Raw genomic sequence first — 72089 nt, forward strand, 5'->3', positions numbered from 1 at the left:
TGTTTCCAGGTCTTGGCTATTGTAAATAGTGCTGCTATGAATATAGGGGTGCATGTATCTTTTCGAATTTATAGTTTTCTCTGGATATATGCCCAGGAGTGGGATTGCTGGATCATATGGCAACTCTATTTTTAGTTTTTTGAGGAACCTCCATGCTGTTTTCCATAGTGGCTGCACCAGTTTACATTCCCATCAACAGTATAGGAGGGTTCCCTTTTCTCCATACCCTCTCTGGAATTTGTTATTTGCAGACTTTTTAATGATGGCGACTCTGACCAGTATGAGGTGGTACCTCACTGAAGCTATGATTTGCATTTGTCTAATAATTAATGATGTTGAGCATCTTTTCATGTGCCTATTGGTCATCTGTATGTCTACTTTGGAGAAATGAGACCCACAAATTCTTGATAAAATTATATCAGTAAAAGTCTTGCCAGCTTGGACTGAAAAAGACATAGTACAAAATAAAAGGAGGTGATCAAACCCCTAAAATTCTACTGGCAGGAAACAGGCTGCTAAAACTTATGACCACAGAAGGTTTGTCTAGCACTGCTAGGCTGGATTTCTGAGTCATCTTTTATCCTGTTGCCACTTCTGAACATTTGGCCTTATTAGACAAGTAGTTCTTTAGATGAACAAACAACAAGCAGAAGCACAATTACCCACGTCTTGCACACATCTGCCGTTTCTCTTAGTGTAAACAGTAGTTCTATAGTGTTTGAATAATGACATGAATGATGCTTAACCGAGGTTATTTACCATGCACTTCACAAGAGTATGTGCCGGAGGTAATGCTGTTGCCTGAAATGTAATAGATAATAAAATTTCTTGAGTAGTTAAGAGAAAATTACACACTCTTGTTTAATAACAGGGTCTTTCTTTTGAACATAGCATTCGTAAGTGGAGATTTCATACATGCTTTACATTAATTGCTTTAATCGCGGTTAGTGTAAAACATTGATTAATAAGTAACAGAGGCTAAACTACAATCCATATGCACAACTAACTTTCAGCGATTGGTAGGTTAGGTCCACAGCCCCCTGATCTGGAGTACTTGGTGCCAAATGTGATGCATACTTCAGGGTTTTTCATATGTTAGAAGGGTCACATCATGTATATGCACATATTGATTGCTAGGTGGTAATCATATACATTATGATTTCTGCAAAAACTTATGAGTATTTATATTAAACAGGGTAAAAACTTTATAAATATCATCAAGCAAGTTAGGCTTTACTGTTTATTGAGTTCAGGTCCAGCCAGGTTTTTACATCATGACAGTCCTTGTTTCTTTTAGAGTATTTTGTAATTCAGAATTGCAGATAAGGAATGTGGACCTTTAATAATAGTCATCATTAACATGGATGGTGGATAGACCCAGACAGACAAATACTAAAGTCATTTACAAAAATAGGATAAGGAGAGCATCGGGGAAACACATAAAGCTAGAGAATGAGCTTTTAATGTGTTCTTATTATAAAAGTGAAAAAAGTAGGCCTCCTACAAGAGAACTCCATTATCCTGGGGGAAGGAGATTAATGCAATGAAGCTAAAAGCAGGTGGTTCCATTGCAACTTAAATCTGTCATAGTGAAAACATAATACCAACTGCAAGACAGAATGGTCACGTAAGGCAATTGGATTATCCTATATGTCATTTAAACAGTATTTTTAGATCCAGTGACACGTGTTTGGAGAGGGAAAAATATATATAAGAAACATATAAATATGATATTATAGGTTGAATTGTGTCCCCAAAATATATGTTGAAGTCCTAACCTCAGAATGTGACCTTATTTAGAAATAGGGTCACTGTAAAGCAATTAAAGATGAGGTCATACCGAATTCAGTAAACCTTTAATCCTATATGACTGGTGTCTTTTTTTTTGTTTTTTTTGGCCACAACCACGTGGCAGGTGGGATCTCAGTTCCCCGACCAGGGATCGAACCCATGCCCCCTGCAGTGGAAGTGTGGAATCTTAACCACTGGACAGCCACGGAAGTCCTTGACTGGTGTCTTTAAGATAAGAAAAGTAGCAGCACAGGCAGAGATACACAGAGGAGAAGACTACACGAAGACAGAGGCAGTGGCTGGAGTGAAGCATCGATAAGCCAAGGAATGCCCACGATTGCTGGCAATCAGCAAAAGCTAGGGGGAGGCAAGGAAGGAGTCGCCCTCTGGAGTCTTCAGAGAGATCATGTCCCTGCCAACACCTTCATTTTAGAGTTCTTGCCTCCAGAACTATGGGAGAATAAATTTCTGTTGTTTTAATCCACCCAAGTTTGTGGTAACTTGTTACAGCAGTCCTAGGAAATAAATACATAGGTTGATGAGGCTTATAAAGGTATATTACTTTCACCATTTAAGAATACTAATACTTTCATTAGTACGAATAAATATCCTAACTCATGTTAACCTCAACCACTTTTATCTAACATTAATGCTCCAGGAAAAGGCAGAATTTATAAGTAATTTATTCTGTAAATTATTTACAGAATGTAGGGGACCAGTAAATATCTGGCTGTCCTTTTGAAAGAAATAGTTAGCATAACATTAGCAATTATCCACTAGAGAGATTTACTTCAGTAAAATAAAAATGGTCATGGTGAGAAAATGTTAACCAAGAAACCTATCTAGATGAGAATCTGATGACAAACCTGGTTCAGTTCACATTTCTAAGGCTATGTTCCTAGAATTCAACTGCAAATCTACTAAATAAATAAATAGAGTGATGCTTCCAAGAAGGGCTTGAACTGAGATGTTGGTATAGCTTTCCAAGAAATTTTCTCAAATATTTTCAGAAAACTGTGATGATCCAAACATGAAAGCCTTTGTCCCTGCAATTTACAACTTTCACTGTATTTATGCTTTTCATCATCTCGTAGTTCTCTTTTAATGGAATATTCCACCCAGGTCTCCAAGGTCATCTCACTGCTTCCTGTGCTTTCAGTATTCATGCTTTTGCTCATCTTATTCCTGCTTCCAGAAACATACTCCTTACCTCTTCAACCTGTTGATAACATAAGGCTTTCTTCACGGCCCATCTCAGGCCTACATCATGACTATCTCAGCCTGCAGTACTCTCTGTATTTTGTGAATTCCTAAATTCCTGTGCCTCATATTTGAACAATCATCAGGGTAATTTTCTGACTATTTTCTATACAGGGTTCTGTATTTTTAATGGGCAGTAGCATTAACATCTTACAAAATTTTCTCCAGTGACTGTTTGCCAGTGATGGATGCAGGAGATGTGAAGACAGAGCTATTCCCTAAAGGAGTTCAAAATATAGAGAAACACTCACTGTTTTTCCTTCAAATACCACTGGCCATGTGCAAACCAGAGGCTCCGGAAATGCAGAATTGGGAGGAATGACTTTCAGTCTGGGTGATCAAAAATGCATCCTGCGAGAGCTCTGAAGAGCCTAGATCTGGAGTCATACACATGACTTATCAGGATCAGGAGAGCTGCCCCTGTGCAGGGATGCCAGACTGTACCAACTTTGGTACCCCATTAACACTGGGATGTCAATAAGCTATCCCCCCCAACCACTAGGGGTCCCAATTGCTTTGAGGATGTCACACAACCTTTGTACCCTTGCCTATCTTTATTAAACCATTCTTCATTAAACTTTAAAATGTTGAATCTATTAAAAAAAATTCATCCTGGGAGAGAGTACACTTGACTCATTTATTCATTATATAAACACTTACTGGTATCCAACCTGCCCTGGGCTTGTTCAGCTCAGGAGGCACATGGGGAAAGTCAGCGTGGGCAAAGGCCACACTCTAATAGGGGGAGTGGCTAAATGAGAGTGAAAACAATTTTACAGTTAGCAACTGTTCTCATTTTATTGTTTGGGAGGGATAAGAATTTTATTTGTGATGTTATTTTTTTTCCCTGAGCACTGGCCCTTTCAAAGTAAGCAAAGGGTAGATGACAATGTGTGGAAATGGTGCTTTCTTAGACCTGTATAACCAGAAAATGGGAATTTCATGATCTCTATCATTTAGAATTTGTGGGGGGGAGTCATGTTAGAATGTTTATAACATTCCTTTATTCCAGCATCTCTTTTGATAGGAACTCTGGCCACACATTTTTAATATTGTTAATCAGAGCAGAGAAAAATATTTAACTACGTACTTATTAAATGTGTAATAAATTAAATACCTTTATAATATCCAAAAAAGTTAAGCCAAAAGAAAAAGCTACTTTCCCCAAAGAGGCATGACAATTCATGTAATGGGAAACAGAAACTGTATCACTGCTGCAAGATAACACAAAGTGGTTAAGACTCCAACGAATCCCAATGTATTCCACAGCTTATAGATTCCTTCACATAACAAATGGCAAAGGGCTACATAGGACTTTTCCTCCCAGGAAAGTGCTGTGCCCCTCCACATGCTTGTTCATGTACTATACATTTAAATATCAAGCATTGCAGAATTCCCAGATTAAATCAGGAGTGAAAGAATAAACAAATTTTACTAATGTAAAGCAATGCAGACATCATGACAAACTGCTGTGTAACTGAAAAACATAAAAATAGATTATAATGACTTTTAAAAATTTCTTAGACTTCCACACTAAATTCCCATTCAGATATTGCTTTACCTTTGTTTCCCCCTAAATTGTACTTGTGCAATATATTTTAAAGTGCAATATGCGCCTTGCTGTCTCTTAGGAATATTTTCAATTTAAGTTGGTGGATTTAGTTTCTCTACTTGATGTAATAGGTTTAAAATTACATGTGTGGGTTTTTTATAGTATTTTTAATTTAATTTTGTTTTTTATTGAAGTATTGTTAAGTTACAAGGTTGTGTTAGTTTCAGGTATACAGCAAAGTGATTCAGTGATACATATGTGTGTGTGTGTATATATACATATGTATATATATATATTTTTTCAGATTCTTTTCCTTTATAGGTTAATACAAAATATGGAGTATAGTTCCCTGTGCTATACAGTAGGTCCTTGATGGTTATCTATTTTATATATTGTAGTATATATATGTTAATCCCAAACCCCTACTTTATCCCTCTCCACCCACTTTCTACTTTGGTAACCATAAGTTTGTTTTCTATGTCTGTGGGTCTATTTCTGTTTTGCATTTAAGTTCATTTGTATCATTTTTTTTAGATTCCACATATAAATCATATAATATTTGTCTTTCTCTGTCTGGCACTTCACTTAGTATGACAATCTCTAGGTCCATCCATGTTGCTGCAAATGGCAATGTTTCATTCTTTTTTATGGCTGAGTAATATTCCATTGTGTGTGTGTGTGTGTGTGTGTGTGTGTGTGTGTGTGTGTGTGTGTGTGTGTATGTGTATATATATATATACCACACCTTCTTTATCCATTCATCTGCCAATGGACACTTAGGTTGCTTCCATGTCTTGGCTACTGTAAATAGTGCTGCAATGTGATTTTTTCAATAGAGGAACATACCCAGATGTTGTCTTCTCCTCAGTATTACTTCCAGTTCCTCTAGCCATTGCTGGACATCAGGAACTGGCTGATCATCCTGAACTGGAAAGAAGAAGGCAGGAACTATTCAAAATACTCTTGCTAAGTTTTTACAAAAAAAACCCAAAACACTCTAATTCTCAATGTTTCCAATGTTTTAAATTACAGTATGCTAAATAAATACAGTTTTCATCTGGCATAGCTGTGTAAACAACCAGTTTGACTATGTGACCAGATGAACATAAAAAAATCTCACTGGAGATTCTGCTTGAACTTTCTCAAATCCAAGATTTGTTGCACAGATTTGGTGGTTCAATCAGAGACAAACATGTCTGTGTGCAAATAAGAACCCTGAGGAGCTTGTGCCTGGACATGTTTCAACCCTCAGTGCTTTCCTAACCTATTTTTCTCTTGGTGCCCTGTATTCTTTTGCTTTAAAGTAAAAATGTACATGAGTATGCTCAATGGAGTCCTGTGTGTCCTTTCAAATAAAAAAAATTGTGAAATCTTCTCACTTACCTAACACATATGCCACATTGCAAGAGACATTATTATGATTCCAAGATTTAGAATGTGACTTGAGATAGCATTCCTAAAGTAAACTTCTCCAAATATAATTATGCATATTTCTGGTGTCATATATTCAACAATATGAAAGTAAAGCTATTGAAAAGAAATGAGAGAATGAAAAAAGAGAAAAGAGAAAACTCATCTCTCCATTAAAATGCTTCTTAGACTAATGTTGCTCACTAAATCTGTTGAATTAGAAGACAGCAACATTTTCTGATTTTAACATCTTTCTCTTTCAAACAACTTTGTGCTGGGAAAATATATGACTGGATGGCTCCAATTATATAATTTCAGAATACATTCTAAAGTATTTTAAAGTGCACTGAAGTCTATTAAATTCAGTAAGTATTTATGGGGTATTTATAGGGTATTATTAAGGAACGAGGCCATATCCAGCCTATGTCATCAAATATCACCATAAAAAATGCTTTGTATTTAATTCAAGCACCAGAGAATCAGAGTGTGAATAAAATGCTTACAATATTTTTAAGAAGGGACTCTGGTAAGAGACAGGGAGACATGTATGGGAGCTTGAAATTTAACTCTCACTTGATGCCATAGCAGAGAACTGAGATTGAGGATCACTGTTCATCTCGACCTGCATTACCTTGGGCGAGTCAATGACTCCCTCTGTTATTCAGGGTCCTCATTCAGACTATGCATGGCTTGCAAATCTCTTACCTCTATTCTTGCTTGATGAGTCCAATGCATCATTTAATCACTGCCTTACTTTGCTCAGCAAAGCTCTCTTGATCTTCATTGAATCTCTTGACTTCTTAGACATGGACTTTTCTTTGTCATCAGAGCTCTAAGAAAGCATATCAATTAGTAAAAATTTTAAGAAAAGATGATATCAAGTATCTTAGTGAGCTTTCCTCGGTTCTATTGCCATTCATTTATTGCTAGATTTATTAATCAATATATGATTAAACTCATTCAGTTTAAAAAATAGCATTTACAAAAAATTCAATTTCAAAAAATCAAATGTGTTATATATGAAGTGTCAAATGGTTTTAATTCAGCATTTCTAAACTTCCATTAAACTATTTTTGTTAAGATGTCAGTATTTCAGGAAAACTTTTGTTGTTTCTGACCCTATTCTGCAAATGAGGTAAAGGTTTGATTCCAACTTTTAAGTTGTCTTTCAAACACTTTCGTGTCCAATATGAAGGGCTAGCATACTTATCTAAAATTTTATATTCTAAAAGGATGATTTATAAATAAATAAAATAAATTGGATCTTCTCTTCCATTGCCATCCATTGGCAATTAACTTTAATAGGAAATCAATGAATTTCCTGGTGGAAGAATGGACCCCATCACTTTATTCTTTATTGTGCATTCAATTTTGAAACCTTTACATCTCCTCCAAGATAGGACTTGTAGGGTTGCACTTGAATTCACAAAATGCATGAGAATCATTATCAATTCCCTAGAAATAATCAACTGAGAAGATACACACATTCAGACTATAGTTGTTACACTCTTTTATTTAAATTTTAAAAATACTTTCCATGGGCTTCCTTGGTGGTGCAGTGGCTAAGAATCCGCCTGTCAATGCAGGGGACATGGGTTCAATCCCTGGCCCGGGAAGATCCCACATGCCGCATTGCAACTAAGCCTGTGCACGACAACAACTGAGCCTGCTCTCTAGAGCCCACGAGCCACAGCTACTGAGCCTGTGAGCCACAACTACTGAAGCCTGTGCACCTAGAACCTGTGCTCTGCAACAAGAAAAGCCACCGCATGAGAAGCCTGCGCACTGCAATGAAGAGTAGCCCCCGCTTGCCACAACTAAAGAAAGCCCAAGTACAGCAATGAAGACCCAACACAGCCAAAAATAATTAATTAATTAATTAATTAATTAAATTAAAAAAAAATGCTTTCCACACAAAATAACAAGTTGAATTGAAATATATTACAAATCATCTTTGCTTTGATTTTTAAAATTCTTTCCAAAAGACAATTTTAGAAAATACAATATTAAAATATATAAGCACTTTATAATAAATAAACACTTGAAAATTGTTTAATAAGTAGATGTTATTTCATTGCGAGCATTTAGGGTCATTAAAGTTATACTCAAAGTCTTCCAAATCAATCACTGAATTAAACAGAAGAAATTATTCAGAATCAATAATCTGTGAGTTTTGTTTAGAGATTCTCTAAAGATGTAACTCTGTTTTCTATTTTTTGTCAGTTTATACTTATAGTAGGCTTTGCTCTTCATGTCCACAACATCTATGAAGATTTTGTGGAACTGACACCAATCTCAACTTCATAGTCCATTCCACACAGGCTTAAGCTGATTGTCATCACCATTGCCCTGGTGATTTAATCATGAACAGGTATGTAGCCTAAATAGGTCCAATCAGAGTAATGACTTGGAGCTTGTTTAATGCTTGAGTAAAACAATGCTCTTTTTCTCCTTGTTTAGTCCAGTGTATGGCTGAGTGGAACTGCCATGGCCCTTCTCTACCAGGAGGGACATCTGGAAAAAGAAACCAGAACATGCAGGAGAGAGTGCTGAGGGATGGAGCTGGAGCTGCTCAGTGTCTGAAATTTGATGAAGTCCATAACTATAGACTTGCACTAGTTTGTAAGTTCTCTTTTATTTTTTACCATTTCATACATTATGAATTTGATAGGTTTTTGACAGTTGAATTGAAATATCAACCAATTTCTAGTATATTGTTCTTAATGGGAAAAACTGATTGTTAGTTTAGAAACCATTAATGGTTTAAAAATTTTGAGTAAATAGCCATTTCAAAGTTTTATATGTAGACTTGGAAGTAGTAAGAAATGTGTCTAAAGAAGTATCTGCTTTCTTTTTTCATTCTAAATCTGACTTCTCCCACCTGCCCTTTTAAAAAATCTTTTGTGCTAATATCATTGGCTGTTAAGTAAATGCTGAAAAAAAAAAGATACCTGAAAGAAATATTTACATATAGCTTCATCTTTATTTTAATGTCATAATACATATACATGAAATCCATTAGGACAAAGACTAGCTTTTTTATCTTTGCATTTCTGGTATCCAACAAAATTCATACTGTAGACTAAATAAATGCCTTTTGAATAAATAAAGGAAAGACACAGTGCCTAAATATTGCATTGCTTTGTTTTCATAAAAAGACAATATAGTACAGTGGTTAAAAACATGGGCTTTATGGTCAGATGGACCTGAATTCAAGTCTGGTTGTGCCAATCTCTACCTGAGTCATTGAGAGATGTTACATGCACCTAATCTCTATAAGGGGAATAGTTACAGGTCCTTCCTCAGAAAGCCCTCCTAACACTTCATACTGATTCTCTATATTTTCTCTGGATAAATGCTTTTGGGACTTAAGAGCAACATTGTTTAGAATTTTCTCAACTTTAACCTTTAGAGATCACATTTTCAGGTAAAAAATATATCTAAAAATAAAGACCAAATAGAAATAAAAATCTCTAAGTATCAAGAGCTCTGCCTCCATAAATTTAAAAACCTATCAAACGAATTGGCATTTTGTGATTACTTGGTTTTCTCTATATTTAAATTAGTGAAAGGATGAGATGGAATCAATTATGTTATGCACTGAAGACTGTAGTTAAGCTTGGAAATATTAAACCAATTAATCCACTTTCAGGACAAAATTAACCTGTTTCCTAAATTTATGGATCTTATGTAATATAAATTGCATATAATCTGTCATAGGACCCAATCCAATAAGTACCCTTGAAGGCTGCTGATCTAGTATTTAATTCTGGCAGAGCTGTTATCAGGAAGATCTCTCAGATCATAAAATTGGTTTTACAACTTTATAAATTCTATGCCTGCAAAGTATGAGGATGAGGCTGGTAGAAAAAATAGATTCTGATCAATGCATATGGATTTTCTTTAATGTATTTTTTCTTTTTCTAGCAGTCTAAAGACACATTCACTGAACACACAATGAAAATCATTTTCACATTTCCTGGTGATCTAGTTCTGTTCAATGCAGTCAGGGATGGGATATCCACTTACCCCAGTCACATAAAGTAATTTCTTAATATGAGTCACCCTTTCCCCTTCCTGGTATATCTATAAAGTTAACATTTCCCCCTTTTTTCAATAAGATACATAGTCAAATTTTAAAAATAGGGTATAGAAAAGTAGATTTTTTTCTTTTAAAAAATCAGCATTTATTTTTGGAGGCTGATGTTCTGATATTTAAGCTGGTCTCACCCTCACAAAATGTCCTACTCCCTTTCATATTTCACACAGATGCCTGAGTTGTAGTTCTGAATCACAGATCTGATCCCCCTGTGTTGATGCTCAGAAACCTCTGAAGCCTCCCCAGTTCACCCCATTCCTGGCCAAGACCTGGTCTACTTAACAATAATGTCTCATAGTGTCCCCATCTTGTCACAATCCCTGGCATCTTCTCCATCCCTCCCTTCCCTGATAACCTGCCTATGACCAAGAGTTTACCCTCCACCTTTCCTCTTCCGAGATAAAATTCATCCTGTGGTTTTGGGGAAGTGAAGGCTTATTTCCCATGAGTTTCTCTATTCACCCATTTTGTAGATGTTTTTCTCACTCACTCTCAGCTCTCCCTTGGGTATCTTTTTACTTTATTTTGCAACCAGGAAATCCAGGACTACTGCTTCCTCAGACCAGTGTGGCTACAGCACTTTACAATCTCATTCTTCAATTCCACTTGAAAAGCAACACCAGAGTAAAGATGAGTGATTGTAACATATGTCATTGATGCTGTGGGGTTGGATATCTAAGAGGAATTGTGATGCAATGAACAAAGCTTGAAACTGGATATAAACATGACCAGTTCAAGATTTCACATAGGGACAAACGCAGGCTCAGCGGCCATGGCTCACAGGCCCAGCCGCTCCGCGGCATGTGGGATCTTCCCAGCCCGGGGCACGAACCCGTGTCCCCTGCATCGGCAGGTGGACTCTCAACCACTGCGCCACCAGGGAAGCCCCCAAACCTCTTAATACAGGCATTGGTCTTGGCATAGAGTGTGCCTCTTCCTCATACCATGACAGTTCACTGGACACATTAATTCTCCAGCTGCATCCTCCTGCAGTCTGAGCTTTCTACCCTCTAACTGTTCCAGAGCTGTGCTTCCCAGAATATCCCAGGGTTGAACTGTCCAAGTCAAGAAGGAAAGTCCAGGGAGGGCTCTGACACTCTGAGCTGGGTCCCCTTTGAGTTCTTACAAAGGATGTGCCCTTGAGTTCTTCCCGCAGTGTTCTAGTCTCCTGTAGATCACTCTGGAAAGGATACACACACACGTACACACACACACACAGACGTGCATACTGCACACATGCAGGCATGTACCTCACACACACACAGACATGCACATTACACGTGTACATGTAAACGTGCAGATTACACACATGCAGACATACACGTTACACACATTCATTCTTCTAGCAAACTGTTACGGAACCAGATTTGAAGAATACAATAATGAGCAAAACTTGCTCATTTTCCTAATGGAGCTTATGATCAAGTGACAGAGACAACAAATCATTATGAAATAAAATCTCTATTTACACTTTGTGATAATTGAAATAAAGGCTTAGAGCTCAGAAAATGCCCAACAGGGGCACCTGCCAGGGCAAGGGTGAGAAAACTTTAGAAGTGCTCTTGGAAGGATGAGGAAAGCTAAATAGTTAATGAATGAGAGGAGGGAAGGGACATTTCAGGAAGAGGGAACAGCACATGCAAAGACCCAGTGACATGAGGAAGCATTTCTTAAGCTCTGAAAATTGGTTCTGAAGGAAAGACCAGGAGACAAACCTCATCCTCTACAAAAAAAATAATGTAAAATATATGTACCAGTGATGGTGAGTCATGAAAATCACATTCATATATAAAATCCTGTCTATTTTTTTATCTTGACTTTACTAGACTTGAAAAACTGCACATTTTTGTTCCATTTGAAAAACTCTCATTCAATGTTTAAGTAACTCTGGCCTGCAATGGCCAGAGTCAACGCTCTGCTGTTTTTCTTTGATCACATGAACTTTATTGCATTTGGCTTAATGCAGACACATAACAAACAGATTGATGGCATGCTCTAGCTTTAACCTTCTCAAATTCTGAAAAAGAGCACATCCTAAAATGTGTTGCTAGCCGATGAACTGAAATGTCACTTGCAGACTCACTCCCATGAAAAACCTTTAGAAACAAGTAAGTGAACAAATAAAATTGTTCTGTGTTTTATGGCTTCCAAAGGTTCTCTCTTTTATCCAATATGATTTCTAGACGGGGCCAACAGAAAAATGTTAGACATCTGCAGTTTGTCTTTTCTCTGAGAAAATAAGATGTTAGTGTTATTTTTAAACTATAAATTCTTTAAAAATTTTTGTAAAAGTGATGAATGCCCAAAGTAAATAATTTAAATAAAAGAGACTATGTGGATTTGAAATAGAACTTTGATTTGGGAGACACTGAGGGATCATAGCCCTAAAACTTGCCAATCAATTACATGCGACTATGGAGGAAGAGGGCAGAGCTTTTATTCTGATTTTCTCAAACCCCTAGTATGTGGTTAAAAGAATCAGACTTGGTTCCTGGTTATATCTTTGTAGCTGTGGTTATGTGCATGATTCAAAACTCTAAGGATGACTGTGAATGTCAATCAGTTACTTGGTCTAGCTCTTCCCCTCTCCTCCAGTCTCCTTTACCACTTGACCTGCCCATGAACTTGTGGGGTAGCACCAGGCTGGAGGAGACTCCCGGCTCCCTGCATGCTATCTTGGCAATTGTCAGAGTCTGTTGCTGATTCTGACCCTGACCTCCAGCTTCATATTACTTATCTAGGCCCTTGATCCCTGTAGCTTCATCTTCTAGATACCAATCCTTACTTCCTGCCTGGACCACCCTTCCCTTCTGCTTTTCTTCTGAGTCTACAAGGCTACTTCCCTTCTTACTTTATCGGGTCTTTTGTCTTAAAAACTGTTCATTCCACTGGGGTGACTTGAGTTCACTTACTCAAACCTGGTATCTTGTTCATCTCCTTGGTTTCTGAGGACATCACAGAACTTTACAATAGCCTCATGCTCTAAATGGTATTGTTTTCTCCCCTCTAAAATATGTTCTCTCTGGCTGGCACCCTCTTTTGTTTACTTGGGTCTCTCAGAACTCATAGGACCAACCCATTTTCACATCTGACATATTTGCCAGGCCTGGCCCATTGATAAGCAGTCTAGCACCTGCTCCACTTCTCAGCAGAGCTGCACTAAATTAAACCAGAACACACACCTGTTCATTATTTTCATTAGCCTGACAAGAATAAAGGGTCTTTGGTAAAACACTTCATTGCAAATTACTACTTGATGCCTGGTACGAGTTTAAGTCTATTCCCTTATCAAGTGCCTTCCTCATCAGACTTGAAGAGCAGGTGTCCAGGGCCCCCCTTGTTGTAAGGACTGACGCTGGGGCCCTAGGACAGGTCAGGCTGAGGTGATTTCCAGGAGGCCAGCCCGACTGGAGTTGGCACACCTGCTGATATCTGAGCTCTGGGAAATGGGAGACAACAGAGGCAGTGTCAGAGGGGGCGCTGCAGATCTAAGTTTAGCCAGACTGTCTTCCTGAGACATCCCATAATGGGGGTTAGGGTGATATAAGGGGCAACGGAAGAGAAATCAGGCAAATCACAGGCAAGCAAGAAGGCTCATAGCAGAAGCCAGGAAACAAAGTCCTGAGACAAATTCCCCAAGTTGCAGGAAAAGGCATTTAGAATCTCTAAGACTGAGGAGTTGGCTGAGAGGAAGGGAACAAGTACAAGAATGCAACAGACCCTCCCCAAATCCCATCTACATAATATGAAACTGCAAGGTTTCCATAGTGACTTAGGTGCCAAGATGGAGATGAACACACCCCAGTTATGGCATATGGACCACCATTGGCCTGTGCAGGATTCTCCTTTGGTTTTGTTTTATTATTTTTTCCTTATCACACCCAACTCCCAGTCTATTCGCTTCAATTTTAATTACCTTGTAAAGTGTAGATTCTTCTAACTCACCTACACACATACACACTTCCTTAGTACTTAAAGTGTGTGTGCTTTAGTGTGCAAAATATTGCATTTTGCTAGTAATTTTATTGTTTCATATTTTTTCATTAACATTATGGTTTTTCATCTTATTTGTGTTACTGCATTATTTCTGACTGCTTTATGGTGTTACAGAGCATTCATGAATCACATTTAAAATTTCAATCCCCCTAGTGGCGCAGATGCTCCAACACTTTGCTGTCACTGATGACACTAGTCAACATTATGCAGGGTCAACATTATGGAATTGCTGAAGAATGTTTTAATATGAGGAAGACATATTTTTAACTGAGTTAGTAAAAAAAGTATAATGTAAATAATCATTCTAGTTATTTTGAATATACTGCATTGGATTTTACAAGTAGAATCCAGCTATTCTGACACTATATTGCCTCTTGCACAGTAAACACTCACTAAGTGTTTGGTTTACACACATAAGGTCCTAAATCAAAGACTCAAAATTTATCTCACCTTTATTCATGAGACATTATAATGTGATCAATAATGTTCTAGTGACCCAAGAATATCAATGTTTTTTCTTTAAAATTTGGCATAGCTCTAAAGAACATATGTTAACTAGATTTTAGAAATTTGGAGCATAACTGGTTTTGTTTAGAGCCTTAGAGGATACCTAGTTCACATACTTTGGTTAGATAATACATTGTTTTAGGATTAAGAAATTTATTTACTTCTAGAGGAGCCATTAATGTCTAAGAACCTCAAGTCTTCAATTTAGGCTTCAAGGAAATCTTTTCAATTTAGGATTTCCAAGGAACATAGACCCCAAATGTAATGGGTGATTGATAATGGTTTTAGAAAATGGAGTATCCTCAAGATGCAGAAGTAGCTGAGATCGTCCAGTGTCATCTGCAGGAACTGATGCTGGCCCATGGAGGGGTCCTCACAGGAACAGACCCATCTTCACCATGGTCCAGCATCTCCAATCACTGCTGGAACCAAATGCTCTTAGATGTAAATCACTCCAGAGCTTGACAACTGGTATCCCAGAGACTGACTCCATTTCATGTTTTGTTTTGTTTTTGTTCTTTACAGTAAATTTTCTGCCTGCATTTAAAAATGAGGACATTTGTCATAAAAATCTAGATTTTTAGCTTCTTATAAATAAAAGAAAATAAAGAAAAGATCTTCCAAGCTTGGTGACAGTGGTTAGGAGTGAGGAGTAGCTGCCTCTGTAAGATGAAACGTGAGATTTTCCATCTTGTCATATCACAAGCCCCACTCCCATTGTGTACTGAGGTTGAGCATCCTTTCTTTGTTGTATTTATCATTTACATTTTCTCACTGATGTCGCTCCGTACCATGAAGAAAGGATCATGGACAATGATTAAGTCAAGAGACTCAGGTTTGTGCATCAGAACCTCCAGTAATTAGCTCTGTGACCTCAGACAAGCTACTTCACTTCTCCAACATTGGTAATCCTTTATAAAGTAAAGGGATTGGACCTTTCAGGATTTTCCAAAACAAGCACTGCTGTTCACAAGAAACTAATAGGTACCCCATAAAAACATGAGTGAAATTTTTCTTCTAAAATATATTTCTAAATATCTTGGCTTACAAAAACACAAAGGCTGCTTATTTTGCAGATTTTATTCTGCCAGCTTTATCTTGCCAATTCCTTAATTTATGTCTGGAGACGGCTACTCTATGAAAATGAACATATCTAAATTCAAACCCTTGATTCCTCCGAGTCCTGTTCTAACCCCTACTCCCAGATGTTAAACCCATCAACCCTGTTGCTGAAGTAGAAACTTTCGTAACATATTTGGTTTATTCTTTTCCCCAAATTATCCATTCCATCAGTTAATTCTATCAGTTATCTATTACTGTGTAACTAAAAAACCCACAAAATTTAGTAGCTTAAAACAATAAACATTTATTAGCTCACTGTTCTGTGGGTCAGAATTTGGGCTACATACAACTATGTGGTTCTTCTCTTGGTCTCACTTAATTCACTCAAGTAGCAGCATTAGCTGGTGGGTTGGCTGGTGGCTGGTGGGTCTGGAGGCCTTAGCTGTGACTGCTTGTATCTGCTACACATGGCCTAATCCTCCACTGAGCCAGCCTAGGCTACTTCACACTGTGTTCTAAGGGCAGCAGGAGAAGACAAACCCCATTGTGCCGACACTTTTCAAGTCTTTGCTTGCATCACATTTGCTAATGTCCTATTGGTCAAAACATGTCAGCTAAACAAGTCCAGAGTCAGTGTGAGAAGGACCAGACATGAGTGTAGACACAAGAGTGGTTTACAGCGACCACTGCTGTGACAATCTTTCCCAAAATCCAAAACAAATTCCAAATCCTTCTGCACCTTCCCACATTCACCAGCTTATTTAGGATCCAAGACACTCTTATTTCTCACTTAGAAGTTGCAATAGACTGTTAACTTGTCTCTCTAGTCTTCCTTTTGTATCTCCCATAAAGTTTTCTAAGAACAACAAATAAATTATTTAAAATGTAAAGAAGATCGTTCTATTCCCTGACAAGACCCCTTCAAAGATTTATCATTTGATTAAAATGCAATATAGGGAATTCCCTGGCAGTCCAGTGGTTAAAACTTGTGCTTCCACTGCAGGGGGTGTGGGTTCCAATCCTTGGTCAGGGAACTAAGATCCCACATGCTGCACAGCATGGTTAAACATTTTTAAAAATTAAAATTTTCTTAAAAAAATGGAATGCAATATAGATGCCTTCCTTGGGCTAAAACACCTGTATGATTTTGTTTCCATTTACCCATACTATTCCTCTCCCTTTCACTCCGCTAGTGTCACAGATGCCATTTTTCAATTCATTAAGAAAATTGGGCTCTTTCCAATGATGCATCTTTCCATTGTCAGTTATACACTCTATGTAGAAGGCTCTTCCCTCAGCCTTTGCATGACTTGGCTCCATCCTGGATATCATTGATGTGGGATCCTTTGTTCCCTCTGAAGCACTCTATAAGTCACAATTTTTTATTTGTTGGTGTGTGTAATTCTTTTTTACTTGTTAGCTCTGTTACCCACTAGTCTATAGATGCATGAAGACAGGGGTGTGAATGTTTTTTTGTTTGTTTGTTTTTGCACATTATTCTTCCTCTCATTTTAATACATAGTAGAAACTCAGGAAATCTCTGTATGATGATCTGTCTAAATTTGTTCTTCAGGATCTGTGCTCAAGAATGACACTGATTAAATAGTCCACATTGCGCACCTAAGCTCCAGTTTACATTCTAGTCATTTATTTCAGATGTCACATGTTTGGTAACTGCAGAGCCAGATTTTTCTAACATCTGGTATAATCCTGAATTCTAATTTTCTACTCTCTCATTTTCCCAAAGCAGAGATTCTGATGTATGTAACAACCTAGATTAATCTCAAAAGTACTATACCAATTAAAAAAAAAAAGGCAAAATATATATACACTGGTTCTATTTCCATGGGAGAGGGAGTTGGTTGGAAAGGGAAATGAGGACTATTTTGTGGTGATAGACATGTTCTATATCTTGGTTGTAAAACTGGGTAACAGGTGCATACATTTGTCAAAATTCATCTATACATACCCTTAAAATGAGTGATTTTCATTGTATGTAAATTATAATTCAATAAAGTTGATTTTAATACTGCTCAACAAAAAAAATTTCAGGTAATCTTATAAACTCAAAAATATACTTAGAAATTTTATACACAATGTTGGAGTGTAAAGCTTTAGAATTATTTGATATTGAACTTTGTTTGTTTCTTTTTTTCTTCAGGAAAATTTAATTATATTCCCAACCAACTGATGTATTTTGCTTTTATCTGGAAGTACAAAGTAAAAGAAGAAAAGAACAATTACATATTTATTGGTACTGCTATTATGAAGTGATAATAATTGAATTACCCACTAGAATTCACTTAGATTGCTCATTTTCAGGAAGCATAGTTTGCCAAAAGGACCGGCTCATTTTTTGACTGCACCATAGACATAAACTTGGGTGAGTCAGGAATAAATGAGATTACAGAGGAATGTGAGCTGAGTGAATCCATTTTATTTTAAATGTAAATAAATGAATCCATTCCAAATATTCTTAAAAAACAACAAGCAAATAATTCTCATTTTACTAATTAAACTGAATGAGTTCATATGCACATGTGCTAAATATTAAAGGTTTTTATTTTGTAATAATTCAGTACTCTTGAAAAGATAATGAACATAGAAGAGTATCTACACAAACAATTATTATTTGCACTGATTCTAACTGACATTTAAAAATTTAATTCCAACAAGGATATTTTGGAAAAAAACCTGATTTTTTAAAATGGGCAAAGGATCTGAATAGACATTTCTCCAAAGAATATATACAAATGACCAGCAACTCAAAAAGGTGTTCAACATCATTAGTTATCTGAGAAATGCAAAACAAAAGCACAATGAGAAACCCACTGGAAGGCTAATATGAAAAAGACAGACAATAACAAGTGATGGGGTGGAGACCTTCAAGACAGTGGAGGAGTAAGATGTGGAGATCACCTTCCTCCCCACAAATACATCAGAAGTACATCTACATGTGGAACAGCTCCTACAGAACACCTACTGAACACTGGCAGAAGACCTCAGACCTCCCAAAAGGCAAGAAACTCCCCATGTACCTGGGTAGGGTAAAAGCAAAAAGAAAAAACAGACACAAAAGGATAGGGACAGGACCTGAACTTCTGAGAGGGACCTGTGAAGGAGGAAAAGTTTCCACACACTAGGAAGCCCCTTCACTGGTGGAGATAGGGGGTGGCGGAGGGGAAGCTTCGGAGCCACAGAGGAGAGCACAGCAACAGGGGTGCAGAAGGCAAAGCAGAGAGATTCCAGCACAGAGGATTGGTGCCGACCGGCACTCACCAGCCTGAGAGGCTTGTGGGTTCACCCACCGGAGTAGGTGGGGGCTGGGAGCTGAGGCTCGGGCTTCAAAGGTCAGATCCCAGGGAGAAGATTGGGGTTGGCTGCATGAACACAGCCTGAGTGGGGCTAGTGTGCCACAGTTAGCCGGGAGGGAGTCTGGGAGAAACTCTGGAACTGCCTAAGAGGCCATTGTTTCGGGGTGTGCAAGGACAGGGGATTCAGAGCACCACCTAAAAGAGCTCCAGAGATGGGCACAGGCCGCTGCTATCAGTGTGGACACCAGAGACGGGCATGAAACGCTAAGGCTGCTGCTGAAGCCACCAAGAAACCTGTGAGCAAGCACAGGTCACTATCCACAACTCCCCTCCTGGGAGCCTGTGCAGCCCGCCACTGCCAGGGTCCCATGATCCAGGGACAACTTCCCTGGGAGAACACATGGCACGCCTCAGGCTGTTGAAACATCAGGCTGGTCTCTGCTGCCACAGGCTCACTCCATATTCTGTACCCTCCCTCCCCCTGGCCTGAGTGAGCCAGACCCTTTAATCAGCTGCTACTTTAACCCTGTCCCAACTGAGTGAAGAAAAGACGCCCTCAGGCTACCTACATACAGAGGCAGGGCCAAATCCAAAGCTGAGCCCCTGTGAGCTGTGAGAACAAAGAAGAGAAAGGGAAATCTCTCCCAGCAGCCTCAGGAGCAGCGGATTAAACCTCCACAATCAATTTGATGTATCCTGCATCTCTGGAATACCTGAATAGACAACGAATCATCCCAAAATTGAGACAGTGGACTTTGGGAGCAACTGTAGGCTTGGGGTTTGCTTTCTGCATCTAATTTGTTTCAGGTTTTATGTTTATCTTAGTTTAGTATTTAGAGTTTATTATCATTGGCAGATTTGTTTATTGATTTGGCAGCTCTCTTCCTTTTTTTTTAGTATCTAGATATATATATATTTTTCCTTTTTCTCTTTTTGTGAGTGTGTATCTGTATGCTTCTTTGTGTGATTTTTGTCTGTATAACTTTAGTTTTACCATTTGTCCTAGGGTTCTGTCTGACCATTGTTTTTTTTAAAATTTTATTATTTTTAATAATTTTTATTGTTTATTTTAATAACTTTATTTTATTTTTTTCTTTCTTTCTTTCTTTTTTTCTCCTTTTTCTTCACACCTGTGTGGCTGACAGGGTCTTGATGCTCCGGCCAGGTGTCTGGCCTGTGCCTCTGAGGTGGGAGAGCCGAGTTCAGGACATCGATCCACCAGAGACCTCCCAGCTCCATGTAATATCAAACAGCAAAAGCTCACACAGAGATCTCCATCTCAACACAAAGACCCAGCTCCACTCAAAGACCAGCAAGCTACAGTGCTGGACACCCTATGCCAAACAACTAGCAAAACAGGAACACAATCCCACCCATGAACAGAGAGGCTGCCTAAAATCATAATAAGGTCACAGGCACCCAAAACACACCACCGAACATGGTTCCGCCCAGCAGAAAGAAAATATCCAGCCTCATCCACCAGAACATAGGCACCAGTCCCTTCCACCAGGAAGACTACACGACCCACTGGCCAACCTTACCCAATGGGGACAGACACCAAAAACAATGGGAACTATGAACCTGCAGCCTGTGAAAAGGAGACCCCAAACACAGTAAGTTAAGCAAAATGAGAAGACAGAGAAACACACAGCAGATGATGGAGCAAGGTAAAAACCCACCAGACCAAACAAATGAAGAGGAAATAGGCTGCCTACCTGAAAAAGAATTCAGAGTTATGATAGTAAAGGTGATCCAAAATCTTGGAAATAGAATGGAGAAAATACAAGAAACGTTTAACAAGGACCTAGCAGAACTAAAGAGCAAACAAGCAATGATGAACAACACAATAAATGAAATTTAAAATTCTCTAGAAGGAATCAATAGCAGAAAAACTGAGGCAGAAGAATGGATAAGTGACCTGGAAGATAAAATAGTGGAAACAACTACTGCAGAGCATAATAAAAAAAAAAAAAATGAAAAGAACTGAGGAAAGTCTCAGAGACATCTGGGACAACATTAAACGCACCAACATTCGAATTATAGGGGTGCCAGAAGAAAAAGAGGAAAAAAAAAGGGACTGAGAAAATATCTGAAGAGCTTATAGTTGGAAACTTCCCTAATATGGGAAAGTAAATAGTTAATCAAGTCCAGGAAGTGCAGAGAGTTCCATACAGGAAAAATCCAAGGAGAAACACACCAAGACACATATTAATCAAGCTATCAAAAATTAAACACAAAGAAAAAATATTAAAAGGAGCAAGGGAAAAACAAAAAATAACATAAAAGGGAATCCCTATAAGGTTAACAGCTGATCTTTCAGTAGAAACTCTGCAAGTCAGAATGGAGTGGCAGACATGTTTAAAGTGATGAAAGGGAAAAACCTGCAACCAAGATTACTCTATCCAGCAGGATCTCATTCAGACTTGATGGAGAAATTAAAACCTTTATAGTCAAGCAAAAGCTGAGAGAGTCCAGCACCACCAAACCAGCTTTACAACAAATGCTAAAGGAACTTCTCTAGGCAAGAAACACAAGAGAAGGAAAAGAACTACAATAACAAACCCAAAACAATTAAGAAAATGTTAATAGGAACATACATACCGATTATTACCTTAAATGTAAATGGATTAAATGCTCCAAACAAAAGACACAGACTGGCTGAATGGATACAAAAACAAGACCCTATATATGCTGTCTATAAGAGACTCACTTCAGATCTAGGGACACATACAGACTGAATGTGATGGGATGGAAAAATATATTCCGTGCAAATAGAAATCAAAAGAAAGCTGGAGTAGCAATTCTCATATCAGACAAAATAGACTTTAAAACAAAGACTATTACAAGAGACAAAGAAGCACACTACATAATGATCAAGGGATCAATCCAGGAAGAAGATATAACAACTGTAAATATTTACGCACCCAACATAGTACATAAGGCAAATGCTAACAGCCATAAAAGGGGAAATTGACAGTAACACAATCATACTAGGGGACTTTAACACCCCACTTTCACCAATGGACAGATCATCCAAAATGAAAATAAATAATGAAACACAACTTTAAATGATACATTAAACAAGATGGACTTAATTGATAATTATAGGACATTCTATCTGAAAACAATAGAACACACTTTCCTCTCTAGTGCTCATGGAACATTCTCCAGGATAGATCATATCTTGGGTCACAAATCAAGCCTAGGTAAATTTAAGAAAACTGAAATCTTATCAAGTATCTTTTCTGACCACAATGCTAGGAGACTACATATCAATTGCAGGAAAAATTCTGTAAAAAATACAAATACATGGAGGCTAAATGATACACTACTAAATAACCAAGAGATCACTGAAGAAATCAAAGAGGAAATCAAAAAATACCTAGAAACAAATGACAATGATAACACAATGACCCAAAACCCATGGGATGCAGCAAAACAGTTCTAAGAGGGAAGTTTATAGCAATACACTCCTACCTCAGGAAACAACAAACATCTCAAATAAACAAGATAACCTTACTCCTAAAGCAATTAGAAAAAGAAGAACAAAAAATCCCCAAAGTTAGCAGAAGGAAAGAAATCATAACGATCAGATCAGAAATAAATGTAAAAGAAATGAAGGAAACAATAGCAAATATCAATAAAATTAAAGCTGGTTCTTTGAGAAGATAAACAAAATTGGTGAAAACATTAGCCAGACTCATCAAGAAACAAAAGGGAGAAGACTCGAATCAACAGAAGTAGAAATGAAAAAGGAGAAGTAACAACTGACATTGAAGAAATACAAAGGATCATGAGAGATTACTACAAGCAACTATAGGCCAATAAAACGGACAACCAGGAAGAAATGGACAAATTCTTACAAAAAGCATTCTGAGACTGAACGAGGAAGAAATAGAAAATATACACAGACCAATCACAAACACTGAGATTGAGACTGTGATTAAAAATCTTCCAACAAACAAAAGCCCAGGACCAGATGGCTTCACAGGCGAATTCTATCAAACATTTAGAGAAGAACTAAAACCTATCCTTCTCAAACTCTTCCAAAATATAGCTGAGGGCAGAACACTCCCAAACTCATTCTACCAGGCCACCATTACCCAGACACCAAAACAGAAAAGATGTCCAAAAAAAGAAAACTACAGTCCAATATCACTAATGAACATATATGCAAAAATCCTCAACAAAATACTAGTACACAGAATCCAACAGCACATTAAAAGGATCATAAAACATGATCAAGCGGGGTTATCCCAGGAATGCAAGGAATGTTCAATATATGCAAATCAATCAATGTGACACACCATTTTGACAAATTGAAGGAGAAAAACCATATGATCATCTCAATAGATGCAGAAAAAGCTTTCAACAAAATTCAACACCCGTTTATGATAAAAACCCTGCAGAAAGTAGGCATAGAGGGAACTTACCTCAACATAATAAAGGCCATATATGACAAAACCACAGCCAACATTGTTCTCAATGGTGAAAAACTGAAACCATTTCCTCTAAGATCAGTAACAAGACAAGGTTGTCCACTCTCATCACTATTATTCAACATAGTTTTGGAAGTTTTAGCCACAGCAATCAGAAAAGAAAAAGAAATAAAAGGAATCCAAATTGGAAAAGAAGAAGTAAAGCTGTCACTGTTTGCAGATGATATGATACTATACATAGAGAATCCTAAAGATGCTACCAGAATACTAGAGCTAATCAACGATTTTGGTAAAGTAGCAGGACAGAAAATTAATGCACAGAAATCTCTTGCATTCCTATACACTCAAGATGAAAAATCAGAAAGAGAAATTAAGGAAACACTCACATTTACCATTGCAATGAAAAGAATAAAATATTTAGGAATAAATCTACCTAAGGAGACAAAAGACCTGTATGCAGAAAACTGAAAGACACTGATGAAAGAAATTAAAGATGATACAAACAGATGGAAGGACATACCATATTCTTGGATAGGAAGAATGAACATTATGAAAATGACTCTACTACCCAAAGCAATCTACAGATTCAATGCAATCCCTATCAAATTACCACTGGCATTTTTCACAGAACTAGAACAAAACATTTTGCAATTTGTATGGAAACACAAAAGACCCCGAATAGCCTAAGCAATCTTGAGAACGAAAAACGGAGCTGGAAGAATCAGGCTCCCTGACTTCAGACTATACTACAGAGCTACAGTAATCAGAACAGTTTGGTACTGGCACAAAAACAGAAAGATAGATCAATGGAACAGGATAGAAAGCCCAGCGATAAACCCACACACATATGGTCACCTTATCTTTGATAAAGGAGGCAAGAATATACAGTGGAGAAAAGACAGCCTCTTCAATACGTGGTGCTGGGAAAACTGGACAGCTACATGGAAAAGAATGAAATTAGAACACTCCCTAACACCCTACAAAAAAATAAACTCAAAATGGATTAAAGACCTAAATGTAAAGCCAGACACTATAAAACTCTTAGAGGAAAACACAGGCAGAACACTCTATGACATAAATCACAGCAAGATCCTTTTTGACCTACTTCCTAGAGAAATAGAAATAAAAACAAAAATAAACAAATGGGACCTAATGAAGCTTAAAAGCTTTTGCACAGCAAAGGAAACCATAAACAAGATGAAAAGACAACCCTCAGAATGGGGGAAAGTATTTGCAAATGAAGCAACTGACAAAGGATTAATCTCCAAAATTTACAAGCAGCTCATGCAGCTCAATATCAAAAAAAGCAAAAAACCCAATCCAAAAATGGGTAGAAGACCTAAATAGACATTTCTCCAAAGAAGACATACAGATTGCCAACAAACACATGAAAGGATGCTCTACATCACTATCCATTAGAGAAATGCAAATCAAAACTACAATGAGAGGGCTTCCCTGGTGGCGCAGTGGTTGAGAGTCCGCCTGCCGATTCAGGGGACACGGGTTCATGCCCCGGTCTGGGAAGATCCCACATGCCGTGGAGTGGCTGGGCCCGTGAGCCATGGCTGCTGAGCCTGCGCGTCCGGAGCCTCTGCTCCGCAGCGGGAAAGGCCACAACGGTGAGAGGCCCGCATACTGCAAACAAACAAACAAACAACAAAAAAAACCTACAGTGAAGTATCACCTCACACCAGTCAGAATGGCCATCATCAAAAAATCTACAAACAATAAATGCTGGAGAGGGTGTGTAGAAAAGGGAATCTCTTGCACTGTTGGTGGGAATGTAAATTGATACAGCCACTATGGAGAACAGCATGGAGGTTCCTTGAAAAACTAAAAATAGAACTACCATACGACCCAGCGATCCCACTACTGGGCATATACCCTGAGAAAACCATAATTCAAAAAGAGTCATAAAAAAACATAAAAATAAAAAAGAGTCATATACCACAATGTTCATTGCAGCTCTATTTACAATAGCCAGGACATGGAAGCAACCTAAGTGTCCACTGACAGATGAATGGATAAAGAAAATGTGGCACTAATATACAATGGAATATTACTCAGCCATGAAAAGAAATGAATTTGAGTTATTTGTAGTGAGGTGGATGGACCTAGAGTCTGTCATACAGAATGAAGTAAGTCAGAAAGAGAAAAACAAATACCGTATGCTTACACATATATATGGAATCTAAAAAAAAAAAGTTTCTGAAGAACCTACGGGCAGGATAGGAATAAAGATACAGACATAGAGAATGGACTTGAGGACACGGGGAGGTGGAAGGGTAAATTGGGACCAAGTGAGAGAGTGGCATGGACATATATACACTACCAAATGTAAAACAGATAGCTAGTGGGAAGCAGCCACATAGCACAGGGAGATCAGCTCGGTGCTTTGTGATCCGCTAGAGGGGTGGGATAGGGAGGGTGGGAGGGAGAGGCAAAAGGGAGGAGGTACGGGGATATATGTATATGTATAGCTGATTCACTTTATTATAAAGCAGAAACTAACACACCACTGTAAAGCAGTTATACTCCAATAAATATGTTTAAAAAAGCAAGTGTTGGCAAGGATGTGGAGAAATCCCAAGCCAATATACTGCTGGTTTGATTGTGAAATTGTATAGCCACTTTGGTAAAGAGTCTGACAGTTTCTTCAAATGTTAAGCATAGAGTTACTCTGTGACTTAGTGATTTTACACTTAGGCATATGCCCAAGAGAAATGAAAACATACATCCACACAAAAACTTGTACATGAATGTTTATAGCAGCATTACCCATATAACTAATGTGGAAACATAAACTGATCAATGAATAAATAAAATGTGATATACCCATACAGAGGAATATCATTCTACAATTAAAAGGAATTAAATACTGATACAGGCAACAACGTAGGTGGACCTTGAACACATTATGCCGAGTGAAAGAAACTAGACACACAATGCCACCTACCATATTATTACATTTATATGAAATTTCCAGAATAGGCAAATCTATAGATACAGAAAGTAGATTAGTGTTTGCCAGATGCTAGGCGGTAGTAGGGGTGGGGCATGGAGAATGACTGCTTATGGATATGGGTATTTTTTTGGGGGGGTGATGAAAATATTCTAACATGAGGCAGTAGTTATGATTGCACAGCTCTGATGCTACACTAAAAAAGATTGAGTTTGTACTTTAAATGGGGGAATTTTATGGTATATTAATTATATCTTAACAGAGCTGTTATGGTATGTGAATTATATCTTAATAAAGCCGTTAAAAATTCATTCCTAGAGAATGAAATAAAATCAGGCATAGCAGTATTCACATTGGTCCTGATTTTTTTCTAGATAAAGAGGCAGCTTGATTTTGCATACAGCTGTTCCAAAACTCCTCTAATATCTGTTTGCTGTTTATCATTTCCATGAAAGAGGAAAATCTTAAAATACTGAGTGTTATGAAATTTGAAACAAGAGAAATCAGCTGAAAAGCTCCTCTGATTATGATGTTCAAATTAGAGATAACATTACAAAAATCATAGAATTTTAAACCTTAAATTTATTCTAAAGAGGATTTTATCATAAAATGCTATGCCCCTGAAGATATCTTAATTAGTTACACACACACAAAGACACACACTTCTAAATGCATTTTGACTATGCAAGCACCAGGGTAACCCCAGTCACCATTCTGACTCCTAACAGGTATAGAAGTTGGCTTTTTCTATGTTTGTGAAAATTCACCTTGGTTGTCAAATCACTATCAATTGCTGATTTTATCTGCCTGAAACTTGAAATTATTTGAGTTTGCAAACTGAGTCTGCTCTAATTCCTTTATTAGTCAGATAAAAAAGATTAGCCAGTGTGTTTAAGAGACTAACCTAAGATGATATAGCTAAAATCAAAATTCCAGTCTCTGGATTTCATTTTCCTTTGCCTTTGCCCTAAATTTTGTCAACAAAATTTGCAATTTTTTTTTTTTTGTGTGGTACACGGGCCTCTCACTGTTGTGGCCTCTCCCATTGCGGAGCACAGGCTCTGGACGCGCAGGCTCAGCGGCCATGGCTCACGGGCCCAGCTGCTCCGCGGCATGTGGGATCTCCCTGGACCAGGGCACGAACCTGTGTCCCCTGCATTGGCAGGCGGACTCTCAACCACTGCGCCACCAGGGAAGCCCCAAAATATACATCTAGATTTCCTCAAACTTAGAGAAATATACAGAAGTTTTGGAATTGAGGCCATTTCACAGTAACTTATTGACATTAGAAGAAATTATTTAAATCATTTGAGAGTTTAAAAGATTGTTAAAGGAAAAGGAAATTGGAAAAGTGTATTGTTGTTGTTGTTTTTTCTGAAATAAAGTGGCTTTCCTGTCCTCAGAGCTAGGGTTCAAAAGTAAGTGAACTGTCTGTTTGTTTCCTTCTCAGAGAAGGATGAAAGCCTTCCAAAATTCAAGGCAAAGATTAGAAAACCTGATATTATAAGGTATCTTGATTCCGTAGCTTTGCTCCTGTCATCTTCATGCAATTCATATTTTGACCCCACTACTTTCACATTTATCAAAAGAATACAAAACTTTAGTCAAAATCATATCAAAATTTACATTTTATTTTTATTTAAAATATTCAATTAATATTGTCTTCCTTAAATGTATTTCCACTGTAGATAAAATCTAATTTCTGCATTTAAAAAACTGCATTAAAAGTAATTTCACTGGTTCCAATTCCTTAGTGAAGTACTATTATAGAAAAAAATTTAATTTCCTGACCAAAGTTTACTAAGTCTATCTTATGTCTATGTGCATTTTGTTTTGTCTGTAGTTGTTAACTAAGTGAAATTATTTAAGATTAGCTTGGTGCTTTGTGTCCACCTAGAGGGGTGGGATAGGGAGGGTGGGAGGGAGATGCAAGAGGGAGGAGATATGGGGATATATGTATACGTATAGCTGATTCACTTTGTTATACAGCAGAAACTAACATACCATTGTAAAGCAATTATAGTCCAATAAAGATGTTTAAAAAATAAAAAATAAATTTAATTTAATTTTAAAAGATTTTAAACATTTTCAAAATTTTTAATTATTGGGCTTCCCTGGTGGCGCAGTGGTTGAGAGTCTGCCTGCCGATGCAGGGGATGCGGGTTCGTGCCCTGGTCGGGGAAGATCCCACGTGCCCCGGAGCGGCTGGGCCCGTGAGCCATGGCCGCTGAGCCTGCGCGTCCGGAGCCTGTGCTCCGCAGCAGGAGAGGTCACAACAGTGAGAGGCCCGCGTACCAGAAAAAAAAATTTTTTTTTAATTATTTATCAACATTTTACCAAATTAAAATCTTACCATGTAAATCTTACCTGTCATCAATATTATTTTGTGCTGATTATTTCTATCAAGTGTAATTTTTTATATTATATTATTGCTGTTTTTAAGGTTTTGTGAGCTAAATGATTCTTCAATCATATTTTTACTTATAACTAATTTAACACTGTCAGTATGGGTTTGTGGATTACTTTAATCATAATATTTACTACGAAATAGATAAAAGTTTTAGATGTAATTATCATCACGTTTCATGATAGGCATTTCAGACTTTTTAAAAAGAGTTATCATTTGGCTTAATAAAATAAAAAAAAATTTCTCCTGAATTCATTTCAAGAAATGCCATACTTTGGGCATTTTCTATTGAATAGTTCAGTAATCCTGTTCTAGTCAATCTGTTCTTAAAGCTATCCATTTTGTTCTTAATTTTAGATATCACATTTTTCAATTTTAAGTTATGGGTTTTACTTCTATAGAATGTCTAAATTCTTTGATAAAATCATCCATTCAATCATTTTTGTGTCTTTTTCTCTATTTTTTTAGCATATTAATCATGATTACTTAGAGGTCCTGTCTGCTAAGGTTACTTTTTGGATCATCCATTGAACTTTTCTACTATCTGTTCTTCTTTTCTTGTGGGTTTAGCCACACCATGTTACCTTGTTGCATGTCTTGTAACATTTAATCGCATGTCACAGATTTTGGATAAAAGAACCTTTGAGGATCTAGATGGTACCTTTTATTACATATCCATTTCTTCTATTAGACAGAAACCATAAGTGGCTGGTTGCTTCCATCCAATTAGTAAATTTCAGTTTGGGTAAGATTTCATTTACCTCTCCCTCATCCTTCTTTCTAAGGCTGGGTCCTCAATAGCTTTCAATTGACAGATTGTTAGATCCTCCAAACAACATAGCCCTAAAGTAGATATTCTAGAATTTAAAAGTACATTATTTAAAATAAAACACAGAAGATGGGTTTAAGAGAGACTCATTTTTGCCCTTTAAAGATTTGTAGCTTAGTCTATCAGCCAACAGCTTCAAAATTTGAAAACTGGACTTCAGTTTTAGATTGGTGATGTAAGGAGTTAGAAAGAGGATTGCCCCCATCCTTAAAACAAGAAAAAAGCTATAACTAACTAATTTTCATGAGACTATAAGAGAACTGAGGACACAGCTGATCAATGAGAATCTGTAGGGAGAACAGCACCAGAACATTTGCTTACCTGAGACAGAAGTTGCCAAATAACATATAAATAGGTAGAAATGTTAAACAAGACATTTTAAACAAATTGTTGAAGCATGGGCTATATTGAGAGTGTGAAGCCTCTGATATGAGGGTGGGATTTTGCCATCTTGCAGTCTTTTCCCTCTAGAAACCCCACCAGACAACCACAGGGAAGATGGGGAGAATGCTGAGAAAGGTACTGGCTGGTGAGGGAACAGCAGCCACTGCCAAAACCCCACCCAGACCCCTCCCTCCTTATTTATCCTAAAGAACAAAGATCTTAATTTAAAGGAGGAAGATCAGTTAAATGTGCAGTTTGGGGAGCTGGGGAAGAACAATGGAGGCCACCACTGAAAATCTACCCAGATCCATCTCCCCTATCTTTCCAAATGAATAAAAGCCTCAATCTTCAGAGGGAAGAGTGGCCAAACCATAGGGGAGGGGGCTCATGGAAATCCACGGAACCTGGAGGAGGGGCAAGAACACGAATGAGGTCCATCTCCCAAGACCCAGATTCAGAGTGGCTGCTTAAAACTGAGGTTTAATTAAATAATCAGAGGATTCAACGATCATCCAACCTCCATCCCAAGCACCACAGTAACCAGCCTGGAATAAAAATATCAACGGACCACAACAGAGAACTCAACATCACTGGTTTTAGGGAAATGCAAATTAAAATCAGAATGAGATACTACAGTTAGAATTAGTAAAATTAAAACAATAAAATGATGACACTAAATACTGGTGAGTATGCAGAACAGGAATTCTCCTTCACTGCTGATGTGAATCCAAAATGGCAGAGCCACTTTGGAAGACAGTTTCTTGTAAAGTTAAACATATGCTTATGTTACAACCCAGTAATCTCACGCCTGTGCTTTACTCAAGTTAATCGAAAAATTATATTCACACAAAAATGGCCTGTACATGACTGCTTATAGTTGCCAAAAATTGGAAACAATCAAGATATCCTTGAACAGATGAGAAACTAAAAAAACTGTGGTCCACCTGTACAATGGAATACTGCTCAGAAATAAGAAACAATGAGTTGCTGATTCACATAATAACATGAATGAATCTGAAAGGCATTTTGCTAAGTGTAAGAATCTCTCCCAACTTCTCTGTCCTTCGGAAGATGCCTTCTGACAAAAGTCCAAGTGAAACACAGCTGTGTTCCTCAGTGTCAATTCACCGCTCTCTAGAACTTTCTTCCCAGTCTGTTTTATTTTCTGGGTCTGTTCACCTTCGCCAGGATGGAGGGCACAGGGAAATGTTTTTTTTTCTAAAGATTGTGAAACTAGTAGAGATTTTACTCTGCCTTTTATAAGTTTATTTATTTATTTTTGCAGTATGCAGGCCTCTGACTGTTGTGGCCTCTCCCGTTGCGGAGCACAGGCTCCGGACGTGTAGGCTCAGCGGCCATGGCTCACGGGTCCAGCCGCTCCACGGCGTGTGGGATCTTCCCGGACCGGGGCATGAACCCGTGTCCCCTGCATCGGCAGGTGGACTCTCAACTACTGCACCACCAGGGAAGCCCTATCAAGAGTTTTAATTCATCATGGATAATCTGTCGGCAGAAGAAATTCAGCTGAGGGCTAACCAGGTTACTGATGAGTCTCTGGAAAGTACAAGAAGAATCCTGGGTTTAGACATTGAGTCTCAGGATGCACGAGTCAAGACTATCACTATGCTGGATGAACAAGGGGAACAACTAAAACACATAGAAGAAGGCATGGACCAAATAAACAAAGACATGAGAGAAGCAGAGAAGACTTTAACAGAACTAAACTAGTGCTGTGGCCTCTGTATATGCCCATGTAATAGTATTAACAAATGATGCCAGGGAAGACGAAATGGGAGAGAACCTGAATCAAGTGGGCAGTATCCTAGGAAATCTAAAAAACATGGCCCTGGACATGGGCAATGAGATTGAGGCTCAAAATCGATAAATAGAATGGATCACAGAAAAGGCTGACACCAACAAAGGTCGTATTGACAATGCCAATGCCAGAGCAAAGAAACTCATTGACAGCTAAAGCTACTGCTGTACTTCTTTATCATTTATTCACTTCCCTAGCTCCTCCTTCAAAGTCATTACCTTTCCAGAGTTTGAAATTTTGTTTCCACACTCTTCTAATCGGGAGATGATGTGGAAGAAGATCTAGGAGTAACAGCCCCCCTATTCTTTTATTTTCTCTTTTTCCCTTGAGGGTAGACTGCTGCTTAGTTTTCCCTCTAGTATTTTCTTTCTCAGTCCATACTCTTAGGTTGGTATGCATACATCATATATGGTGTTGTTTTTCATTCTCTCCATTTACTTAGCAGGTTCTTCTGCTTTCAAAATTTGGAAGCATTGCCAAACACAGCCATGTAAAAGGAAGCTGGGGGCATTGGGGGCAGGCACAAGGAGGAGAGGCAAGAGATAAGAGGTTGTTACCTCAGTAAAATCTGCAGACCCTAAAGCCCAAAGTTGCATAACCACAGTGAAGATCTAGTTGGGTTTAATTTCTATTTAAGTTGCAGTTATTGCCAATTTAGGCCAATGCTTGGTTTTGGAGTCTGTATACACAATATTTTTGTTACACATCACAACTTTGCAACCTCTGCTTCAAAAAAGAATTGAATGAGTTTTCTTAAAGTGAGCTTAATTTCTGAACTCTTGGTGATTCATTTATGTACATAAATTCTATGATCCCATTTCATTTTGCACCATATAGGAACACATGGTATGAATGAATGGCTTTTTATTTTCATATTATTAGTACTATCATTTGGACTTCCCTGGTGGCACAGTGGTTAAGAATCCACCTGCCAAAGCAGGGGACACGGGTTCAAGCCCTGGTCTGGGAAGATCCCACATGCCGTGGAGCAACTAAGCCCGTGAGCCACAACTACTGAGCCTGTACTCTAAAGCCCGCGAGCCACAGCTACTGAGCCCACGCACCACAACTACTGAAACCCGCGTGCCTAGAGCCCGTGCTCTGCAACAAGAGAAGCCACCACAATGAGAAGCCTGCGCACCGCAATGAAGAGTAGCCCCCGCTCACCACAACTAGAGAAAGCCCGCATGTAGCAATGAAGACCCAGCACAGCCAAAATAAATTAATTTTTAAAAATAGTATCATGGTCGCATTACAGGCCTATTAACCTCATAAATGTGTCATTAGTCTTTGAAGAAAAAATATGTAAATATGTATATATGAGAATTTCTTTCTACAGCAGGGCTTAAAATTTTTTTGAAAAGTTTGACAAAGTATATCACATGAATTCAGATTTATCTCTGCCAAGAATTATGTTTAGATAGGAAAAAAGAAACTTGTTTTGATCTCAGGTAGAAAACAGTTAGATTACTTTGAGTTTTATGTAGCTTTAAACTTTTTTTAAAACTAGAATTTATTCTGTTTAAAAATGATTTAGAAAATTATGTCTTTGGTTTACTTATTGATGACTGCACTATCATTCTCTTAGCCTTTTGTATTCAACTTCCAGAATCACATTTGTTTAGATCTTGAACAGTTATAAGAATTTGATTGATATTTGTCCCCTTTATTTTAAAACTATCTTCTGCACACTTCAAAGATATTGATGTCGATTGGTTTGACCAATAACCACTGTTTGATCCTTATGATTAAATTTTGTAACTTAGGAAACTTTTTTCAAATAAGCGATGTGCTTCTGTGACTACTTTTTGGGGGGTGGAAAGCAATAATTTTTTCAACTCTTATTTGACAAACTGAATAAAGCAAAGATCCATAAATAAAAAAAAAAGAAAGAAAGAACTATATGGATAGAAGGGAAGAGGAAATCAATAATAAATTAGCCAGGTAAATATGTCTTAAACAATAGGTTTTAAGTAGACCTAGTATCATTAAGATATTAGTTATTCATAAATTAATGTATACATTTAATGTGATCCCAATTAAAATAACAACAGTTTTTGTTTTCATTTTTGTTTTGGTGAGTGGTGAGGTGCTTTAGACAAGCCAATTTGAAAGTTCACATAAAAAATAAACAAAAACATTTAGTAAAACTCTGAGTAAAGGAGCAATAAAGTGTAACGGCTCCTACCTGATAGTAAACATTCACATCCCTCTCATGTGCCCAGTACATTCACCCCATTCTAATATCCCCCAAAACCTTAACCCATTCCAGCATCAACTCTAAGCTCAAACTCTCAACTAAATATCATCAACATAAAAGGTCCCAAATCTCATCATCTAAATCAGGCATGGGTGAGACTCTGGGTAGTATGGTCCATGCCTGGAAAAACTGTCTCCCCATCTGTGGACCTATGAAACTAGAAAACAACCTTTTGTAATATGGAAGAATCTTTTGTATTGTGTTACAAGTTAATCACTATAAGCTTAAATTATACATAATGGCCCATCTCTGGGAACCCTGCTTTCCAGGTAATGAGCATTAAGCTAAAATACCTTTGTTTAGCTCACAGGAAATATCCTGATCAGGCCCACCTGTGAATGACTGCAGGGAGGAAAATATTAACACATCCCCTCCAGAGGCTGATGGAAACTAGGAAGTGTTTGACTTTACTCTCTCCCCTTTTAGTATAAAAGGAGCCTGAATTCTAACTCAGGCAAGATGGTTCTTTGGGGCACAAGCCCACCATCTTCTCGGTCTGCTGGCTTTCCAAATAAAGTCATATTCCTTGACCCTACAACCCGTCTCTTGATTATTGGCCTGTTGTGCAGCGAGCAGTATGGTCTTAGACTTGGTAACACTTTCTCCTCCAGAATAGAGTGGCGGTACAGGTACAGAATAGACATTCTCGTTTTCATCTAGGAATGGAAAGGGGTCACCAAGCAACTCTAAGCCCAGCAGGACAAATCCCATTAGGTTTCAATGAAGATTCTCTATGGCTTGATGCCTGTCCTTTGGGCCCATGGTGGTGGCCTTGTTGGCCCCTGGCCCTAAGCCTGTGTCTCTGGGGTCTACTTCCATGCCCACACTCTGTCTTTGGAACTGTTCATCCTTTTTCCTGAAGGGCAGCCCATGTTTGTAACCAAGTAGTTCTATCAGTCCCACGTCCTGTTTGTAAAATCTCAGGAGTTTAATAGCTTCCCTTCATTACTTCCTGTCTCTGTTCCCTTCAGTCTAAGCTGGCAGTGTTTCTGCTGATGTAACATTCTCAAAAACCCCATTGGTCTTTGGTGCATGTCAAGGGGGTCCACTCCATTAGGCAAAAGAGTTCTTCACTGAATCTTCCCGTATAACTCCATCTCTATTCCAGGCTTCTGCTGAGATGGTTGAGTGGACCCAGGAGTCACCTACATAATCTCTTCTGCAACACATTTTCCAGCCACACCTTGGCCCTCTCTCCCCAGCACACTTCCCCCCAAAAATGAATTTCCTCGTTTCTTCATACTTTGTAATCTGGATTGGCTTGAAACACTCCAAATAATCAAGGGCTGGTTCCTTTTTGCCTAGTAGTTCCTTGTTCAGTTTCTCTCTTTCCTCAGGCATTTTACTATCAGCAGGAAGGAGCTTTGCTTGGAAATCTCTTCAGCTCCATATCCAAGTTTATTGCGTGTAAGTTCTATTTTCCACCCAGAATGAAAGAATACAATTCAGCCAAGTTTTCTGCCACTTTATAACAAAAAATACCTTTTCTCCAATTTCCAATACAATGTTCCTCATTTCCTTTTAAAGTCTCACCAGAGAGATTTATATTTATATATTTATGTCAAGATTCTGTTCATGAACAATGGGATGTTCATGATGAGACACTTTCCTCACAATGCTTTTGACTTCTCTCTGAGCTCTCATCAAAATCACCTTTGACAACATATTTCTACTTTCTCATCAAGATGATCGAGGCTTTTCCAATCACCAACCTCTAAATTCTCCTAGTCTTTACTCATTACCCAAATTCAAAGCCACTTCCACATTTTTAGGTATCTGTTACTATGGCACCTTAGTTCCCAGATCTGTATTAGTTTCCTAGGGGCTGCCAAAACAAATTTTCACAAACTTGGTGGCTTAAAACAACAGAATTGTTTTCTCCCTACAGTTCTGGAAGGCCAGAAGTCAAAAAATCAAGGTTTGGGCAAAGTTAGTTCCTTCTGGAGGCTCTGAGGGACTATCTGTTCCATACCTTTCCCCTAGTTTCTGGTGGTTGCTGGCAATCCTTGGCATTTACTGGATTGATCACTCAAATCTCTGCCTCCATCTCCAATGGTGTTCTCCTTTGCGTCTCTGTGTGTCTTCTTTTCTGTTTCTTATAAGGACAATCTCATTTGATTTAGAGACCACTCTCACCTAATAGGATCTCATCATAATCCTTACCTTAATTACATCTGCAAATACCCCATTGCCAAATACATCACATTCTGAGGTTCTGGGAGGACATGAATTTTGAGGGGACACTATTCAACCCATTATGGTTAGTTATACTTCAAGAAAACTATTTTTAAAAAGTTGCCAGAGCTTGCTTATATAAGATAGATAAGATAGTGTATTAGGGAATTTTTCTTCTACTGAAATGTTCTTCTCTAGCCTGTTTGGCCCATTTTAAAATCCTGTTAGCCACATGGTGATTTAAAGTGATCCTCCTTTTCTGTCAAGTAAATTAGAATTTGTCTCATTATGCCCCCAGTGTTGAATTTTCCTTTTGATCTGATTGACTTCTGAAGTGATAAGTTCACAATTTGTTTTGGTACTTTGAGCATATAGTTGCCGTTTTACACATCAGAGCTTAAGGTCCCCTGAGGGGTTTCTGTGATTTTCCCAGGAATCTTAACAGTAAGTTTCATTCATATTTTCACACCATATTTACTATTACTTTTCAGACTCCGGTTTATTCTATCCATTTGTTGCATTTTCGTTGATGTGTATGCTCTATTTCTCCCTCTCTTGTTCTCTCTGTGGAGTACAGAATGGCTGTGTGCTGCTTTTCTCTGTTACGCGGTGCTGGTGTGACTGGACCCCTCACTAAAGAAGACTCCCTACCCTTCCTGCTGGTTTCTCCTCAAATTTATCAGTTATAAAAATATTCACCTCATAGCAGACCTTATTATGAGGTCTAACATAACACTTGTGCATCAATAAAGCCTTTTTTTTTTTTTTGCGGTACGCGGGCCTCTCACTGTTGTGGACTCTCCCGTTGCAGAGCACAGGCTCCGGATGTGCAGGCTCAGCAGCCATGGCTCACGGGCCCAGCCGATCCGCGGCATGTGGGATCTTCCCGGACCGGGGCACGAACCCGTGTCCCCTGCATCGGCAGGCGGACTCTCAACCACTGCACCACCAGGGAAGCCCAATAAAGCCATTTTTAAAACACTTGTAATTTCCCAACATTTCATGAAGTAAGCAGCTCCATGTTTTTTTAAATGTTTCCAATATCATGATTTCATCTTTTTGTTATGCTACCTGACCGTGACCGATGTTAATGTTGTGGAGGTTGCTTTCTGATACAAACTAAGTTATAAGAACTTATTTATGGTCAGGAGTATATAGGCAACTTGTGGGCCAAATTCTTTTGTCTCTTTCAACATTTTATCCAGCCAAGTACATACACATATCAAAATGCAGCCACGAGCGTCATATAACACTCTGACCTGCTTCCAAATTCAGAGTTCTGTCCTTTTATCTCATAACATGGCTGTTACCATCTTGTCCAGAGCCAAGTGTTTCTTGATAATATGCATTCCTTATCAATGCAGCCTCTGCATGGAAATCCCTGAAGAAGAAGGCTGGTGTAAACCTTCCTATGTCCATGAAAGTGGTATCAACAGTGTTTGATACATGAACAAAGTATGTGTGCACTTCTGATGGAAGTTGGGAGAAAATGTGAAAGAGTGTAATTGATGGAGTACCAAATGAAATAAAATATAACAGTTCAATGGAATGACTAGCAGGATCTTGATCTACAAGATGTATAGATCAGGGATATATATATGTATATGAGAATTAGAGCAAAAATGAGTGGGGATTTTTTGTTTTGTTCTTGAGCTCATAGAGGAGTTGTTAAGAAGACTCTTGAAATCATATCATGGAGGTGCTACACCCACAAAGTGCTGTCCCTTTGGTTTTTTATGAGAGAGAAATATATATATATAACCTTTATATATATATATATATATTTCCCTCTCATAAAAATAATATATATACTACATTAATATTATAGTAAATTATTATATATTATGAAATAGTAATATTACATTAAATTATACAATATTATCATATTAATTATTATATATTATGTATATTATATTAATAATATCTATATTTCCCATATATATAACCTTTATATATATAGATATATACACATAACCTTTTTAATTGTTCTGGGGCTAGTATTTCTTGCAATTGAGTGCAGTTTCCAGTTTTTCACTCCCATTCTTGCTTCCCCTCAAAGAACAGTTCTTATGCTTACATAGAAGTTACTAAAAATCTCAACATAATTCCCTACGACTCTTCTTGATATAGATAGACAGATACAGATAAATATATAGATATAGATATAAATATATAGATAAAACCAATCAACATTACATTGTATAATTGTGTGGTGATGAAATGCAAATTTATTTTTATTTATATTCTCATATAAAACATCAATAAAATAAGTTCCATGTAAGTAAAAGTCAAAAAATGTATAAAAACTAAATAAATATTCATGCCAGTGAGGTCAGGTAAGGTTATGCTGTGGTATAAAAACTCCAAAAATCTTAGCTGTTAAACAACAACACTGATTTCTTAGTTATATATGTCAAATACATATCATATAGGTTGGCAAGGACAGGCAGGCAAGACTTGACTGAGGCCAAGAGATTTGATCTCCAGTGATTTTTTTAATGATCTCTCTCATTGAGAAGGGTGGCGTTTGTCTAAAAATCCTTCTCTGAGAGCTTTGTCCTTCAATCTATGAATCTATGTAACATCTCAACGGTAAAGAAAAGTGTGTGCTTCTACGTGAAACTGGCTTGAATATTTAGATGAAAAGAACACAGTTTAAGTTTTAAACAAAGTGAATACTCTCTACCTACAAGGGGGAGAGCTCAATGGACATGTAACTACAATCTTGGTATTAGAAATACGTCTTCTCAAAATAACATTACAGAAATACAACTTGAATTTCCTAAAATAAACAAAAAGAGATTGTGTCTCTTTTCTCTGCTTCCCTATATGTGTGTACTTTATTCTTATCCTCCTGGGTGGGATGGCTTTTTTGTTCCTTCAATGAATGTGGGTACCTAAGATTATGTCTTTTGTTCACGAGATGAATCAGATGGGAGTGGGGAAGTGAAACATTTTAGTCTCATTTTAGATTCCTAGGGAAGAATCCTGATCATCCAACCCTAGGTCAGAAGCTCATCCCTGATGAATCAACCAGGGGTTCGTCAGCTAAGAATATGACACCTTCTGTAGAGATCATGTGGATGGAAGGCATTGCAGAGATGAACAGGGTAGAAAGTGTCTCCCAAAAAGAGAACACTGGACAGATAGAACAATAAGTGTCCAGAAAAAAAACAAATAACAAGACCCAGAAAAGAAGGTGAGTTACACATCACTGCAGAGTTAGCCAGAAGGACAATTTCATCTAATAGACATTGGGGGCTCAGGGGAAAGGAGTGGTCACAGGTCATTGTTACCAAATGATCCAAGGACTCAGGATCTCTTCTTCATCTCCCAAGGGAGCCTGAGACCTAAACTCAAGAGCACTCCTTGTGTCAGCAGGAAGTAGATACCACCTTCCCCATATCCACCCTCCTCTTCCTCCTTCCTTTCAATAGGAGTTCCTAAATTCACATTGTTCTGAATTTTGCCCATTGCCTATACTGCATAGTATTTTCTTGTTGCTTTAATTTTCTAATTTTTGTACACGCAGTGTATTTTCTTGCCTCTTAAAACCATAGATGATTCCAGGGTTTATTTACTTAAAACAGAAAGGTAATTTTCAGGAACTTGGGAATTTTCTTGTCTGTACCCAACACTATCATGGTCTATTTTGAAATGTGAAAGAATGTGATGATTCCCAGCCTTAGTCTAAAAAGGAGCTAAGTAACTCTGCAATGAAACAAAATTCTAGATATTTAGCATTACTTTTGTTAAAATTGTTTTTAAAAAATATTTGGTTTTTACCTGTGTTTTCTTACTGCTTTACCCCACTCTAGTAGAGGATTACCCCACCCCCAGTAATAAAAAGAAGCAAGCATACAACTTGGCAGAAGCCCTCGAGAATATAGAAAAACAAAGTATTTGGATTATTGGTGGAGCTCTTCCCATTTTGTTTTCTACATTCACTATTTAAAATATGCTTCTTACACATAGAAGGGCAGCAAAATGCAATGGCTCTAACAACTTGCAAACATAAAATGTTAATTAAAATTTGTGGCTCTCAAAGTTTCTAATGGCCTATAAAATTCATTCTGCTATTAGAATTTCAGTTTCTGTTCTCTTTTCTTGATGGTATCTCTAATTATAGACTATAAGCTAAAATAATTTTATTTTTATATTTTACAAGAGCTATAAAAGAAAACTAGCAAATGTTTAAAAATATAAATGGCTTCCTAAGATTCAGTTGATGCAAATACTATTAAATAATTTGGTTTCGCTATGAAGTGAAGACTTCTAACAGAAATGATTGTGCCTTCATGGATTAGAATTTAGGGAAAATAATTTCAAATACTGATAAGGTCTAATTAAATTATGGACATAATCCCATCTGTAGGTGATGATATTACATATTCTTCATTTTCTTTTTTATCTAAATGGCACAAGAATGTGGCAGGAAAAGGTGAGTTATCACTCCATTTTTTGAGTATGTATACAAGTTTGGTCTCTTAATCTTACATAGTAGTTAAGAAGTCGAAATGATGACAAAGAAGAGTCAGAAATCAAGACAATAGTGATACTAATAGCTGCCATTCATTAACTAGCCCCATACACCATGCATTTTTTACCACAACACTGAAAGTTACCAGTGTATTTTATTTTTTTACCAGCTTTATTGATGTATATATATCATATATATATACACATAAAATTATATATTATATGGTATAAGTATACATATATACATACCATAAAAGTCACCAAATTTAGGTGTACAATTCGATAGCTTCTAGTAAATTTGTAATGTTGTACAACTAAGACCACAACCCAACTTTAGAACATTTCCACCCCCACATAAAGATCCCTCGTGTTCATCTGCAGTCACTCTTCATTCCCACTCCAATTCTAAGTGATCACTAATGTACTTTCTGTCTCTACATATTTATATTTTGTGGATATTTCATATAAATAGAATTTTATAATCTGTGCTTTTTAAAATTTACTTATATCTGAGGTTCATCTGTGTTGTAACATGGATGGGCATTTGTGTTATTTCCACTTTTTAGCTGTTATAAATGATCTGCTATGACCATTCGTGTACAAATCTTTGTACAGACACACATATTTTTATCTCTCTTGGATGGATGCTCAGGAGTTAATTTTCAAATAAGTGAGAGCGGCATCTTTTTATATTCCCTTGAGCAATGAATGAGGATTCCAATTTCTCCACATCTTATCCAGCACTTGTTATTGTCCAGTGTTTTTATGTAGTCATTCTAGTGATTGTGAATTAGGATCTCATTGTGTTTTTTACTTGCATTACTAAAATGTCTAAAAATATTGAGAATCATGTATGTGTTTGGTCACTCCTATATATATCTTCTTTGATGAAATGTCTATTCAAAAATATTTGTTTATTATTTATTGCATTTTTCTCTTCTGGTAATTGAGTATGCTTTGAAAATATATTTTAGATACAAGTCATTTATCATATATATGCTTTGAAATTTTTTTCTCCCATTCTATGGCCTGTTTTTTCATGTATTAATAATGTCTTTTGAAGTTCAAGATGTTTGAATTTTGATGAAGACCAACTTATCTTTATTTAATCACTTGTGCTTTTTTTTTTTTTTTTGCGGTACGCTGGCCTCTCACTGTTGTGGCCTTTCCCGTTGCGGAGCACAGGCTCCGGACGTGCAGGCGCAGCAGCCATGGCTCACGGGCCCAGCCGCTCCGTGGCATGTGGGATCTTCCCGGACCGGGGCACAAACCCGTGTCCCCTGCATTGGCAGGCGGACTCTCAACCACTGCGCCACCAGGGAAGTCCAATCACTTGTGCTTTTGATGTTGTATCTAGGACTTTGCCTAACCCAAGGTCACTCTTTTACTTAATTCTTACTGAAGAGGAAACTGAGGCTTGGCAAAACCAAGGAGACACTTACACGCAAGACTGTGTTCCTCTGCAGGATATTGTCCCTGCACGACTTTCCTCTCCACTCACTGCTACCAGTGTAGAATTCAAGTGAAGTCTGATACTGGGCCAGGTTTTTTGCAAGCTGAAATGTTTCTACAGGCAGCATACCCATTTTGAGTGACTGAAGTTCACACAGAAGGACCAGATGTGTCTTTCCAGAAAACTCTCCTCTAGTTTCTTCTGCGTACCTTTGGGATGAAGGTAAGAAGCATACCTAGAATAGAAATTTTTACTAGGGAGTTTGAATGAGATAATGCAACTCTGCTTTTAGAGCATGAACCTGTTGATCAGCCCTGTCTGCAGCTGGCTGAGCTGTGGTCCTTACTGGGGAGGGAGGAACCTCATCATGACATCTTGGTCTCAAGTGGGCCTTCTGGGTGTATGAAGTGTGAGATCTATGCTGGATACTGATGAGACGATATTCTATGTGAATTTGTCAACATTAACCATTTTACTTCTGCCAAATTACTATTTGAAAGTTCAACTATGTACTCAAACTTGAAAGGTTCTATAAGCAAACACATAGTACAAGTAAGTTTCTGAGGACCATTTAATCATCCCAAAATAAAAAATAATTTTCTTTGAGCTTAAGACCTATAAAAGTATACATTTAAGTTCAACACTGTCCTCTAAACTTTTTAAAAATTTTCTATACAAAAAATTTTTATAAGAGAAACAAAACAAATTAAATGTGGAGTGATCAAAAATTTCAACTGTATTATCAAATTAGAAAAATGGACTATGTATTGTGACATGCCAACAATTAAGGCTAATTGCAGTGTATGCCGGTTTGATGTTAAGACTGACCAGAGAAATTTTATGATGAATAAATTGTGGAGACTGGCTCATTTTGTATATGTAGAAAGCATTTCAAAAAAGTGTTCTTATGGGAGGCAGCCTCTAAGGTGACCCCCAAAGGCCCTATCTTCTTGTATCCCCACTGTTGTATGATTCCCCCTTCCCTTAAATATGGGCTAGACTTATTGACTTCCTTCGAACAAACAGTATATAGCAGAAGCATGAATAGAGGTACTGCTTCCAAGATAAGTGACAAAATGACTTGCTCTCCCTCTCTTACTCACTTGCTCTGGAAGAAGCCAGTTTCATGCTATAAGCTGCGCTATGGACAGGCCCACATGGTAGACGCTGGGCCTCTTGCCAACAGTCAGGTAGGCCCTGGGGCTGGGGAGTGTCATTCTCTGGCCCTGGGGAGTGGCCATATCTTCAAGGGATCCTCACCAATGAGAATTTTCAAATCTACAGAAGAGTAAAAATATCCTTTAAATCAGTATGACTTTTGGAAAAACTAATTATTCCAATTAAATGGAGATTGGTCAAACCAAGAGATGGTGAGTTCATTTTAAGTATCCCTCTATTCTCCAAGCATGTTACAGGTAAGGGCTAATGAGAAAACGCTATCAGCAGCCAATGTCACCTCACTAAACTCTGTGGGCAATGAGCTCTGACTGCCATGATGACATAATAATCAAAACAGTTCCTGGCACTGTTTTACTTGAGGGCTGCATTGAGGGACCAAGGATGTCTTGCTCATTCAAACTGCACATTCTTAATACTTGATGTTCTAACTACTAGAATTTAGGGGTTTATTTTATATTCTTGGTTCAGTGGTAGCTTACTGAGCAAAGGATGCAATTCAAAATCAAGCAATTAAAGGGAGCAAAATTTCTTATAACTTACCTCTCTTCAGTTATATTATAATGAATGGTTCTAAGCTACTAGGTATGGAGAACACAGCAATGATGAAAATGGAAATAAACAGGGAATCTTTCAAGGCAGTGCGACTCAAAATGTGCTGATGACTGCAGCATCAACAACATCTTGTATTAGAAAAGCAAATTCCCTCCCCCTAGTCCCAAAATACTGGATCAGAATCTCTGGGTCTGGGGGGGGGGGGTCCTCCCAGTGATTCTTACATTCTCTGAAGTTTGAGAAACACTACTCTAAAGAATTTGCTTTCAAAATGTGGCCTTGTCCTAGAACCAAGACAGTCTCCAAGACTGGCTAAAATTTGATAGCAAATGTAATAGAGAATGCTATAGTTTTTCATTTTCCATTCTGCTGAGGATTAGATGTTAGTAAACCAAACTGGACTTATGATTATTCATAATTTGTGGTTATTCATAATATTATGGTTATTCATAATTTGTATTCATAACCTAAGATCAATTATTCAAGTTTAGTGTTTAAACCAGTTTCACTATGTATTTTAGAAATCTGGTTGCAAAATTCCTGCACTAGAAAATAGTCAAAAGTTCCACGTGTTTTCAAGAATGACATTTGGTTATCAGCGCATCATCAGGATACACAGTGGGACTGGTGAAATCTGTTGCTGACTGAGAGGCCAGATTTAGAAGGAAGAATTAGGCCTCATTAGGTATAGTTAAGCAATGAGATCATGCATCTAACAGAAAAAGCAATAAGTCTTTCTTTCTTTCTTTCTTCTTTCTTTCTTTTTGTTTTTATTAATATTTCTTTGCCTCTGTTGAGAGAAGTATTACTGCCTGGGACCTTTCCTGGTCCCCAGGTTTTGGAGGATTTGAGATTGGAGAGAATAAGGATGGGGGTTGGTACATCCCCACCTTGAGTTCAAGGATATGGAGGGCAGTGCTTTGTGTGGGGATGTGGGGAGGACTAGGTCTGATGGTTCAGGACTCAGAGAAGACTGTGTGAGGAGTTTTGGAAGGAAAAGAAGTATTGAGACAAAATTTCCCTTCTTCCCCAGTGAGGCTGTGAGCCCCTCTGAAAAGTTCTTTGCATTTCTGGAAACATTTTGGCTTTTTTTTTTTTTTTAAATCTGTGCAGCAAGAGTAACTTTTTCTAGCAAATAAAACTGTGAACTGGAAAAATGAATAATCAAAAGAGGAGGGCCTAGGTGGGAAGGGGATTTGGTGATCCCCAGGATCAGCCTGGCATCTTCCTATCTACCTGCCCAATTTAATATCTTTCAGTTCAGTCATGAAGGGGTTTCCAGGGCCTCTAAAGTGGATGTGCCATATGCCCTGACCTGGGAATTTGGCTCTCTCCTTCAATTTAAGACATCTTTAATCCACCTCTCTCTTCTCCCCAAAGTTCAGTCCTCCCTGTGTTATGTGGTCAGAGATGGTCCCTTTCTCGTGGATTTCTAGGATAGAGACGTCTGCCTCTTTCTTCATACTCATTCCCTTTATTCTATTGCCCTAAGTCTGATGATTATGTTTACCTTTAATTCACTGGGAGGAGGATGTCACGAGAAGGTCGGTGAGGGCCAGGCCTGGGGGAGTGCCACTGGACTGAGGAAGGAGGCTTTGGGTAACATTTCAGAGAAGAGCCTCTGGAAAGGCCGTTCAGTAGGCTGCTTCCTGCCTCTTCCTCAGCTTTTATTTCCAGACTCCATCTACCTCCTCCTTCAAGAATCTTCTGCCTCAAACTAACCTTGCTGCTGACCTCAGTCTCATCATCTACTACCTTTAGAGTATCTAGATTCACTTATTCCCAATAACTGATCTCTTCCCTTTTCCTCATTTCCAATAGTCAACTGTTTCCTTCACCTTTGAAATCCCCTTAAAATGCTGATGTCTGTCTCCTAAAACCTGCCATGCTCTTGCCTACCTCTGTTTATCCTGTGTGCCTAGTGGCCCCTGCACATGTCTTTCCCACCAGAGACAGGGAGGCCCCTGTCCCCTCACTCATGCTATGCTCTTGGCCTCCTACACGTGACTGCTCATGCTACTATTCTCCAAATTGTCAGTCTTTCTTCTTTAAATTTATGTAATTCTGACATATGCTTAAGAACTAGTAATTTATTTTCTAGTCTTTAAAGTATCTACCATGACCTCTACCTAGCTGAATACTTTTTCTTCCCAAATTCTTTCTGCATTTCTAGTGAATTACAAATGGATGCAAGCCATGATTTATATACATTTGCTGTTGGCCATTGGGCTATTAACAAATGATATATTGCTGATTGAGATAGCAACATTTGGAATATCTAAGATGGTTTTTAGTAGCTGATAAATAGAAATTGTCCCCCAAATAGGTGTTACGTGGTGAATAAGAGGTGGTAGGTATGCAGAATAACTCTGATTCTACTGATAAAAATATTTCTGTATTGAAAAATCACTGTGAAATGCAGGTAATAGTTGGGTCATATTCTTTTGGAATTGGTAAAGTGTTAGAATTTTATAGGTGACAGTGAGTTGCCTGGGTTTTTCCCTTTTTGCATCTAATATTCCAGACTTGGGTGTGGAGAAGTCAGCACCCATAAATGCCAATTGGAAAAGGCAAAATAGTGTACAAAGTAAAATAAAATCCCAATAAAAGCCTGTCCTCTCTAGCTAACGGACCAGAATACGTGAGGCCTAAAGATACAGAAAACTTTTAGGCAGTAACTGTTCTACTCTAGCAAAACACCACAGAAAAACTACAGCCCCCTCCCCAACCCTACCAGCAAAGTCCAATTTGGGAGTCTAGACTTCCACCCCTGCCAGTCTGCAATAAGGCAACCCAGTACTGACTCCCCCAGTCCCTGGGCGTCAGAGAAGGCCTGAAAAGGTATTGCCAGAGTCGCTCCAGATCTTTGCTCAAAACCCATCCACCCCCAACTTTAGTAGGAGTGTCCTTGCTCACAACCCTCCAACTCTCCCCCCACCAACCTTTAGCAGGAGTGAACATAAATCCTTAAGCTAAAGGGTCCACAGATAAGAAAGGAAGATACACACACAAAAAAAAGAAAAAAAAGAAACAGATGGAACCGCTTGAGACCAAGATGGCAACGAATCTGACCTCCAACTGACCCTGAGTCTCATTATATGTTGATTTTACTACATTAGCATATTAAATGACACACCTACTGGTGGCCAGAACCAGACATTAAGAACCAAAAATGTATATAAAGGGGGTAGTATCCCACTTCCTCAAAAAAGCCCTGCCCCTTCCCTGGTTAACTAAGGCATGTGCCTCCCCATCCTCTGCCTCACTCCCTTCCCTTTGTCTTTACTCTTTACAGTCAAATCACTTTCACCAGGTGGGTGAGAAGTTGATCCATGAACTTACTTCCTGCTTCTCCTTTTTTTTTTTTTTGCCCATTGAATAAGGCTTGTGCTGTGTGGATCTCTCGTTATTCGCCTACTCGAAAAAAAAGAACCCTCCCCTGCTGAGCTGGGCCTGAACAAGGTCCATACGACTTAACATAAGGAGCCAGGATATTCATCCTCAGCAGGTGGTAATGCCGGTGGTAATGAGTGACCATCTCAGCAGTGTCCCTGAAGACCACAGAGACCCTGAACTTCCACTTCCACCCAGCAAGAACAAGGCACACTGACCCCTCCCTGCAGAGGTGGTTTCAGAGTCAGGACTCTCACCACCATCCAAAGGTAATGAGGCTCTTCCGTGATGTCAAGTTAGGCAAAAGGAGGTGCAGGAACAAGGCACCCATGCCCCTCCCAGCAGGGGGTATCAGTGAAGGTCCAGTGGGAGCCAGAACTCCCAACCCCACTGAGCAGTAACAAGGAACCCCTCGCTCCCTGGGTGAGAACAGAGACAAATCCAAAACCTGGAGACCATGACCTGGACCCCCATTTCCACCAGGCAGTAATGAGATGGCTTGTCATCCCCTGCTAGAGTGGTGTCAGAAGAGGCAAGTCAAACAGAAAATTTATATAATATCCAGAATCTCATAATGTAATACTCAAAACACCCAGGTTTTTATTGAGAATCACTTATAGTAAGAACCAAGATGATCACAACATATATGAGAAAGGACAAAGACACTCAACGGACACCAACAACAAGATGTCAGACACACTGGAATCATCTGATTCCAACATTCTTGCATAGCACTGGATATTTCATAGGAAAATAAAGAGATCTGATTTATTTGCAGCAAGAACATTCAATAAGTAGGAAATGGGAGAAAACAAAACCACTGCCTTAGTTTACTTAGTTTACATTGTTTTCTAAACTGCTTTGTGCAGTCTTGCATCAAGAATACAAAATTTGGGGCTTCCCTGGTGGCGCAGTGGTTGAGAGTCCACCTGCCGATGCAGGGGACACGGGTTCGTGCCCCAGTCTGGGAGGATTCCACATGCCACGGAGCAGCTGGGCCCGTGAGCCATGGCCGCTGAGCCTGCGCGTCTGGAGCCTGTGCTCCGCAGCGGGAGAGGCCACAACAGTGGGAGGCCCACGTATCGCAAAAAACAAAAAAAAAGAATACGAAATTTAAAGCTGTAGGGAATCCAACAGGGCTACAGCAGTCTGGTATGAATCATAAGAATTTCTTTATTCCAGGACATGTTTTACTGCCTGGGATATCTACTACTACGGCCTAGAGTTTGGGGAAAGTCCTTAGTTTACTGTCTTGCGGATGTGGCTAAATGATGTAGAAGCACTCATAGATTATGGGAAGTTGCATCCTGGACCACTGAGTAAGCTTCATAAATAACAGTGTTAATCACAGAGAATAAGGTGGTATGAGATACACTATATGATACTGCCATGGACCGTAAACCTTTTCAGACAGGGCTGGATGGTGAAAGGAGGAACCACCCCTGAGTCAGGAGGACCTGGGTTCTGGTCCCAGCTCAGTGCCTGACTGAAGAGAAATTACTTAATCTCTCTGATCATCAGTTTTTTTATCCAGTGTGTGAGATGAGGGATGTCAAAGCCAGTTGTAAAATGCTATCATTCTCACTACTCAATATAAATACCTACAATCTTCACAGTTGTCTTACAAAACAGAACATGTTATGCATCTTCAGGATTATTTTGTTACAACTACACAAACAAAACAATCTATGTGTAAAAATGGTATTTAAATTTCTATGAAGACAGTTATGTATTTTAATTTTGATCTTTTTCAGTAGTGTACATTTTAATCTCCTTAAAAGTACCTTTTATGGCTACCGCGTATATACCCCAGGGTCGGTTAACTCAGAAAGCCACTAGACTGATGTCATACACATTTGATCTGAAGTCCCAGTGTGAATTCAGTTTTTCCATTTGTGAGGGTCTCCTGATCCTAAGAGGCTTTGCAGTGGTACACCAGGGACTGGGTGTGGTCAGATCATGGCATAAGACCCACATCTATGAAACAGCTACAGTCCAACTCCAAAAAAAGATGTAAGTGGCATGTGTCAAAGAAGAAATAGAGTTCTATATTGCGTTTTAGGTTTAAAAGCTGTCAGAAGTATCTTAGTCGAATCCACCTTGTCATAAACAAGGTAGCGGGAGGGAACAGAGAATCACTGTTTCAAAAGCTAGGAACCTCACTGAAATCATTAAGATGTTGTGAAGCAAAGCTTTCCTCTGGTGTACAAAGAACCCATTTGAATGTGTTTTTCTGTGTCCTCTGTAATACTTTCTAGCAGACAGGGCTCACTTTTTCTTGTTGCTATTGCTATATTCCTTTTCCCCAATTGTTTGTTGACATTATTGTTTTGATTTGTCTTTTAAAACTTGCAAAATAATGTGTGAAAGTTATGCAGAAGATGTAAAGAATAAAAATAAATGAACACTCATGTGTAACCACTCTTCCTAAAAAGAAAACTTACCCATATCTTTGAAGGCCTCTGTTGGTCCTTCTTTAATCCTAACCTGTTTGTTATTTCCACTGTTTTTCTTTACAGTTTCATCAATATGAATATACTGCTAAATAAGATATTGCTTTGACTTGCATATTTTGAACTTTAAAAAAATGGAATCATACTGTACGTATTCTGCAACTAGCTTTTTGCTCAGTGTTATAATATTATTATGAAAATTTTACTGTAGTCTATTGTCATTGCTTTATTGTATCCCTTATAAATTTATATTAAGCAAATGCATCTATTCCAATTGATTGGATTGTTTTTCCCCCATTTTTGATATTACAATAAAAACAGCTACGAATATTCTTAAATGAGTTTTCTATGTAAAGGAGCTGGAATTTCTCTAGGTTATATACAGTGCAATTGCTGTGTCAAAATGTTTACACATTCACACCTACGAAATTATGAGAAACTGTTTTCCAAGGTGGTTGTAACAATTTACATCCCTACAAGCAGTTTAAAGACAATGTCACCTTTTTTAAATGTGTCCAATTTGGTGTTGTTCAGGAAATGGTATCTCACTGTGTTTTAATTTACATTTCCTTAATTACTAAGGCAGCAGACAAAGAAAAATAATTTTAGTTATTAATAAATGCCATGAAAAATAAACAAGTCAAGGAGAAAAAGATGGAAAGGGGTTACTTAGGAAGAAGGATCAGGGGAGAGATCTCCCCATGGAGGGTCATCAGTGTTAGAAACAAGTGACAAGATGGGGTGAGCCAGGTAGTGAGGTAGGGGCAGGGGGCTGCAGGGCAGAACAAGTGGGTTCCAGCTCTAAGAAGAGGCAGAACAGTCTTTCCTTTTAAGTGCTGAAACTAAGTATTTTTAGTTGATGAGTTAGAGAACAGGCCAGAAGGATCTCAGCTAGACTGGGAGATTTAAACAGATGGTGTTGAAGAGAAAACAGAGCTTTGGGTATGAAAAGGGGGCGTGGAGGGAGCCATACATGGTGCCTATTTATTCTCTTAATTAGGATCTGAATTACTTTGCATTATAAAAAAAATCACATGTGAAAACAAATTTTTTAAAATCCTTGAAAAAAATTAACCTGTCATGAATTATGCGAATATTTTAAACTTAAAAGAACAATTAAGATCTTTCTAGATTTACACAATTTAAACAAATTTTGATCTATTGAATTTAAGATCTGTGTGGTTTTATAGGACAATGCCCTGTCTGTGTTAAATCTAGATGAAGCATTTCCAGTCCTTTGGAGATGCCTCTTATTATTCCCCAAGTTTTATTATCTGCAGTCCCAATGGGTCATTCATTTTCTGGAGTGAAAAATAATCCTTGCTTTCCTACCTTGAATGTTAAGCTGAGTTGAGTGTCGCCATTAATTCCTAGAAAAGGATTCACTTGCTGTTGATCAAGTGGAGTCTAGAGGAGCCCAAAGGAAATTTTTCTTAGTGGATCACTTAGGGTTCTCTTGCAAGCAGATGCCAAGATGAAATCAGACATGTAAGTGATCTGCTGGGGAAACACCTGTGGAGGATAAAGAAGTGATGGAGCAGGAGTAGGAGGGAAAAGCATTCAAACTGCCCTGCAGATCTGACACCTGTGAAAGGAGACAGGGAAGGAGGGAGGATTGTGGAAGAAGAGCCTCAGACTTCAATGCAACTCTGAGAAAGTCTTGGCTACACGTATAGGGAGTCCCGGAGCAAAGGCTGCCAGCTATGGTAATCCCACACAGGGCAGGGAGGGCCATATTCCATTATCCAAACGTTGGCTGGGAGCAGCCTGGGGAGAGCATAGCCTCAGTGTAAAGGCTGTTGGAGGTCCCAAAGGTCCAGAGGCACAGCAGCTGGAGGCTGTCACTTTCTCACACTTCTCACAGTAGGTTCTTTTGAAGGGTGAGCTGGAAAATGTACTTCCTTAGCTGCCACTTAGAAATAAAATATATCAAATTTGCTATAACAAGATGCTTACAGTCTTTGATGTCTGTATAACAATGAAATATGATAAATACATCTTGGTTTCTAATCAATATGCTGACTTATTAATTACCATGTATAAGAATAGCTCACTGGTTTTCCTAATGATATTGAAGGGAAATAGGAATTATTTGGCTCAACAGATTATTTTAAAGGACTTTGTTTATAAACAAATTAAAACCTCACAATATTTTTCAATAAAGAATATTCCATTTAGTTTATATTTTTAATTCTCCAAAACCATTCCATGAATGAGCCTGCCCCCTGCCCCCATAAACACATTTGTTTTTGGTTCAGTTTGATTTACTAATTTATCTCAATAGTTATAACATCAGATTTATTTTAAAATTCCTTCATAACCATTTAGTGACAATTCTTTTTTTTTTTTTTTTAATTTTTGGCTGTGTTGGGTCTTCATTTCTGTACGAGGGCTTTCTCTAGTTGTGGCAAGTGAGGGCCACTCTTCATCATGGTGCGCGGGCCTCTCACTATCGCAGCCTATCGTTGCGGAGCACAGGCTCCAGATGCACAGGCTTAGTAGTTGTGGCTCATGGGCCTAGCTGCTCCAGGGCATGTGGGATCTTCCCAGACCAGGGCTCGAACCCGTGTCCCCTGCATTGGCAGGCAGATTCTCAACCACTGCACCACCAGGGAAGCCCTAGTGACATTTTTTTACTCTGATTATAAATAGAAAACAAGAAAATATTGAGATGTATATTTGTGCATGTGTTGTGGTCTATGTCTTTTTATTTCCAACTCCCAAACTTCTTGGCTATTCTGGTTGGTTTTTACATGGCTTAGACAGAGGTTTTCTGTGTATCTCAAAAGTTTTCCTACGGAACGTTTTTCTACAACATTTTGCTCGATTAATTTAGATGTGATTTCCCAAAGGGCATCTGACTTGAAAAAATTATTTTATTCATTCAGGGATTGACAATGCCCAGATTTTAGGAAAATGAAAAAACCTCAGAGAGTATGGGGAGGAGTGAAGTAAAAACTGCAACATAGTTTTGAATGTTGAGTTTTCACTGTGAATATATTTCAAAGGTATCTATGTACATTTTAACACTCTGAATAAAGATGTGCAATCTAAACAAGTTCAGATTGACTACAGTTCAGGGTTTTAAAGCATGTAAACTCTTTGGGGAGCTTTAGCTTTATAAACCTTGTAATAACAAAGCCACATGAGTCCTACAATCATTATTCATACTTCTTAGTTTCTCACCTGGGAAGCATTATTGACGCTTCTTTCTGCAGAGCATACCTCATTTTAAAACACATTGAATTATGGTTATCAAATAGTGTTATAGTAAATAATCTTGTTTGGTTAATGTACATGAAAGGCTAATTGTGTGGAGATAGAGAGCAAAATGTTGCAATTTTGCCTAAGATTGGAGAGGGTAAAGGTTAAATAGTTCCTTGAAAACATAAAAACAGAGAGCAGAAAACAACTCTCAATACTATTCTCTGCCATCTTCTTCACACAAGACATATATTATGTCAATGAATTCAGATAACTAAAAAGCCAAGTGAAAGCAGGTATAAAAATCTCCTATCTTTTACTTTACCTTTTGTTAGATATTGGCAGGTTTGTTATAACTCAGTGGGTAGCATCACCTGGAACATAGAATTTACCGGTTGTGATTCGTTGTGTTGTTTTAGCTGTAGCTTCAGGGTTTCAAATATACATTTTTACTTATTACAGCCTATCTTCAGCTTTTATTATACCACTTCACAGGTAGTATAAGAACCTTACAGCAGTGTACTGTTTTCTCCCCTTGGGCCTTTTTGCTATTATTATCACAGGTTTAATTAACCACTTATACATTTTATTTACCCAGCTTTTGATGGATATTTGGGTTGCTTCACTTTTTGGTTATTATGAATAATTCTTCCAGGAACAGTCATGTGTTGAGTCTTTCTGTAGACATAATGTTTTCATTTCTCTTGAGTAGTTACCTACTAGTGGAATTTTGCTAGGACATGTGGTAAATTTAACAATTTAAGAAAGTGCTGAACTGGTTTCCAAAGTGGCTGTACCATTTTACGTTCCTGCCAGCAATGTTCCTCCCCACATCCTCACCAATATTTATCTTCTTTCTCTTCATTGTTAGCCATTCTTGTGGATGTGACTGGGGTTTTAATGTGCATTTCCCTAATAGCTAATGATATCGAACGTCTCTTCATGTGGCATTCACCATTTGTATACCTTCTTTAGGGGAAATGTCTATTCAAATCTTTCGTCCATTTTTAAATTGAATTATTTTGTCTTCTTCTTATTGAGTTTTTAAGAGTTCTTTACATATCCTGGCTATAAGTTCTTTATCAGATATGAATGGCAGATATTTTCTCACGGTCTGTGGCTTATCTTTCCACTATTTTTTTCAGTATTTTTTCCAGTTTATTGAGGTATGAATGACAAATTAAAATTGTATATATTTAGGCTGTACACGTGATTTTTTTAAATGCCATATGTGATGATTTAATATACATATCTACTGTGAAATGATTCCCACAATCAAGTTAATGAACACATCCATTACCTCACATAGTTAGCTTTTCTTAGTGAATTTCAAGTATACATTATAGTATTAACTATAGTCACTAGGCTGTACGTTAGATCCCCAGAACTCGTTCATCTTATAACTGGAAGTCTGTACCCTTTGACTAGCTTCTCCCCATTTTGTCCATGTCCAAGCCTCTGGAAACTACCATTCTACTCTCTGGCTTTATGAGTTCAACTTTTTCAGATTCCAGATGTAAGTGAAATCACACAGCATTTACCTATTTGTGTCTGGCTCATTTCACTTAGCATAATGTCCTCCAGGTTCATGCAAATGGCAGGATATCATTCTTTGTTATGGATAAATAATATTTCATTATATGTCTTTATAGATATATGTGAAACATATATATGTATTTGAATATATCATTTTCTTTATTCAAATAAAACCTCACAATATTTTTTTAATTTACAAATTAAACCAATATAGAGGCATATTCTGTAGTCTCCTTTTTCTATTTAACTGTAAGTACAGTGATTCTCTATTGTGCTCCTATCCTCAGGCACCCTTAATTGGTTTACTGTGAATAGGGTTTCTTCTGCATGAACACATGCTAATTATTTATTTGTAATTCCTCACACAAGAATTGCTATCCCTGACCCAGTGGTCCCAAACCACTCAGGTGTCTCTAGAATATTCTGTGCCTAGTGATGCTGACATACAACTATGGAAACCAGCCCTCCTAGTGTTTATTATGTGATGTTCACACCCCTCAGACTTGTTTGCCTCATTGACTTTATTCCTATTAATACCACATCCCATTAAAGCAGAGAAACACAACAACTGGATACACATAAAAGAGGCCAAGCTTAACCAAGAAACTGGTTCTTTATCCCTCTCTTTGTTTTTGATGTTTGGTTTATCTAATTTATAATAGGAAATGGGGTGAATTGGCTCACTTACTAAAAGCAGAAGTAAGTGGAGAAGAAAAATTTATTAGTCAGTTAGAGCAAGGGTTCAGCATGCAGTAGCAGGTTGACCATCTGTGCGGGAGAATAGAAAGTTGCATTCCTGCAGGAGGTCTCTCTAACGGAAGCCATGCGGCCCAAGGAGGCGCAGAGAACTCTAGAACTGACATACATTTATGCTGTGTGTGACCTGCCTTTATCTAAACCTCTTTCTGTCTCACTAGAACTTCTTACTACCTGGCATGGTTTACCCAGCATTAGCCCCAAAATTGCAGTAAACTTTCTGGGAAGAGAATAACTTTCCAGTTGGAAAACAGTATTCTTTGCTCTCCCAATGGCCTTACCTTCTGGGCCCCTGACTCTGCCTAGGCACCTTTGCCCCTGAATTGCTCTCACTGACCACCTGACTTTCTTTTGCTTCTGTCAAGACCCCTAAGCCCCCTTTAATGGAAACAAAGAGTGTTCAATGACAGTTGCAGGAATACCCATCAAAAACGGAACACAAGTCACTGACCTATTAGAAGACATTGCAAACCAAATAATTAGCTATTCTCAAAATCAAAGCTCACACTGGAAGCCATAACTCCCAAAGCCAAGGAAACTACCTGACTGACAAAAATGTTAACATAGCCACTTCCCAAGAAAATCTGTCCTCTGCCACCTACATACTTCCCCTTGCTCAACCTTTTTTAGAGATGGGAAACTCTACTTAAGGAACCTACGGCACAACAGCCTGCTAAAACCTAGGCTGAAAAATCTCATTGGAAACAAGCTGGATGTTTTGCCACTCAGATGGATTTTGGAGACACCCAGATGGCCACTTGGTCTCTTCTTGGTTACTTGTCGAAAATTTACTACACAGCATCCATTAGATTACACATCAGGACAAAGGGAATCTTGAAGATCTCTTTTACAAGTATTGGTGGGACAAGGATGAAAGCTAACTCTTTTATATGGCCCAGGGATCATGTATTAGTATCTCTGTGCTTTTGTCCAACGCATGGCTAAAGTTGTAGACTTGAAGCTCTCTATCTGTGTCTGTCTGTATGTATTTTTGTCTATGAATGTGTAATAAGTTTCTACCTTTGGATGGTATTACAAAATTGCACTATGAAATTTCTTAAAGAGAATTCTGTTTTGATTAGCTTAAACATAAACAAACACACATAAATAGTTCTAAAATTACCAGAAATTAAGGAAACTGAACTTCTGATATTTTCATATGCTTAAAAAAGTATTCTTATGGAAACTAACTAAAAAGTTTTTAAAATTCAAGTTTACATAATTAAGGCAAATCTTTGTCAAAAAAGACTAGTTTAATATTACTGGTTTAATAAAAACAGCTATGTTTTCAACATCATACATTTTTATTCTACCTGGATATGCTCTTCCTAAACTTATAAAATTTTTCTGATTGAATAAACTAGCATTGTATCTACCAGATGTTTCAGATTATGAAAAATGTAAATTTTTGTTTAACCAAATTGAATCAATATTCAAACCAATCTTGTCTTAACAGTGCTTATGCTTTGTGGTACGAAGATAGTTTCCAAGATCTTTAGGTAACTCAAAACATTAGACTTATGTTAAACTGAGTTAAATAATAGTATTCTTTAGATACCTATACATTTTTAAATAAGCTAAAATCCTGAAAATTCATTACTAAACATAATTTTAAGTTGATATGATTTTGCCTCTAATTTTCACACGGCAAAGAGAGGGTACAGACTTTTTCCTTACTATAATATTTTATGTTAATACTTCTCTTCTTCATTTTAGAATCCCTCTTTTAAGACGCCTGATCTCCAGAACTCTAAAACACTCATCTTTTCCACTTCCTCTCAACAATTGTTCAAATGATTTTGCAGGAACAACGCCAAACAAGAGTCTTCAGGAGATTATTCCTTAGACCCAGATTTGACCCACTCAAAGGTTTATGATTGTCTCTGTGTTGTTCAACAATGAATGACATTTCTTGGTCATGAACAAAACTGAGGCCCAACAGTTTTGAATTTTACCTGTGATTTGTGATCTCAGAAAATAGCAACAGTTAAGAAATCACCTTATCCTCTGTTTTCTGAAATCCTCCACCTTTCGTGTACCACAAAGAACCACCCCACTTAAGATAAGATTTGCTACCCAGGCCTTCTCAGGATTCCCCTAAGACCTGGAGATCACTCCCTTGTTTATCTGTGACCAGGGAAACACCAACTTTTCCCCTTTTGCTTTAACCTGCTGATAAGACCAGACACTGATCTCTCGACTTCCCTTTCTTTGTTTCATGAAATATTAGCTGAGCTCAGAACTGGGTGTCCTTCTAAAACTAGCCAGACACAGAGATGAACCTTCCTGTTCATCTAACTGACTGAGACTTCACCTAATTGCAAAATAATTCCAATTGTAAATCAGCCCCACCTGTAACTTTCCTACTTTCCCTAAAAAAGTCTAAGGCAAAAACCACCCTGCAAGACATTCTGATCTTCTTATTGCAAAAGCCTGAATAAAATCAATCCTCTTACTTATTTTTTGTCTTTGAAAACATGAATAAGGGCATATATATCCAGCATTCTATCTGGGCATATTCTGTTACATACATTAATGGGGCATACATAGCTATAGTGAAAGCTGTATTAGCATCCTAAAAAGAACTAAATAATTTATATAGCCATATGAGGGACAATGTGGAGAGTATCACCTGGAGTGGGGTGGAGAAACTGACTTAAATGTGCTAATTTTTTCAGGATTTTTTACTTTTCAAAAATTCGGAACTGAGGGCAAGAGATACACCATTAATTTATTTGAGATAGTTTCATAATTAAGCAAGTACACTTAAGGAGCATATTAAATTACTACTTTGGGAATAATTTTAGAATAACAGCAAAGTTGCAAAAATAGTACAGACTGTTCCTTGTACCCAGTTCCCAGTTTCCCCTAATGTTTCCATTTTATCTCCTCATTTAAGAGTGTAAGTTATACTTCTTAAATTTTTTATGGTTTCCTTAGAGTTTACAATATGCATTTTTGAAATAAACTACTCCCACCTTGAAATAACACCACACCATTTCATGGGTTCAGGAACTTTATAACATAGTATTCCCAATTCTTTTCTCCCATCCTTGTGACGTGGCTGTCATTAATTTCACTTATCCATGTGCCATAATTCCTTAACACATTGTTACTACTCTCCCTTAAAACAGTTATATGTATCCATTAGGCCACCAGGGCTGATAAAAAGTTATTTTTTAGATTGATTAAGAAGCAGAAAACTCAAGGGTTTCATTTTACCAGCATTCATTTCTCCTTGGAAGTTCCTCCTTTATGTAGATATAATTTTCTGATCTTTGTCAGTTGTTCTGTTTTTAATGTTTGTGGTAACATAGGTGCCAAAGGCTTCAAATTCCTCTAATGTCCTTGTTTTTGTCTCTCCTCCTTTTTTTTTTTTTTTAATATTTACTTATTTGGCTGAGCCGGGTCTTAGTTGTGGCATTCAGGATCTGGTTCCCTGACCAGGGATCAAACCTGGGCCCCCTGAATTGGGAGCACAGAGTCTTAACCACTGGACCACCAGGTAAGTCCCTTGTCTCTCATCTTGATGTTGGGGCTTCCCTAGGTACTGTTGCTCAGCTTGAGTCTCTGTCTTGCAGTTCTTTTGGCAGTGATCTACTCTTAACTATCCTGGAGGCCTGCAGGTGTGATGGTCAACTGTGAGGGAGGGAAAACATTCTATAATCTTGCAGTAAATCCCGGTCTCTAGCGGGCCTCTGTTTGAGGGTGTGGCCTTCACAAGTGTTTCTGACTCTCCCCAGGGATATGGCTCTTTCCCCTCCCCCTACTCCTTGCCTTGGCTGCAGCATTTCCTTGAAGCCCTATCCCCTGCTGATATGTTCCCCCAACACACCACATCACATGAGAAAGGAAGGATGTAGAAGGCTGAATTGGGGGAGAATTTATTTCCTCTAGCTGGGATGAGATTTCAGAATCGCACTCTGGCCAAGTCCTTTCTCTGGAGAGTAAGATTCTGCTACACAGAAAGCTCCATTGCCACCCCTTCGTCCCCACCCCCTCCAGAGCCACCAGGGCACCTCTCTCCATCCTCACCATGAGAGCCTGCAGGGGTTCCTGAAGGGAACACCCCACAAGAGTCTGGCTGCTAGGATTTTCTCTCTCTCAATTAGTCATCCATAAGTCCCCCTGCAAATGAAGCAGAAATCAGGACCCACCATGATCTCCATTGATTCTAGTTGTCTAAATTAGGGACCTCCATGCTCCTCAGGTACCCTAGTTGTTCACACTGAGGACTGTCATGCCCCAGTGACAATATCATAAAGGGTGAAGAGCCTGTAATAAAAGCAACAGTAGATGCTAGAGACGTGTTCTTGAACATGTACATTCATGACAGTATAGCCAAATAAATATTTCACATATTAAGAAAAACTAACCAGGTAGTGATTAAAAAGTACAATCCCTAAGTGAATACCCAATTCCACCTGCCAAAAGGGATGTCCAATGATGTTATAGGGGATTTCCTATAAGACTCAAAGTGCCCTCTCTATAAGGTACAGGCAAGACTCGAAGCTCCAGGGTCTGGAGAGGGTAGGGTAGGAGGGCGAAGGCAAGGTGTATTCTGAAAAAGAAAATGTGTAGAACACCCTAGGGATATCATAAAAGGCTGCTGTAGACGACTTTAACCCAGGCCTTGGTCCTCCAGTCCCAGTGTCTACTCAAGATTAGAACCTAAGCTCACCTAACCCATTTCTGACTTCTGGGAGTTCCACACATGTTTCTAAACTCTGGAGAATGGAGACTGTCTATTTCGGGCAGAGTGAGAAGAAATGTGGTCAAGACAATATACAAAAGATTTACAGAAAATGAGGACATGCTTAATTTTTGGATTTGACTATACTGCATTGGTCTGTCGAAATGTGTGTGTGTGTGTACAGTCTTTGTGAGGCTTTTCTACCTTCAGAAGTATAAATGTTACTAACACAAAACATATCACTTAGAAGTTTAATTACTTATCTTTTTATTATACTTGGTTTTGTAAATTTGAAATAATAATCATTAGTTTGAATTTTTGTGTTAATTATTCTGAGTGAAGTTGGCAAAGGTGGATGGAAACTATAACAAATTAAATATTCAAAATTAAGTATAAAAAAAGTTCTATTTCTGGGTTGATGAAAATAAAAAACTTATATGGGAGAAGTGGTGTTCATATTTGCAACAATGTGGATGAATCTAGAGGACATCATGCTAAGAAAAAGCCAGACAGAGAAAGGCAAATACTGCCTATTATCAATTATATGCAGAATCTACAAAAAAAAAAGTCAAACTCATAGAAACAGAGGAATGTTTGCCAAGGGCTAGGGTTGGGGGAAATAAGGAGAGGGTGGCAACAGGGTACAAACTTTGTAGGAGATGAAAGTCTTAGGATCTAATGTACAACATGGTAACCAGAGTTGATAATACTGTATTGTATAATTGAAATTTGCTGAGAAAGTATTGATACAACTGAAATGTAAATATGCGAGATGAAAAAACGATGGAATTGTGAACAAAGGAGATTCTGAGAGTATAAGTCAATGGGAAACGGCCAAAATCCTGGGAGAATTTCAGAGTTTCAAAGGCTATGAAAATGGTGGGTTCAAGCCGAGATCCCCAAGAGATCTGAGGAACCAGGAAAAATGTGATTTCCAGGTGGAATGAATAGAAAATTGACTAAGGTCTAGAAGACCCATGAGGGTGGAGGGATAGAGCTGTGGGGTGGATGTTTAGGGAGGGGCCGTGGTACAGCCTCCTCCTCTATGACTCCCTCCCACACCCTCAGGAGCCCTTTGTGACCAAACCACAGCTCTATGATGTAGGCCTAGGGCTTTAGTCTCCAAGTACATGCCCTGTGCTCAGTTGCCTGCTGGCAGCTGTGTGATTCAGATAATGGAGAATGCTCTCTTTCCTTTTGATACTTGGCAGTACTCCAGTTGCACTCTCTGTGAGAGTGACATCATCCTAGCCTTCCTGTGGGGACTGGGGCTCTTTTTCCTGTTACTCCGCTACCTTGAGAATAATGTATCTTCACCACCTCCCAGGAAACATGAAAACATCAGGAAGGTAAGGAACCCTTGGGCCAGACCCACAAGCACATGATTCTCTCTTCTTTTCTATTGTTATTTCCACTTTTCTCAGTCAACTACACAGACTCCTGAAATGGGAAAGAATAGGACATCTACTCTCAAGTATAGAACATCATCCCTGTAAGGACACAAGCCAGCCTGGGCAGGGGATAGAGTGAACACTAAGATTTCTATCCAAAGGTCTCAGACCAGTTGCCCAGGTATGGTAGAGGGCTCCAGGGCAAGTCTCACACACAGTGACCGGAGGTCGAGGACGGGATACCGAGTTCAATCTCAGCCAGAGGACAGGCCCATGAGCACTGGATCACCAGCTGTGAACAGGTGTCTCGGATGAGGGCTGATCTGCTGGCAGTGCTGAGGCCCTGAGAGCCTCAGAGCTGGCGCTGGAGTGGCCCTGGCCTTGGGAAGCAGCGACCCACCTGCTGGAGCTCAGATGAATCCGTAGTTCAGAGAATGTCTGTGTTTCTTGAGCAGAGGAACAGTGACGAAAGAAATCCAGGGTGAATCGCACATTGAAAATCCTTCTTTATGTTCTTCAGAGAAGGAAAACAGAAAATATTTTTATCCTCTTTAAAAATGAGTGAAAGGAAAGAAAAACCACAGAGCTCTGTTAGTTAAACATAGAAAGTCATATTATGTTATGGACACTGAGTGTCTGAGGCTTGGCTAGAGAGGAGAGAGTGAGAATTGGGTCCCAGGTCCTCATTTGTTCTGTCTCTCAGCATCAAATGGAGCCGAAGGGGAGACGCAAGATTAACGAGAAAAAGAGAGCTGTGAAAGGTAAGTTGTGCCTTTCATCCCTGTGTGCCCCGAGGGTTAGCCCCCATCTCTCCCAGCCCTGAGGGCCCAGCTCCACAGGCTCCGAGGAGGCCAGTGGCAGGGCCTGTCCCTCAAGAAACAGAACCCTCAGGGAGGCTCCTGGGAAGGAGAGCAGAACCCAGATACCTCCCAGATTCCATGTGCACAATGAAGTGGTAAGGGGCCTGGAAAAGGGTGTGGCCCAGCGGGGTGTGTGGGCTACAGTGGACCAATAGCGCCTGGGTTGGGAGGTGGGACCTCCAGGTCCAACCGTGGACAAGTTGTTTAACTTTGCTAGATTCCTCTGCAAGGTGACCCCTGCCCATTCTCCCCCACATGGAGGATGTGAGGGCCGCAAGGGGTAATGGATACGGAAGTACTTTGTAAATGATAAACCCTTTCGTGAGCTTCGCCATCACTGTCAGGGATCATGTGGCTTTGGACGCTGGTGCCTGGGCTGCAATCTCCCAATGGTGTCCCCTTAAAGGGACACTGCACTCAGCCTCCTGTAAGACCCCCTAGGCCCTTGCCTTCACCATCGTGACCCACTCTGCTGATTTCCAGCTTGCAGAAATTCCCTGAAAGAGCTGGAAAAGGCTCGGGACCTGATTTCACTTCTGCGAAGGTAAAGAATCTTTCCCTTCTCTCCTGGGTTCTTCTTCCACCCAAAGCCTATGGTGTGACACCTGGGCTGCAGGGAGCCTGGGGCTGAAATGCGAGGGGGAGCCCTGAGGACAGCGTACGTCTAAAGCCCTGGGGTGAGGGACAGCAGGAGCACTGTGAAGTCAGCATGGGGGCCGTGGAGGGCCGTGGGGCCACAGGTGTCCACCCCTGCCTGCCCTGCCCAGCCCTCCTGGCCCTGGGGGCTCCTGGCTGCTGCTTGTGCCTCATGTCTCCTGCAGCCACCTGCACAAGCTCCCTGACAAGGGCGGCTTCCATCAGCTCTCCTGTCAAGACCCCCTTGGTGAGGTGGGCAAAGCAGCGCCTGCTGCAGCCCACCAGCCCTGCAGGGAACCTGCAGAAGATGATGTTCCTGCCGTGTGCCCATCAGCTGCCCTGGTTCCTCTGACCCAGGGCTCTTTACCTGTGGCCTCCACCCTGTCAACAGAACCTCAAGACCAATCCAACTTGAAGAGAGTCACCCTTGGCACTGTGGCAAAGTGTTCACCTCCAGGTAATTCTTTTTTGGCATCTACCACTGCAGCCATCTTGAGTCTTGGCCTCGCATGCTATCACAATTTGTTCCTGTCCTTCTGGTGGAAGATTACCAAGGCCTTCTTCTTCCCCACCTCATCACAGAGTAAGTCCTGGCAAGAACACCTGTCCCACCAGCCACCAGGGGCCCCGTCCTTGGGAGGGCCCACAGACAAGCAGGTAGAGACTGGTAGCCCCTTATTTGTCAACCCTGAAGTCCAGAAGCTGCTGGAGCTTCTAATCACCAAGAAAGTAAAACTAAACACTTGTAAGGAGAAAGAAAAGGATGGGTCATTCTCAGAACAAATGAGCTCAGACTACCACCTGAACACTTTAGGGAATATGTGGAAATCACTGGGTGCTGAGCAGGACAACACAACCCCTCAATCTTTCTGGAACATGAAAGACAACACAGAGCAGCTAGAGCAGCTACCTGGTCCTCAGCAGCTCTTACACTCCGAGGTCTTGAGGGACCACCTGGAACAGAAATACAGCCAACTCTACTGGGGTCTCCCCTCTCTGCACAGCGAGTCCCTGGTGGCTGTTAGGAGCTCTGCTCAACAGCAGGCACCCTTTGTTTTATTCAGTGGAGTTTCTCATGGCTTTTCAGTTTCAATTCAACCTAGAATAACTTTAGGTGCTTCCCAGGCCCCAGTCTTGCCCTGCCCGGGGGTCCCACCCCAGCCTTTCACTCAAAACTTGCCTCCCTGCCAGCCCCCACCTCTGGCTCAGATCCAGGCCCAGCCCTACCTCCCATCTTCTCTCCTATCCAGACCACCTTATTCTCCACCCCAGATGAGTACCTGTGGACTAGATTGTCCTACATTTCAGAACAAGACACTATATTTTATCCCAACTGAAACTCAATGTCTGCCCCTTGTTGCAGAAGCAACTGAAAAGTGGGGAGCCTTCACCCTCTGTGGTCAAAAGATCTCAGAAAGGCTTTAACCAACTCATTCTCACCCTTCCTCAAGACAGGGGACGCTCCCAGGCTCAAAGGTCAGCAGTTTCCTTTCATCATGAGGACTTAATTGGCCCTGATCTCCAGAAGCAACATCTTCAAAAGAGGCTCATCAAAGAGCAAACCAAGAGGGGCCTGGCCCGCAGTATCCACCTGTCTCCGTCTCTGGAATTGAGCTCCTCTCAGTGCCAATTTTTAGGGACTTATCAGGCACAGGGCAAGCAGGGACCCTGGCAGCCCTCTGCTTTTACAGGCAAAAGGAGACTGGACTGACAGAAGATAAGGGCCAGGTGCCCTAGGAGATCCCATAGGAAGGGTCAAATGCAATTCCAACCAGGGCAGGATTTCGGCAAGGGTCTAAGGCCATGTCTGAGGAGGATCTCAAAAGCTTCCTCCAGGACCAGCCTCCCAGTGAAGTTTCTGCAAAGAAACTCTGAAAAGGAGTCAGAAAGATACTTGATGAACCCCTTGAAGAGTAACTCTGGAAACTGTTTACCCAGTAGCCCAGAGCAGAAACATCTAGAAAAATTCTTGAAAGCCCATTTGAGCACAAAGTTGAGGCAGATTAATCAAGGTATGACGCCTGTGATTGTGCGTCAATCCTGGCTTGCCGCCAACTATGCTTCTTATAAGCCCCACCCTCGTGAGGAAATCAGAAATCTAGCATCCTCGAAGTACTGGAAACCCTGTGTAAACTCCTCCTGTGAGCTTTCCTTCCTCAGTCCAAGCATTCGGCAGATGCTGGAAGCACATGTTATAAGGTGGCGGGTAAGGCACGGGTGGGGCTTACCCAACCAGGCCTTTGAGCCCATAAATCTCAAGCCAGGTGGGGCTCAATCCTTGTCCTCTCCAAGGTCCACCTTTTCCCCCTCTGCCACCTGTCAATCTAGAGCACACTCAAAAGCCAACTTGGCTAATAAGCTCTCTGGAAAACCTCAGCCCCATCAGGGAATGAAAGTGATAACAAAAGCAACAGTTCCCACCCTGGTGAGTCCCCTCCCTGTTCCCTCACCTGAGCATACAGAAATCCAGAGGGCCCTGGGAAAGACTTCACCTGGTGACAGGTATGGGCCCTCAGAGGCCCCTCTGACTGGACAGGAGGGCAGGCTGCCTTATCAGATGCCCATAGTCAACCTCATGGGCAGAAGCTGGGAGAATGGGACTGTCTTGGGGTTTCCAGCCACTAGGAAAACCCTGTCACCACCAACAAAGTCACTTGCCCAACCTCCAAAGGAGCCATGCCTTAAAACACAGGTGGCTCAAGGCCGTGCCACTGGTGCGCTCCTTCCAGACTCTCACAGTGACATCCTCCTTCAAGACTATGCCATTGGCATACCCCTCCAGGACTTTGCCACCAATGTGCTCCTTCAGGACCATCGCACTGATGTGCTCCTTTCTTCAGACATCTTGGCTTCTCACAGGTCTCTTTCTAGTTCCCAGAGGGAACATGCTAGTGAGGACGCACCAGCTTTCCAGGTGGTGCCATATGACCTCAACGTCAGGGAACAGAGCAGCCGGGGGCAGCAGACATTCAAAACACCACAACTTCAGGACCCATTTAAAGGCCAGAGGGAGATGTCGGCCCCAACTGAGGAGTGGAGGGACTTTCAGAGGCCCCAACCAAAAGAGCATGAAGAAATGAAGAGCCAGAGGGAGATGCTCGCATCAGCTGAGGAGTGGAGGGGTTTCACGAAGCCCCAACCAGGACAGCATGAAGAAACAAAAAGCCAGAGCAACGTGCCTGCCCCAGCTGAGGAGTGGAGGTGCGTTAGGAGCCTCCAAGCAGGAGAACATGAAGAAACGAGAAGCAACCAGGAACAACAGGAACCCAGGAAACCAAAAGTTAGGGACCCGTGGAAGGGCCAGTTTGCCTCGACTGAGGGGAGGGAGGACAACTGGAAGCCCAAACCAGGAGAGTATAAAGAAAGGTCTTCAGGACTAAAGGCTTCGCAAGCAAGTGGGATGAGCCACGCTTCTCAGGTCAGGGAAAGAGAAGAGTCCCTTGGGAGCAAACATCCTCAGCTCTCACCAGGGAAGAGACAGCTTTCACCAGAAAGCCAAAAAAGGACGAAGCAGTATGTCAGCCACGATAAAAAAGGCAAAGGAATAGAAGAATCCCTTCAAAAAGGCAAGCCTGCATCAGCCACCGCTCACCAGCAGAAACCAATCAAAGGCAAACCTGTTGGAGAGAGCAGGGCTATTGACCCTTGTGCGACTGCAAGAGCTTTTGGACAGGTCCTAAGAGAGAAACTGGGGCTTCACCAAGGACTCTGTGCCTCAAAGTTAAATCTGCACCCAGAACAGCTCCAGGCCCCAGCACAGGGGCATTCCCACTACCACAGGGTTCTCTCCTCTTCAGAACAGAGAAGGGTGTTGAAAGATACAGCCTACAGTCACCAAGCCAGCCCCAAGGACCACAGCTACCTTAACAAGAGCAGGCATACCACAGGCAGGGGCGACAAGTTAGCCTTCCCACCCAGGGAACTGGAGTCCCCAGTCAGACGCTGCCAGTATGGACCAAGGCTGGCCGGTGACTCAGGCCACCTGCGCCATCACCCAGCATGTCCTCAAAAATGTGTTCCCTCTGGTCAGCCAGAGTGTGCTTCTCATGCCTTTCCTGGGGGGAAAGTGGTGCCAAAAAAAGTTCAGTTCATGGAAAGAAAACCTGCTTCTTCTCACGTTAACAAATCATCTATGTGCTAATGGCTTCTCTTCCTACCACAATTTTTATTGTTTCCCAAAATACATGTTTTTTCTCATGAGAGGTGGTGGTCTCTGTCTGTGCCCTGCTGGGGGGAAGGGAAGGGATCAGGGTCCACTCTTTCCAGGTAGAGCTGCTCTGGCTTCCAGATGGGATGGGGCCATGGAGGGAGGTTGGTCCCAGCGTGGAATACTCATCCTCACCTCAATTCCCTCACTGCACTTAAGTTTCCATAATAGCAGCATTACAGAAACAAGCAACAGCATTCAGGACGTGTCAAGGTGAACTAAACCTAAAGACCTCCCCCTTCTCAGGAACCGGCTCAGTCCTCTCCTGCTCTCTCTCTACCTTGAACTTGTGGGACTGTAGGGGAGGGGTTTGCAGAGGCTGAAATTCCCCTCAGGCTCCAGAAAGTGTCACAGACAAGTTCACATGTCAGAATAAGGAGGGGAGTTTGGGGGCAGTGCTAGCCCAGAGTCCAGAGGTGGCAGAAACCTTGCCCCCATGTCTTGGTGGGGACAGATGATGCCTGCCCTGGAAGCTCCTTCTCTCCCTGATGGAGCTGGGATTGAGATGGGCTGGGAGTGTCACCCGGCCTCTGCCTTTCTCAGTCTGGAGCGGCGGTGAGAACAAAGACCATGCACTCCCAGCTCTGAGGGTGTGAGGTGAGGACCATGGAGGCCGCCAAGGGCTGTCCACTCCTGCCCCAGAGGAGAGGACAGCCCTACTCACAGTGTCCACCTCCCCCAGGGAGCAAGCAGGGATGTGACTGTGTTTGCAGTCACCTCACTGTCTGTCATGTGCCCCTAGGGTGGGATGCGGGGGACGGAGGCAAGTGGCAGAGGTGCCCATAAATGGCACAGTGATCAAGGAGCCCCTGGCGTCCCACCACCGTGTACAGGCCCAGAGAAAAGAAGTTAGGGGCCAGTGGCTCACGGTGGCCCCAGCCCAGACTCTCCCCCGACTCCAGCTCCCAGAGCCCAGTCAGAGGGAAGGCACCTGGAGCTCCCCTCCACAGAGGGTCAGGCTCCCAGAGGCCGAGGAGCCACCAAGCAGGGAAGGTTCACTTCCCCACAATGTAGTTAATCAACTTTCACAGGACTGGGAGCTCACGACAGACTCGCGGTCTGTGACCTTTACCTACACATGTGGCCCAAGGAGGCTCTCAGGGGACAGGTGGGACTTACCAGGCTCAGGGACTGTGCTGGGGTCGTAGCAAGTCTCATCTGCTATCAGCCTTGCTCACCCCAGAGCCTGGAGAGGGAAGAGGCCAGCAGACAGGATGTGTCACCCAGTGGGTGGGAAGTGACCTGTGGAGAACGAGGGTGCCGTCAGCTTTCCTCTCCGGCCCGTCCACACAGGAAACCAGGGAGACAGGAGCAATTCTACAGAGCAATTTGGGGCTCTGTGTCACAGTCACTCCCGTGGTGGAGAGTCCTGCTCCAGGAGGGTCCCCTGATCCAGGTGACAGCTTGAATGGCCTTGCCCTACGCCTGTCAGGATCCCAACATGTGGGACCAGGACCTGCTGGGGGGGAGCAGGCACAGGCCTGCTTGTGCTGTGGTTTCTCCCTGAAGCCAGGTCTCACCTCTGGGTTCCATCCTCCAGGGTGGACACAGCACTGGGGGCACAGCCAGGGCCTGAGGGAGGGGCTGGAACCCAGAGCACAGAACAACCTCCAGAGCTCAGGAGAGGGTGGCACAGAGTGGAGACGAGCCTGACTGCTGCCGGGTCCTCTCAGGGGCACCAAGAGGTGAGTGCTGGGTTTGAGGGTGCTGGACGCCCAAGGCACATGTCGAGAGAAGTGACACAGAGGGACACTGACAGAAGAGCAAGAAACAAGAAGGTGCAAGTCCCTTTGCCCTCAAAGGGCAGAAAGGCCAGCAATGGAGGGCCCCTCACTAAAAGTCCCCAACACAGGGATCCACACTCACCCCACACGGGGACCCACATTGATTCCACACGGGGACCCACAGTGACCTCACACGTGGACCCACACTGATTCCACACGGGGACCCACACTCACCCCACACAGGGACCTCTCAGAGATAATACACAGACTTCACAGAGACCTCTCACAGGAGCCTTATACAGAGCCCTCTATGAGAAGAGAAATCTCAAGAGACCTGCACACAGTTCCATGCAGTCCACACACAGGCACCCAGTGCCCCACCGAGACCACAGAGACCCTTCAAACAGCGGCCTGACACCCACTCAAATGAGCCTGAGCCACCAGCTGGCTCTGAGTGCACCCCAAGCCATGTAGCAAACTGAAGGTGCAGAAGAGATCAGTACCAGTGCCCACAGAGAAAATTCTTGTGTAGTTTTTAATTACTTCTGAAAAAAAAAGAATTACACATTCCCCATGAAAACCCACAAAATCCTTTCCTTCACGGGTTTTACTTAGCTTGAGCTCTGACTCACAGCTGAAAGAATGATAGACTTTGAAAAGGAGCAAAACTCTGCCAGCATCTAATGAGGGAAAAATCTTTGTCCAATTTTAAATATCATTCAGTCAAATGGCATCAGGGGGTCACATGCTTTGTTTTGCTGGGGACAAGTTCCTGCACTCAAAGTGACTTCTTTCCTTTGGAAACATGATGCAGAGAGGCCTACAGCAAGTGGGATCCATGGTGAAATGAACCAGCAAAGAGGCATCTAACCCCTACTTCCTAGCTGTGCAAATGGCATGGGATTTCGCACAGAAGAGCTTGTGTCAGGTTTGTGAGGTTTGCTTCATTTTTCAATGAAGTGAGCCACCTTATCAAACACACGAAGCTTATTCACAAATGTGACAGATTTTTGGCAATGTCTCTATTACATTAACTGGCATATTTGTACTTAACTGCCTAATATTAAATGATATTGTTTACTTTACTCCTTTTAAAATATAGTAGTACAGTCAAGATGGTTGTATGGTATGCATGTCTCTAGAACATGAAAAAAGCCTAATGTTCACCTGTGATAACTTAAACTTCTGAACCATTTAGAAGAATTCATATTTTATATAATTCTAAGAAATGTGCATTTTCCAAGACTCAGGAAATTTATGTTTTATTTATTTATTACAGGGCTACAAAAAGGATACATTGCTTAAAAGAATTTTGAAATCTTAGAAAAGATGTCACTTAATTGGTGCTTGAAATATATATTACCTCATATTGCTTGGGAATTGGCATTTTAACATCTGTTAAAGAAAGTATACCTTTAATCGGCATTTCTATTATAATAATAATAGAGGTCTCACCGTCTGCCTAATACTTTCCAAACTGCACTCAGTTGAGACTACATATTTCTCATTGGTCATAAATTCTGTTGCCCTTTACATGGTAAAATCTGGATAATGTACAGATGTCAAGTATTATGTCTGGTTAAGTCTCTCAGGTTACTCTGTGGGGTAACAGTGTCATGGTCCTTTCTCTCAAAAGAGAAGAGTGAGCTGATGTGAGGGTCCTGTGTATATTTTTTAATTAAGAAAAACAAATATTCAGGATGTAAAATATTTTTAAAAATCATAGCTATTAATTTTTTGAAATGTGCTCCCTTTGTGACATTTTCTTATGTTATGGAATCACAGAACTTTGGAAGGTAGCCACAGATGTCCTCCAATAGCCAATCAATAATATTTACTAACTAGACGAGCTCATCATTCTCCTATAGATACCCACACCTACAACATCTCACATTCATGAAAATGACACTCTCTTTTCGGAAGTTTAAGCCAATATTTCTAAACCATGTGTTTGAGATAAAACTAAATTCTAGTAAGAGGCGTTATAAAATAATGTAATTCCCAATAAAATATATGAGGATTTAGGAAATACTGGCATCTTTCATAGGAAAACAGTTGCCTCATCTCATCCTGATAACAAGAAATTTGAGTGACACAGCTCTTTGGTCTAAGCATTTGTGTCTGTGTGTGTGTGTGTGCTTTAGCTGGTCCTCTGGATTGGATGCATTAATATTCTATTTTTAAGATGTGTGGGCTAGAATATTTTTACATAAGTGATGCATAGGATATGTGGTTTATAAATTAGGCTCTATGGCCATTCTTATCCCTCATGGAATGGAACATGAGGGTAAACAGAACAACCAGCACAAATAGTTTCTGGAAAAACGATTACATTCCCTTGAACTTTCCCAGTAGAAGAAAAAAGGTGGAGACTTCAGGTAGGCAGCTGAGATACATTTGCCCCACAAATAAGTACATAAATTTTAGTCTATTAAAACTGGAAGGGGGTCTTCCGAGAAGATGGCGGAAGAGTAAGGCGTGGAGATCACCTTCCTCCCCACAGATACATCAGAAATACATCTACACGTGGAACAACTCCTACAGAACACCTAATGAACGCTAGCAGAAGACCTCAGACCTCCCAAAAGGAAAGAAACCTCCCACGTACCTGGGTAGGGCAAAAGAAAACAGAATAAACAGAGACAAAAGGATAGGGATGGGACCTGCACCAGTGGGAGCGAGCTGTGAAGGAGAAAAGGTTTCCACACACTAGGAAGTCCCTTCGCGGGCAGAGACTGCGGGTGGCGAAGGGGGAAAGCTTCGGAGCCGCGGAAGAGAGCACAGTAACAGGGGTGCGGGGGGCAAAGCGGAGAGGTTCCCGCACAGAGGATCGGTGCTGACCAGCACTCACCAGCCCGAGAGGCTTGTCTGCTCCCCCGCCGGGGCAGGCGGGCCTGGGAGCTGAGGCTCGGGCTTTGGTCGGATTGCAGGGAGAAGACTGGAGTTGGCGGCATGAACACAGCCTGCAGGGGGTTAGTGCGCCACGGCTGGCCGGGACGGAGTCCGGGGAAAAGTCTGGACCTGCCGAAGAGGTAAGAGACTTTTTCTTCCCTCTTTGTTTCCTGGTGCGTGAGGAGAGGGGATTAAGAGCGCTGCTTAAAGGAGCTCCAGAGACGGGCACGAGCCGCGGCTAAAAGTGCGGACCCCAGAGACAGGCATGAGACGCTAAGGCTGCTATTGCCGCCACCAAGAAGCCTGTGTGCAAGCACATGTCACTATCCACACCCCCCTTCCGGGGAGCCTGTGCAGCCCGCCACTGCCAAGGTCCCGGGATCCAGGGACAACTCCCCCGGGAGAATGCATGGCGCGC

At 40.1% G+C, this 72089-nt stretch overlaps 1 pseudogene across 1 annotated transcript; it reads left to right on the forward strand.

Annotated features, from left to right (window-relative positions):
* Nucleotides 1–31506: 31506 nt before the first annotated feature.
* On the forward strand, nucleotides 31507–31984 carry LOC309824508 (synaptosomal-associated protein 23-like; annotated as a pseudogene). The gene has a single exon. The product of its transcript is annotated as a synaptosomal-associated protein 23-like (transcript).
* Nucleotides 31985–72089: the final 40105 nt, after the last annotated feature.

This window comes from Grampus griseus (assembly GCF_964374135.1).
Source record: "Grampus griseus genome assembly, chromosome: 6".
In the NCBI taxonomy this organism is placed as follows: domain Eukaryota; kingdom Metazoa; phylum Chordata; class Mammalia; order Artiodactyla; family Delphinidae; genus Grampus; species Grampus griseus.